The sequence below is a fragment of the Pipistrellus hanaki genome (assembly GCF_964339955.1).
Source record: "Pipistrellus hanaki genome assembly, chromosome: 2".
NCBI classification, from domain to species: domain Eukaryota; kingdom Metazoa; phylum Chordata; class Mammalia; order Chiroptera; family Vespertilionidae; genus Pipistrellus; species Pipistrellus hanaki.
Window position 1 is genome coordinate 123,108,524 of NC_140504.1, and position 72,089 is coordinate 123,180,612.

The 72,089-nt window shown below is 41.9% G+C and overlaps 1 protein-coding gene across 2 annotated transcripts; it reads left to right on the plus strand.

Annotated features, from left to right (window-relative positions):
- The first annotated feature begins 13,387 nt into the window (after positions 1-13,387).
- Positions 13,388-31,683, plus strand: CD83 (CD83 molecule). 2 transcript variants are annotated; one of them, XM_084875672.1, is made up of 5 exons: positions 13,388-13,595; positions 13,683-13,798; positions 24,429-24,633; positions 26,912-27,018; positions 28,322-31,683. In XM_084875672.1, the coding sequence occupies exons 1-5, from the start codon at positions 13,559-13,561 to the stop codon at positions 28,448-28,450; spliced, it is 594 nt and encodes a 197-aa protein (XP_084731798.1). In that variant the 5' UTR covers positions 13,388-13,558; the 3' UTR covers positions 28,451-31,683. The 2 variants fall into 2 exon arrangements, with proteins under 2 accessions (XP_084731798.1, XP_084731799.1); XM_084875673.1 differs by having other exon boundaries at positions 13,433-13,595; positions 28,325-31,683.
- Positions 31,684-72,089: the final 40,406 nt, after the last annotated feature.

The following is a 72,089-nucleotide window of genomic DNA, read 5'->3' on the forward strand; positions in this document are numbered from 1 at the left end:
GCAACCAAAGGACTTGTATGCATGCATATTAGCATAACCAATGGATACTGACACTGGGGTGGTGGGGGCTTGTCCTGGGGCATGAGAGTGGCTGGTGAGGCGTTGATGGAGGAAAAAGGAGACATATATAATACTTCAAAGAAAGAAAGAAAGAAACAAAAACAATAGCCGACACAGGAAAAGAAAGAAAGAAAGAAAGAAAAGAAAGTAAGAAAGAAAGTAAGAAAGAAAAGAAAGAAAAGAAAAGAAAGAAAAGAAAGAAAGAAAGAAAGAAAGAAAGAAAGAAAGAAAGAAAGAAAGAAAGAAAGAAAGAAAGAAAGAAAGAAAGACAAGAAAGAAAGAAAAGTATGTATTGGACTTGGGGCCCACTGACTCATACCTACATAGCCTGAAGAGTATAGGGAAGAAAACCTATCTCTATTCCATGTGAAGTCTGAGGATCCTGGTTGGCTGACCTCCTTTTACAGATATATGTTCTGGACTCCTATCTCCGCGCAAGCCTATCTTTGAAACAGTAGAAAGTTGACTACACCAGTGGTCGGCAAACTGCAGCTCGGGAGCCACATGTGGCTCGAGAGCCACGATTTGCCGCTCTGTTGACTAATGAGTTTGCCAACCACTGCCTTAGGGAAAAACACTTAAAAAACATTTTGATAATGTACTAATGTCTTTAACCTAAAGTCAAAACTTCTGGATAAGGGTAATACCTTACGCGCGGTCGGCAAGCTCATTAGTCAACAGAGTAGCAGTTTGCTGACCACTGGACTACACTATCATGTTTAGATCTTTAGGATAAGGTCTATTCTTTTTATTGTCCATGAGACATAATAAAGACAGCCTCTAATTTAGTGACATCACAGTATTTTACTCTAATGTAAGCTACTATGTATGTATTCTTGAGGAGCTCTCTTTAGCTTGTTTGCTTTTCTATTATGTAAGTGACAAAAGACACATTTAAATTCTCTCTTTTCTTTGAGCTTGATCCTCATGTGTGTTAGCTAAAGGGCACATGTGGAATACATTTTTAGAGGGGACTAAAGAAGAGTGGGCTATTGGGCTCCTGCCTGGTCAAGCAGCAGAGTGAGTGCAGATTCTGAAGTCCCAGCCAGGGAAGAAGCAGAACAATGTTAAAACTTTGGAATGCTCTATACATTGATTAACATATTTAACAGTGCTTTCTTGGGTCAGGCCATCAATTCTCTCAGTTATAAAAGTTGACATCATAAAATCACACACTGGAGTAATCATAAGGGTTAAACAGTATGATGTGTATACGTGGTGAGTACCCATCCTAGATGTTACTTTCTTTTTTCTTTCTGATCCTAATGGGATGTGCTTTGCATGGCACTGCTGATATCTATCCTGGAAAATAAAACCCTTAAGAAACCTTAGATGCTTTTGTGCATGAAGTACCCTCACTGCCATTACAATTAGAGATGAACATTCTGCTAGCTCGGCTCTTCCTCCAGCAGCTGCTCTGAGGTCTGTTGGGGTGGGGGAGACCTTTCCTGGCCTTCCTCAGAACCATCATTTGTGCAGCATCCCCAGGGCTAGGAACAGCAAGCAAATGAGGGAAAGCAAGCAACATCTGGTGTTAAACAAATACCATCATCTTACAAATGACTTGTCTCTGGTATAATGATACTTGCATATGTAGAGCAGAGGGAAGTCAACACCGAGACCCGATCCTAGAGAATAAAGACCTGAAAGGCAGTCATAAGGCTTACTGACAGTTCCACTGTGTCTACAGCTAAATTCCATTTTGGAGAAAAGAGCAGGTGCTGATGTTCATAGCTTTTAGTCACACCAGACAGAAAGCCCACCTCTTGTTCTCTATTTTACAGAGCAGAATTCTGTAGACAGAGAAGCACAACAGTGGGCCAGTGTCTGGTGGAGGGTGAGCCTGAGCAGGCCGGCTGTGTCTCCTACCTTGCTACCTTGATCCTGGCCTAGACTACCCCTGCTGTGCTGCTGCTGCTGGGGGACTTGGGAGTTCGTGAGATATTCTCAGGCATAATAGAGAGCTATGTATGTAACTGACTGACAGAAATGCTTTATGCCTTGTCTGATTATTATGGGTATTATACCCCTAAAGAAGAAAAATGTTAACGAATCATTCCATAATATTTCAGTGACTCCAACTAAGTTGTGATGGGAATGGATGTGGGCCAAATGGTGATGGAGAATTTGTCTTTGGAATCCACCCATCAGGTCCTCTCCTCAGCATGATTTTCCTCCCTCAACTGAAGTCAATCACCTAGCCCCATGAGAGGCAACAGGTCACCTCATGCTGACCAGGACACTGACGATCCTTCTTGTAAGGTCCCAGACAAGTCTGCTGCCACCAGATGTTGCATACCATGACATAAATGAGAGGTGGCACAGTGACAACCATAAATGTGTTTGGTTTGTCTTGCACAATGTTTTGGACAAAAAAAAAAAAATCAATCACTTTTAGCATTTAAGAGATTTTACATGAATATCTAAATTCTTAGATTCTCTAAAAAAAATAGTGAAAATTTTGGCAACACTGGGTTGGAACTCAGTAGGAGATTCCTCTTTCAGATAAGCTACTGCTGTTCAGTCTGCCATCATCCCCACCACTCCCTATTGATCTCTTCCTACAGAGTCATACTTACTGTCTGGTAATTGGCTCTTTTTATTCACTCACGTTACCTTCCTGGCCCTGTAGGAACCTGTATTTTCAGTCTCTGCTATAGACTTCCCAAGCTTCCTCCCTCCATATCTGCTGTTATTCAAACCTTGTCAACGTGTGTCTATCTCCATAAACTATCCTGTTTTAGTGACAATCAAAGGATTGGATCAGCAAACTCAAAAAAATTTTAGAGCATTAAAAAATTTATTTTTATTGATTTCAGGGAGAAAGGGAGAGGAAGAGAAAGATAGAAACATCAATGATGAGAGAGAATCACTGTTTGGCTGCTTCCTGTATGCCCCACACTGGGGATTGAATCTGCAACTTGAGCATATCCCTGATTGGGAACTGAACTGTGACCTCCTGGTTCGTAGGTCAATGCTCAGCCACTGAGCCATACTGGTCAGGTTAAAACTTTTTTTAAAATTTATTGATTTGAGAGAGAGAGAGAGGTGGGGGGAAGAGAGAGAGAGAGAGAGAGAGAGAGAGAGAGAGAGAGAGAGAGAGAGAGAGAGAGAGAAGGTGGGGGGAGAGAAATTGTTGTTCCACTTATTTATGCATTCATTGCTTTTTGTATGTGTCCTGATTGGGAATTGAACCCTCAACCTTGGTGTATTAGAAGGACACTTTAACTAACTGAGCTATCTAGCCAAGGCTAAATGATTTTAATAGCTTGGTATCTTTATCAGTTAATTGTGGCCATGATAATGAGGCTTAAAAGTTAGTCACAAAATTTTTCAGGCATACAAAAGCAAACATTTATTTAATTCATATAGCCTTCCCATTTGGTGAAGGTTAGATGTTCCAGGCTAGTCCGTGGAGGGGAAGCAGGAAATAGCTCTGCTGCACAGGTTTCTCATATTCTTCCTGGGAGAAGTGGGCTAGCCTGGATGTGTTCTTAGGATGGTGGCAGAGGTGTAAGAGAGTAGAATCGACACTTTTGGATTCTGCCTATTTCTAGTGGCCAACAAGTCACATGGCCAGGCCCAAGGTCAAGAGGGAGAGTACTATTACTGTCCACAGCTCAAGGGCAGGTCAAAGTTACAAGGCATGTGCACACTGAAGGGTTAACCTTACCCAAAGAGAAGGCTGGTCTTTCTGCTTGGCCATTGGGAGGGGATTTCTAAACTTCTGGAATGTCACGCCTGGTAGGAGTGTCTCTACTTGCCTGGGGGGTTGGTCACTGGACCGTCTAACAACATGATTTATGATAGAGGCTTTTGGTGGAGAGAGTGATATCAATTCTCCCTCAGAAGCGACTGAAGACCAGTGGTCAGCCATGTGAGTAGTATGTGATCAAGCCCTAAATGGATCTCTGAACACTGGGGCTTGAGTGAGTTTCTCTGGGTGGCAATACCCTGCGTGTTGTCACATAATATGGCCAAGAGGAGGTAGCATTGGTCCAGGATTCCACGGGGACAGGACATCTAGAGGCTCCCATTTGGACCCTTCCTGAACTCTGCCCTAGCTATTTTTAATCTGTTTCCTTTTCCTGTAATAAAGTGTAATCATGAGTATAACAGTTATCAGTGAGTTCTGTGAGTCCTTCTTATGAATTATCAGAATTGAGGGTGGTTTTGGGAACTCCCTTGGACTTGAATTTGTGTCAGAGGTGAGTGTAGCTGTCATATGTGGGTTGTTCCCTAACTTTGTATTTGGCCTAAATTCTCACAGATGGAAACTGGGAGGGATGAAAGTGGAAGCAAATAGTGCAGACTGCCAAAATAGCCCTCTCAAGTACATCTGTGTTCATTTATTCATCTATCCAGCAAACATTTACTGAGCACCTACCTTATGCCCAATGCTATTCTTGGACCCGAGATTAAAAGAAGCAAATAAGAAACAACCTTAAAATCTAGCGGAGGAAACAAAATAGAAAAACAAACAAACAAATATGTGAGATAGTGTCAGATTGTGAGACATACTGTGGAGAAAAATAAAGCAAGTCAAGTTGGTGGTAGAGGTTAGCTCTTTTATATGACAGACTCTTCTGGAAATTTGATGTTTGAACAGACTTGAATGAAATGAAGGCGAAAGAAACCTATAATTTAGCTTCTATAAGCAAGAGAAGGTTCTAGAGGGATGGATGAGCAAGACAGATAGGGGAGGAGCCAGTGAACAGGGCATTCTAGCATGATGTTAGTGAAACCCACGGGCTTCATCCCTGGAAGGCTTTCCACGTGTGTGTGTGTGTGTGTGGGGGGGGGGCATGGAACTGTGGCATGCCTGTGAGGGACATGCCTGTGAGGGATGCGCCTGTGAGGAACGCAGGTGAAGCTTCTCCAAAGTGCCTCAGGTGAAGTCTGAAGCCAAGTTCTCTGTGTTTTGTGATTGTGCAACTTGCTTAGGTTGTGTGGTTTCTTCTTTACAGTTAACATGGGAATAATTTCTCTGACTTTTTTCCTCCCTCACAGAGAATGATCTGTGCCTCTCATACTTCTAATTTCTAAAGTGGTGGAGGGAGGGGCAAAAAAGTACAGGACGATGAGTAAGTTCTATTTATTTTGTTCATTAAAGTGAACAAATGAGCACATCACTGGAAAGTACTGGGCAACTAAGAAATAGCCCAAAGGGAAACTCCTAATGGGGGAATTTTATTAAATAACATAATTTGCATATCTTTGTTCTGGGCTTCCCTCTGAGCCCATCTGTGGCTTTCAAGGCCCCTGGGCCTGTGGGCATTGATGCTGGGAGGCTGTGGTTGGTGGAGGGGGCGTGTGAAGATTCCCTGGGTTTGAGGGAAGGGCTGTGGGAATGGGAGCCCAGGCCATCTCATAACAGCTCACACAAAGGGCTGTTTGAGGGCTGAGAAGCAGAAGGTGCTTACCACAAAGCCTGACACTTGACAGGGCCCAACAATTGGTAGCTGCTGTGGCAGATTTGTAGTCAGGATGTTGTCAAGTGCAGTCTTTTCTCTTAAAAGTCTCCTCCAGAATGGAGGTCCAGAAGGCACCCTCTGGGCAAAGGGTGACCTCACCTTCCTCTTTTGTAGGACTTCCTCAACCCAAGCAGCAAGAAGCAGGGTAGAGAGGGGGATGGGTATACAAGGCAGTAACCAGGGGTCATGCCCCATATCAACCAGCAGCAGTCACTAGTGGAGTTATTTGCCTGTTTGTGACGTGCTCAGCATTTGACAGGTGTGTGTCAAATATGTATTCACTGCCCCCTCCTGCGGGACTTTTGCTTAAAAGACATGTCTTACTCTCAGTTCCTTTTTCTCCTTATCCAATCTCTGCCTTCCGTGAATGCTCTCCTCACTAACTCCTTTCCTCCTGGCTAAATTGCCCTCCACCCGTATATGCCACAGTCTCACCCCAGCCTCAGACCTTCAGGAGAGAAATCATGTAGAATTGAGAGACAAAGCAAGGTCCGCTTAGAGAAACACATAAACTTCTTGAGAACAATCTTGCTATGCAAACCTATCTGCTGCTTAGCGAACGTTTGCTAGTAAATTAAAACGTATTGGCTTCCATGCTCATCTTATACATGCCTCTGTCCCGAGAGGGTGGGTGGGGAGAATTAATATCATAGTTTTACTAGAAGAGCTTCCTCCTTCCCTGGCCTCCAAACTCTGACCACGTCCTCAAATGTCTGAGTTCCCAATGTTATGCCGTGCTCTGCTGGAAGCTCTCTGAGTAAAATAAATGACAGAGCCACACTCTGGTGTGAGTAATATAGTAAGAAGGGAGGGTTGGAGAGTCAGCAGAGGTGGTGATGGCATTGGCTGGCTTTGCTTTATGCCCAAGGTTAATGAATGCCTGCCAATGGCAGCGAGAACCATAACCATAGTGTTTTCTAGTGACTTAGGGGTTTCCTCTTTTTGAAGAAACAGCAGAAAGACATGAAGGGCACAGGTAGTTTCAGAAAGACAAGCAGCACTTTGTTGTGTTCATTGCTTCCTTTCCAGGAAAGGGAGACTGACCTAACTGTAAACACCTCTCACTTGTCAGGGAGACCCCAAGTTAGCACCTGGGCCTGTAGCTGTTCCACTTCAGATACATGCTGTGAAGTTTTGCTTTTAATTATAATTTGACCTGTCGTTATTTTAAGAATGTTTCATACAGAATGGCCTTCTCAGAAGCGTGTTCCTATGTCAGTAGGAAGGACCATATAAAAGATGAGGAAGAGTATGCTAAGCGTGAAAACACACTCAGCATGTGACTCACACTGAGATGACAAGGAAGCCTATTTTTTAAACAAAACAAAGCATCAAAAACCTTTCCTTAAAACTCCTAGTCACAGAGAGTCCTCTCAGGGATCTGATTAAATTTACATTACTAGAGTGGTCTAGTACACATCCTACCAAGAGATTAATACAAAATGCTGTCACGGAATGGTAAGACCTCTGGGCACCTTGTTGAATCAAACATAAAAACTCTCTGGGAAGCTAGGACCCCCCCCCCCCCCCCCCCCAGTATTCCCCTGTGTGAAGTCCCAAGTAAAGATTAACTCATAATAAAAATTTACAAGACACAGAAAACAACCCATAAAAAGCAAGAGTTAGCAAACAAAATAAAAGTAAATATTAAAACCCCAAGAACTTCAGATAATATAATTATCAGGTAGATTATAAGCACTTTTTAAAAAAATATGTATTTTTTTATTTTATTGATTTCAGAGAGGAAGGAAGAGGGAGAGAGAAATAGAAACATCAATAATGAAAGAGTATCGTTGATTGACTGCCTCTTGCATGGCCCCCACTGGGGATCAAACTTGCAACTCAGGCAAGTGCCCTTGACTGAAATCATACCCGTGATCCTTCACTCTGCAGGCTGATGCTCTATCCATTGAGCCAAACCAGCTAGGGCTAAAATGAACATTTTAGAAAAAATATTTCATTATTTATCTGTTTGTTTTTCAACATCTTTTTTTTTTTAAAATCCTCACCTGAGGGTATTTTTTTCCCCCCATTGATTTTTAGAGAGAGTAGAAGAGAGAGGGAAAGACAGAGAGAAACATCCATGTGAGAGAAACATTGATTGCTTGCCTCCTGCACTTACCCTGGAGCCTGCAACTGAGGTATGTGCCCTTGACCAGAATTGAACCCAGGACGTTTCAGTCTATAGGCTGATGCTCTATCCACTGAGCCAAACCCATTAGGGCTAAAATGAACAGTTTTTAAAGTTATAAAAGTCATAATAAAAGACATAATACAAGAATAAGATACTATCAAAAAAGACTGGACTGAGTTAAATGAGAAATCAAATAAAAGTACAGAAATTAATAAAAATTACAGTTGAAAGCTTAATGTGTTAAACTGAAAATTATATGTATCATTGAATAAATAACTAGTGGAAGAATATTCAGAGGCCTGCACAGAGAAAGGAAGAGAGACGACACGTGGAGGAGGGCTTACTGACATGGAGTGTGGGATGGGAAGGTCCAACACAGCTATCAGGTGTTTCAGAAGGAAACAATAGAGAAAAATGGAGGTCGAATGGTATAAATGGACTATTTCAAGGGAATAAATGAGAATTTTACAGAATTAAAAAAGAGATAAACCTTAGCAAGTCAGTAATATAAAATTCTCTACGAGATACACATAGTACAGCTTAAGCAACACCAAATAGAAAGGGAAGGTCCATAAAAGAACTGTTGCCTTTAAAGGAACGAGTATCAGATTGTCCAGACTTTGCCACGGCATTGATAGGAGCCAGAAGATAGTGGAATAATACATTCAAAGTCCTAAGAAAAAATAACCATAAACTTACATTATAACCAAACTGTCATTTAAGAATATGGGCAAAAAACAAAACAAAACAAAACAAAAAAACAAAACAAAAAACAAACGTTTTCAGACAAATGAAAATGAAAAGCATATACCACTTATAAATCTTTGTTGAAAGAATTCGTCAGGAATATGCTTTGGGAGAAATTGACCCTAAAAGGAAGCAGTGAGATGTATGATATTAGGTAGACTTGAACAAATATTTAATTTTGGGATGCATCCCAAAAATACATACATACACTTTGAATAATTATAAAGGCAATACTTATTAAAATGAATTTCATTTTCAAAATTGAGCTATCAGCTGTTAAAGTGTATATACCTTTTAGGGGGACATCCTGTATATAGAAAAACTAATTGGGGAGTAGAAAAACAAGGTGGAATGAAGGCACTGGTCACAGCAGTATGTAAGAAGGGCAGGAGATGAGCAGAGATCAGACAGGCATTTTGGGGAGAAAAATATTGGTTAACTTTAGACAATTAAATCAACTATGCTTACTAAAATTTTTGTAAAGGTAACAACTTAAGATAAAAAATTGTATGCATAATTTTCAAACCAGTAGAGAGAACACCACTGAGTATAAAAAATTTGGTCAATATTAACTAAATGCAAGAAAGGACAAAAAGAACCAGAAAAAAATCAGGTTAAGTATAAAGCAGGAAACAAGATGACCCAAAGAAATTCAAATATAGTAGGAATCAGAAAAAGGGTAAATTTAAGCTCTTAATTAGAAAGACACTGTCAGTTGTATTGGATTAGAAAAATCCAATTACAGCTTTAAAAAAGAGAGTTAGAATTTAAGGACAAAAGCAAAGTTGAATGTAAAAGTATAGAAAATATTAGCCTCAATAAAGAAAGAGGTGTGGTTATAATCAGAGTGGATAAGGTTGTCTTTGAAGAAAAAAAAAAGGGGGGGGTGGATATTAAGGGGAAAAAGGTCACTAAATAAAGACCAAATGTAACAATTCACTGGGATCATATACAACTTGAAGGCACCAAAAACATAGCATCAAGCTATATACCCTGTTTCCCTGAAAATAAGACAGTGTCTTATATTAACTTTTGCTCCCAAAGATGTGCTAGGTCTTATTTTTAGGGGATGTCTTATTTTTCCATGAAGAAGAATACGGTGCACATTTATTGTTAAATGAAAATAAAGGAAATTTATTACCTGTATACGGTACGGCAGTACAGTAGTTGTCAACACAAACCAGACAAACTGTGAATCCTACAGTATCAAGAATTTACTCATTTATTCAATGACAATCATGTCATCATCTTCTGGAACATCATCATAACAATCCAATTCCTGAATTTCCTGGTGAATTTCTTGTGACTCCATTTCTTTCAGAATCAGTGGACCAAATCTCTCATGTTTAGCTTGAGGGGGGTGCTTATTTTCTGGGGGATGCCTTATATTTCACTCAGAAGGAAACCTGTAAGTAGGTCTTATTTTCAGAGGATGTCTTATTTTCAGGGAAACACGGTAAGGCAAAAAGTTGATAATATTTCCAAGGTAAACAGGAAATTACATAGTCATAGGGGATTTTAACACATCTCAGTAATTGATAGTTTGAAATGACACAAATTTAGTTAAGCTATAGACCTGAATGGCACGCTGCACAAGCTTGATCAAAAAGACCCAGGTGAAGAATGCACATTCTTTCCAAGAACATGACACATTTACCAAAAGATCTCATATTAGGCCACAGAGCATTTCTTCAATAGCAATGAATTATACAGACCATATTTTTGAGAATAGTCAATTCCTAGACAACAGAAGCAATAATGAAAACCAAACCAAATATGTGGATTTTTACAGAAAAAACCCTCTAAATAATTTATGACTGTAAAAGTATTCTAATGGAAGGCCTAAGAATAAATTGTTAACATTAATAAGAAAGGTCAATGAGATTAGATTGCTGGCTATTCAAAAATAAATTTTTATTTTCCAGCAATGAGCAACTAGAAAAATATAGTTTGGAAAATATACAGTATATGTGAAAATAGCAATAAAAATATAAAGGTACTAGGAATAAATCTACCAAAATATGTAGAAAATGTTTATGTGTGAAATTTTAAAATTTTCTTGAAGGTCTAAGTAAATGGAAAGATACCCAATATTGATGTATTTGTGGAATCAATTGCCAAAATGTTAAATTTCTGCAATTTACACATTGAATGTGTACCTAGTAAAATTTAAATGAGAATTTTTGAGAAAAATGTATGAGGTTCAAATATATAGAAGGTAGAGAAAAGAACCAAGAATGCCAAGACAATTTTGATAAGGAAGATCAACCTATGAGGGCTCACTCACTCCCCCACTGATGCAAGACTAAACTATAGTTCAATTAAGTAATAATAAAGTGTGATATTAGCTCAGGGAGAGACAAAATAGAGTCTAGAGATAGGCCACATACATATGGAAATTTGTATATAGCAGAGATGCTATTTCAAGTCAATGGGGAAGTAAGAACTTTAAACAAACAGCATTGGAACAATTGGTTATCCATACATCAAACCATATTTAAATGGATTAGACTTAACATATGACAAAGCAGGACTTCAAAGTTTTGGATGGAAATAAAGCAGGATGTTTTCATGTTCTCAGGGTAAGAAAAGGTTTCTTAAATACAACACCAGAAGCACAAACTATAAATAAAAACGATCAATAAATTTGACTACATCATAATATTTTTAAAAAAAATCCCTTTGTACATTACAGATATCATAAACAAAGTGAAAAATACAAACCTTAGACGTGGAGAAGATATTTGCCATGCACACAATCAAGAGAGGATTTGGCCCAGAATTTATAAACAGCTCCAAAGGAAAAGGCCAAATGGTATGAATGGGCAATCCTCAAAAGGACACCAATGGTCTATAAACATGAGAAATAACATGTTCCTCTCTCCTGGAAGTCAACGTCATGTAAATTAAACAAAGAGGAACTGATATTTCCCACTCATCATATTGGGGAAAAAATCTGACGATGCCAAACCCTGCTGAGGGGAGCGTCAATAAACATGACTTTGGAGGACAGGATGGTAGTGGCTAATATGCACCTGGATTGCTGGGCCTGCAGAGTTTGAACACCCCCAGCTTCATACAACAAGGAAAAATCGGAAGAAAGAAAACTTAAATGCCCAGGCAAGGAACAGTTTTTTATTAAATATGCTAGAGGCCTGGTGGACTTGTGCATTGGTTGGGGGTGTGGCCTGTGGGGATTAGCCTGCTATGGGAGCGCCACTCATCCAGGTCAGCTGAGGGGTGGTGGACCTGCCCTCTGAGAGGCTGCTCCGGCTGTGGGAGTGCACTGACCACCAGGGGGCAGCTTTTGCATTGAGTATCTGAACCATGTGCATCATAGTGATTGGTTGACCGGTGGTTCTGGTCATTCCTGTCACTGGGATTTTATATATATATATAGATTGCATTCAGTTGCATTTGATTTTTTTTTATTTTCTATACTTATTTTTGTATGCCTAAAAATATTCTAATTTAAAACATTAGCCTTGCAAGGATTATGAAGAAAAGACTTAACACATAGCTGGTGTGACTGTCAATAAGTATAACTACTTTCAAGGGTAAGTTAAAACTTTAGAGTCTTGTCATTCTTTTTAACCACTTAGAATGGACAAAGGTGGACGTTTAGTAACAATTTGTGTTGGCAAGAATGCTAGGAAACACACTCTCATACACTGCAGGCGGGAATTATAGGGTGTCACAAAAAATGTATACACACACTTTGAATAATTATAAGCATTTGTTAAAATACACTTCATTTTCAAAATTGAGCTATCAGCAGTTAAAGTGTTTATACATTTTTGGGGGGACACTTTGTAGTTGGAGCACACCTCAGTGAAGGTAATTTTGGCAATTATTTAGCAAAACTGTGAAGTTCCTTTGAATTAGCATAATTTCCTCTAAGACTTAGGGGTGGGGAACTTCCAGCCCTGGCTCATGAAATTTTTTGGTCTGGCCCTGCCAAGGCATTAGGGGTGAGTTAATATCTGACCAAATATAGCAGGCTAATTTTTAAGTTGATAATTTTGTATGGCCCTCAAATGATGTTATAAGTATCCAAATGGCCCTTAGCAGACAGACAGTCCCCACCCCTGGTAGATACTGATTGAGAAAATAGCAACTATTACAGCCAAGGTTTATCTACACAAAAGTTCATGTTAGTAACTATAGCCTATAGCGTTGTCTGTAATGTTGATAAATAAAGAAGCAACGTAACACTATCTAGACTAGTAAACACTAGATTAATGTCTAACACTAATCAGTTCTAATCTATGTTACAACTGTAGGATGGAATATTATGGAGCCACCAAAATGATACTGCTGAAACTGTCTTGTGATGTAGAAACACTTGACAAATATTAAGCTAAAATCAAGTAAGATAGTAGTTAGAGTAGACCATTAAAAATACCTGTTTTTTATTCATTGAAGTAAAGATACCAAATGTTACCAATAGTTGCTTCTGGATAGATTATAGGTGATTTCGAACTTCGACTAGATTTTTTTTTTTTTTTTTTTTTTTTTTGTGGGGAGAGGTTTCCCCCAAAATATTATTTTAATAGAAGCCTCCCTTGATGAAACAATTTAAACAGGCTGAATGATACTGACTGATAACCCACACCAGAAGGCATGGCCAAGAACTAGTCTTGCTGCGTTCTTTGGGATATCTGAGTTTTTGAATCTCACAGAATGTGGGCTGAGGACCTGATTCACCAGCCAGGTCACCGCGTACAGGCTGGGCGCCTGTGGAGCTCTGGACCTCTCTAACTCCGGTTTCCCCTTCCTACAAAGAACATTCACAGCCTGGCCTGGCCCCGCTGCTGGCTTTGTGATGCGGCTCAGCGAACGGTGTCACGCGTGCCAGCGCGGGTTGCAAAGCCAAAGCCTGGGCTCTCCGCGGGCGGGATGGCTGTCACTGGGCCGGCAGCGGCGGCGGCGCGGGCTCGGGGGCGCGCGGGGGCGGGGACGCGCCGGCCGCAAGCGCCGGGGGCGGGCTTGGGGGCGCCCCGGTGGCCGCAGGGCGCGGGGAGGGCGCGCCTGCTGCTTCGCCCCCGCTGGGGATTCCCCTGGGCCGGCAGGCGCCGGGGGAAGTCCCAAAGCGCGGGTACAAGAGCGCGGCGCCAGCGCCACAGCCGGCATTCCCCCAGCCATGTCGCGCAGCTTCCAGCTCCTGCTCCTGAGCTGCGGTAGGGCCCAAGACCTGTCCCCGCTTGTTTTCGCACGACACCCCCTTTCCTCGCTTGCTCACGCTGCCATCTCTCTCCCTCTTGCAGCCTGCAGCCTGGCGCCAGCAGCACGGGAAGTGAAGGCGGCTTGTTCCGAAGATGTGGACCTGCCTTGCACCGCCCCCCGGGACCCACAGGTGCCCTACAGGGTCTCCTGGGCCAAGGTAAGCTCCGAGATGAGATGCCCGCAGGCTGGGTGTGGTGGGCTCAATTGGAGGCTGCAGAACCACCTCCCTGAGACTGGCGACCTTATGCGGGTGGGGATGGGGAGTCTCCTGCAGCTGAACTCCCACACTCCTCCCTGCCCTAGCCCCAACTCTGCGCGCACCCAGGTACTGGGCAGACTTAGATTTTGTTCCCTAAGACTTCAGTTCTTTCCTGCCCCCAAAGGTGGCCTGCGATGAGGGACCCACATTAGACGTCTAGGAGGGCAAAACTGTTGAGCCCCTTCGTGTTGATTTTGGAAGCCCGGGAGAAAGCAGCGAGGACCTATCTAGACATTGGGCAAGAGGATTTCTGATTTATGGTGTTTTGTGACTGTGATGCCCATCAGTTTGGATGTGGGAGGGGAGATGGGCGATTGGAAAGGAAGGACTGAGAGATGGACGTGACTTGGGTTTGTTTCATAGGTGGTTACCTGTCGGTCATCCCTTTCCTTGGCCTCCTCCCTTACTCTGGCTCCTCTGGCCGTCCTGAGTGGTCCAGCAAGCGGGGTGTCAGTGAGGGTGCATGAGCCGTGTCCACGCGTGTAAGAACAGGCGTCATTGCCTCTGCTGTGAGAGGGTTGAGTCGCGTTGAGGCTTTTTTTAGTTTCCTCTGACCTGGAACATTTTCACATTCAAAGGCCGCGGTTCAGGTGGCCTGGCAAAGCCAAGCTGCGTTGGCCGTCCCTCGTCCTTTGTTCGCCTTCTCTGGTCCTTTGCTTGCCTTCTCTGATGAGATTGCTGCCTCGAGGTTAAGCAGGATGAGTATGCCATTCCAGCCTTATTCTGCAGCGGTCACTCACTTGTCCTCTTACCTTTGAGCAAATCTCCATGCTTTGCCCCTTTCCATCCAAGCCGGGTTCTCTTCTGCCCAGCATAAAAGATGCTGTGAGAACCTGAACACACACATGGCCATTTAACAAGGCAGCAGAGTACAGTTAGAAAGTGTCCTGAGGCTAGCCAGGTAGGGATTTAGTTTTAAAGAAGGGGGAAACTGTGAAACCACTGTTCTTTCCAGAAAGTAATTTTAAAAAAAAGAAAACAATATTAATATTCCCAGGGGAATAATGAAAAAGTACTCCTGAAACAAGCAGATGAAATCTCAGGCTGTAAAGTTCAAACAGTTGTCAAGTTAAATCTTCTTGCACGAGGTCACCTGGAATGATATAGTAAACCATAGCAATTAACCTTTGGCTTCTTGGATGTCAGCTGATGATGTAACTGTATAATGTATGTGCTGTTTATTGAACATGACTTTTGCATGATTTACACCTCGGGTCTCTCAAAACTGTGATTAAAGAAAAAAAAAAAAAAAAGACAACAGGCTCTTGGCATTCTCTTTTTTTGTCTGTTGGCCCATGGAATACAGTCTTTGAAAATTCGTACCACACTTACTTATTTTTAAGAAAGTGAACTGTGCTTGAGTAGCGTGACAGGAGAGCCATGCTGTGCCAATGCACTAATCAAATATCTCAAAAATTATATACATTGTTCCTTCAAGAACTTTTTATCAGGTCCCAGCATATTCTGTAGATATTTGTTATTTTCCAGCTCAGTAATGATACTTTTGCATCAATTGTTCTTGTGCAAGAAAAATGGATAGCGTGTTCTGGAAATAAGGTGAAATACGGAAATACTTCATTTTACAGAGGATTAAGTGTCTTGTGAATCCCACCCCCTGCCAAAGTTTCTTATAAAACGTTTTAGTCAAGCAGCGAGGTAGCTATTAAGTGAGCAGTTTAAGTCTGGTGACTTTGGCCAGCCTGGCTCACATCACCTTCTCAGCATCACTGGTGTGGTTTGTAAAACCTCGTGCATAGTCGTGGTTGCCTGCTGGAGAAGTAAAGCAGAGAGTCCCTTCCAGGGCGGGTTTTCCCTGACTGCCAATCAAATCACATTCTTGCCTGCCTTCTGCATGTCACAATTACAGTTATTATGACTCACAATCCAAAATTCCATTTACAGAGCATCCTGCCACTGTCCACGTGGCACAGGTCACTTGTGATTAACAAAAAGACCTGTGCAAACCACGTGTTCCTTATCACCTGACTTTTATCAAAAGATTCAAAGCAGACGGTATCTAATAAGTAGTTGTAACATTAGGGCGAATGGGGATGGAACTGTGTCCATTTTATTCTCTTCATTAAGAAGACATAATGGGAGGGACCCAGAGGGGCTTAGTGTAGACATGCACAGGGAGGAATCAAAGGTGGAGCCAAGAGTAGGCGGAGACAGCCCAATGCTTGTTAACCCAACTTTACTTTCCTCCTCTCTGGAATCCAACAATGGCTTCTCTTCTCGTCCTTTCCTATATTGTATCTTTTAAGACAGAATGAGTGATTGAGAAGAAAAAGAAAAGTGAATCCAGTACATCCGTTAAATTTAGCTTTTAAAGTAGTGAATAGATTGTGGTTGTTTAGGGAGGTATTTTGAGAAATTTTGCAAATAGACTTTGTTCCAGCACTCTTCTTCCACAGGCTGTGGCCTTGAGTTGGAGTCTAGCATAAGAGGGCATAGCACAACCCAGGGTCTGCCAGGAATAAGATCACCCATTAAAGGGCCACATCTGTGCTTCAGACTGAGCACCATTGGTTTGCACTCTCTTTAATGAGGCTGAACTCGGTTTGGAGGGAGAGGATGATACTGGGTGGAGTGTCTGGGGATGGTTGATGTTTGCTACTACTACTAATGAATGACTATTAATCAAGAAGATGTAATACCAATCTTTATCATGCTAGGAGCCCTGACAACCTATGTTGATGCATAGCGAAAGAGGATATATAGTTTGTCTCTGGCTGACACTGTGGGGGTGAGGACAGATGCGTCACAAGACGAGCGTGTTTTTTAGATGATTTCCAAAGGAAGGGAGAAAGGGGAAGTAAGACTATGGTTTCAGAGAACAGACCAAGCTTGACATTTATTATATTTAGAAGAGTGCTAGCTGTAGGAGATCATGGGATATCCTGGAGACTAAGGGGTTTGTGGGAGAGCAGGCTAATGGCTTGAAGGAGGCTACTTCACCACTCAGTTATTTCTTGTTCTTCATTCATTATGAAGCCGTCTCCCATGTACATTGCTAGACTCCTATTCAGTGGAGTTGTCTTTTCTGTCTCTACCTTCTTATATGATAATGAGCTACACAGCAAGGGGGCACTAAGCAGAGCAGAGTGCCTTCAGAGGGGCTAGAGTTGATGAGTGGTCTGAGTAGATGTACTCTCTACAGCCACAGACCCTGAAGGGCCCATGAAGGAGCCAAAGCATGCCACTCATTGTACTTCCTTGATTTTAGAATGCCATCTGTTGTAAGACAGATTTAAGAACATGTTTTTAAGAGAAAGAGGAAATATTTGTATATTAAATATAGGAGCACTAAAACACTGAAAAGTGAAAACAATGTGTGTATTAGCATCATAGAAAAATAACACTGTCCCCATTGGTTGACCTGGTTGAATCATTTTTATGGTCTCCACTTTAGGTCAAACTATGAAAGACCTAACGTTGGTTTTCAAATGTCTGTCATATTTACACCTTCATTATTTGGTAAATATTTCTAAGTCCCAAATATGTGCCAAGACCTGGGTTTGGCATTGACCATCCCAAGATCAACACAGAAGTTTTGCCAGAGGACTGTGTATTTCTATTTTATGAAATATATTTTTATTAATTTTCAGAGAGGAAGGGAGAGGGAGAGATAGAAATACCAATGATGAGAAAGCATCATTGACCAGCTGACTGCTGCACGCCCCACACTGGGGATTGAGCCTGCAACCCCGGGCATGTACCCTGACTGGGAATCGAACTGTGACCTCCTGGTTCATAGGTCGATGCTCAACCACTGAGCCACACCAGCTGGGCAAGAGGACCATCTTGAGCACAGAAATGGACATAGGGCTCCACAAGCATTTGGGGGAAGCTATGGTAACTAGTGATTTAGTTATTACTAGTAACAAGTAACTAAAGCTGAGAGGTGATGTTAAGAAGTAAGCTGGAAACAGATTGTGAAGAACCTAAAATGCCAAACTATAAGGGTTTGAACTTTATCCTTTAGATAGCAGGGGTCCATTTAACGTTTTTAAGCAAAGAGGATGACATAATGAAAAATGTCATATTTCTCGTGGAGAAGGGCAGAATATGATTCATCCTGAAAGATGAATCTCAGAGTGAGGCTTTATTCTTTCATTACTGTGATACTTCCGTCAGGGTAACTCGGTAAGATTTGAACACATGCAGAGAATATTCCTTCCCTTTCCTCTTGGTCCCCAGTCCTGTCCATGTGGTTCTATGCAAGACTGGGCAAGGCAGACTGTGACTGCCTGAGACGGGGCAATAGAAGCCTCAGCCAGGCCAGAATACTGGATCACTGAGATTTTTGAACATTGACAAGACAGAGCAAAGTTGCTAAAATCTTTTAGTGTGGAAGAGGGTATAGAGGAAGAAGACAGCTGAGAGTTAAATAGGAAAAAACACACCAAACACTTGTTTTCCATGATGAAAAGGGGGAAGCTGAATCACATGAGGACTGGATTTTCTTAGTTCTGTACTTGGTTATGTCACTACACAAAGAAGAGGAAGTTAAAAGGTCTCCGTGACGAAAGGGAAGGTTTTATGAAGGGCAGGACTAAAAAGAGATTTGCTTACCTAAAAGAAAGTGCTCCTCCATCTAAAACTGTTTCCATGATCCCTTCCTGATTACTCCTGTGATGACCCCACATTTGCTACCCGCAGTCCTTAGCTCAGACCTGACTTAGGTTAAAGTACTTCCCTAAAATTTAAAAAATTTAGCGTTGTGAATATTTTAGAGACACTGTGAGTAGAACATTAATTTCCTCCTAAAGCAGAGATTGGGACTTTTAGGGAATGTTGCTAGAGAGGAGGCTGGAAGTATCAACTGAGAGGCTTGACGGAATGAAGAGGACGGTGAGGAAAGCTATCAGAGGTCATTTCTATTACCAATATTAGCAATTGTAAAGCACTTCATGTGTTTGCTGACTTGATTTTTAAAATAACCCCATGAGATATGAGGTAAGGTAATTCCAAATGAGGAAATAGCTCAGAGGTGAAGTGATTTGCCAAAGATGACCCAGCTAACTGATGGGGAAGCTGGGACTTGACTTCAGGCCTTTTGATTCCAAAGCCAGTGGCCTTGTAACACTCTCATTGTATCTAAAATTCACTCATTCATTCAGCAAATACTTTTTTGAATATTTCCCATGTTCAGGGACGTATTTAGAATGCTGAATGAAACATTGGCTTTGAAAAGAAAAGAGAGTAGTAACATTTTTAGGGCTTTCTGTATGACTGACACTATGCTATTTGTACACCTCCATCATCACAGGCATCTTTACACCAATGTTGTGAGATTTCATTACCACCTAACTCCCATCTCTGTGAGCAAAAGAAGCCTGAGAGCTGTCCAGGCAGTTGGCCTAGAGCAGGACTTGTGGTGGAGTTGGGGATTGGTTCCAGGCCCAAAGTCTGTGTTCTTCATTATGTTGCCTCTGCCATAGTCATAGTCTTGACCACCATAAATTAAACTCTGTCTGTTAGATCTACTAAATTTCAAAGTGGAAAATCATTTTTCCAATAAAACTACACTTAGAAAAAAGCGATGTTAATGTGCATACATTCTACCCTCATTATGATATCAACCTCCAAGCCAAACTATTTTGCACATTATAAAGAGCTGTTTTTATGATGAATGGTGATTATATTGGCACTTTGAGTCAGAAACCAAGGTACATGAATGTTAGTGCATGAGAAATGTGACTTTAAAAAAAGCTGTTCAGTGTGATCAGAATATATTAGATTAATTTAATACCATCTTTAAATAAAAAGTTATACTTTTAAATATGTTTAATCAAATTATTGAATCATATTTGCATATGTATTGCCCCTCAAAACTCTTTCTTGTAGTTTCCTATCACATTCTTTTTTTTTTTTTTTAAATATATTTTATTGAATTTTTACAGAGAGGAAGAGAGAGAGATAGAGACCCACACAAGTCGATGAGAGAGAAACATCAACCAGCTGCCTCTTGCACACCCCCTAATGGGGGTGTGCCCGCAACCAATGTACATGCCCTTGACTGGAATCGAACCTGGAACCTTTCAGTCCGCAGACCGACTCTCTACCACTGAGCCAAACCGGCTTCGGCTCCTATCACATTCTTAATGGATATCATGAATGATAAATTTGTATTTTATGTTTGTGTCAAAATTCTTTCTTTGTGATAAGAATAGAAGAGTAGCCCTCTTATATTCAAATATAGTAATCTAGGAGGTTAGTATATATTTGGCTAAAATGATGTAAACTTAAACACTTTAGTTTTTTACTAAAAATATTGGTTCATTTTCAGCCATATTCAACATTTATTTGATTTATTTTATTCTAGTTCAAAATTGCCCATCATTTCTAAAAGAACTTAATTCATATGCCCTTAAATTAGTACTTGTATTTGATTGATTTATTATTCAGAAAATTAAATAGGGTTGATTTAATTTAGGGCTCATGATTTTCTTAAGGTCAAATTGCAATTTTAGAGAAAGAATATGTTGTGTTAATAATTTAGTCAATTTGGAAGCCTTGAGACAAGTCAAAAGTCCATAGGCTTTCTGAAAGTGAGATCCTATATTTTGCCCTTTTCTAATTCAGTCAAAAAGGCCAGCATAAGAGTTAATGTAGGGAATGAAGATTTTAAAAATATAATTGTGATGAGTGTTTGGAGGAGTTAATTTGCCCAAATCATGTTGTGGTCTAGCGCACTACAATATCAGCATTGTACTAGAAAAGGGTGCATTAAATCATTCCTGTCAATTACGCTTGGCTGTGACTGCATCGGAGAGCTCCTTTTGTAATAAATTACTGTTTCCAATAATGTGCGTGCGGAGAGGCAGTGAAACACATTTAGATTTGGAATGTTTAAAGAGCTGTTCTTGAGCCAGCTCAAATGTTTATAAGAACTCATAAAACAAAGCAAAGTTGAGGATGGCCCCTTTGCTGTTACTCCATCCTCCTCCCACTGAAATTCTCCTCCGGTTCTTAAAACACCAATGCTGCCACCACAGTGAACTCTGCGGATCCTGCAGTGTGATAGCTGCTCGGGCACAGGGCTGCAGGCAATGATTTGAACTTTTACATCTGGAGTCACTTGGTACTGCTCGTGGGCACTCCCTCTTTCAGCATGCAGCATTAACATCAACACTACAACTGTGTTTGCGGCTGTAGACAAGGCCCAGGTTCCCCAGATGGAGTCACATGAGAAGGTGTTGACACAACACACGTCCAAACCTGTAGAGAATTTTTGAGTTTATTTGAGTCAAACTGACGACAGTTGCCGGGAAGCAAAATCTCACCAGATTGAGAACATGCTCCAGAGAAATGCAGTTTTGCAGCTTATTTTATATATTAGAATCAAAGGAGGACATGTAAGGGGAGTTACATGAAACCCACTGATAATTGATCACAGGGGTGGGAGAGAGCAAAGCATGGGAATCTCTGTGGCTGGCTTAAAAGGCAAAATGGAGAAACACATATTCCCTTTACATTGGTGGGTACCAGTTAGTAACTAACATTTACAGCACACAGAGATGATGTGTGAGGAACAAGGTAACAACGAGGGGTTTGTGGTCTCCTGCTCTGGTGGGAGGTTGTGCTCTGAGGGATCTGGAAAAGGAGATTAGTCTGACATTTTAAAGGTATGCTCGCTTAGATGCAAAAATGACAACACACAGGCTCAGGTAAGGTAACAGCTGGCCTTGGTCAAGGAAGCTACAAACCTAGGACATGACTACCTGTCATGACTTGCTCTTATGAATTTTTATGTTCATTCTCTGAGTTTGTGAGGCCCGCCGTGCAGGCCTCCCCTGAGCTTGTCAGGTTTGGTATGTGGCCCCTTTTTCATCCACAAAGGCATATCTTAAAATAACAAAAAGAAGGGGAATAGGCATTGTCTACACCCACAGCTTGATGCCAGAGGAGGGTTATGAAATATTTCCAGGCACATTGTATGAATGTACAGGTTTCTTTTTTGCTGGAGTGAGTTACCAGGCAAAGAGAGCTGTTTATTACTGAGGCAAGAGTTCTCAGGTGAAGCCAGTAGCATTCCTTGTTCTCTGGGTCTTTCAGGAAAACCTAGAAAGGGGCCATTGGAAGATGACCCCATGAGAGTTGAGATACTTTGCCGTGATCCATGGATGGCTGTGTGGCTCAGGACATCACAATTCTGCAGGTGGCTTTGGGGTTCTTTGTTCTGCATTTCCCTACTTCTCCTGTTTCTTCTTCTCACCCTGCCTTGGCTTTGCTATTGAAAATAACTAGAGCTGTGCTGGAGGTTTTTTCTCGAAGCCTATGAAAATCTGGCCATCAAGTAAATTACTTTTTGCTGTTGTTACTGGTGATGTTGAAAATGAATTCTCCTCTGAATATGGGCAGAAGGCCACTGCCAGCAGTTCTGATTAGCTGGGCATACTGTACTTGCCTGGGAGGCTCCCAGCAGCCAGCGTGACAGTGGGGTCCTATTTATGTAAATATGCACAATAGTTTATTTTTCATCTGCTCCAGGGGGGTGGAAGTTTTGATCTTGACTCTTAGCGCCTTTCTGAGCTGAGGGAGGGGGTCACTGGATAGGAGAGGAGGCTCCAGGAGAAAACCAGAGGCAGATCATCTCAAAATGATTGTTGCAGCCAGTGACTGTCTCTTCAGATGCAGAGATTTCTAACAAAACAGAGTTCCAGTGAAATCTATTAGAAAGTTGAACGCATTTGGAGGTTAAGTTTGAAAAGACATTACGGTGCAAATTGCAGAGACCTAGCTGACTTGATTAGTTCAAACTAACAATGGGGAGTCTCAGGACAGGTGGCCCCTGATGGGAAGAGGCACCTCTTCAGGCAGCGGGGGGACAGGTGCGAGCACATGATGAGGCCTTAGTGTGTGGTTTAATTAGACCTGGAAAGGGAAACATTGAGCTATGTTATATGTGTTTTAGAATCCTTAGACACCTTAGTTTTTTCTAAGGTTCCTTGGCTACACCTCCTTCACCCCCCCCCCCTCTTTATTTTTGAACACCTAAAGGCTCCAGTCTGTAGATCCTTGATTATTCAGGAAGGAAGGAACCTTTCAACACAAGAAGAACCGTCAAGAAATAGGATTTATATTCATAGACTCGGCCTGCGAAAAGCCATTAGTTTTAGCAGCCCCATGCTAGAGAGTGGAGCAGGGCTCTGTGCAGGAGCGATAAATCTGCCACCAGATGTCTCTGCAGCCCACTCCACAGGAATGCTAACTACACCCGAGGCTGTGGGAGCTGGAACCGAAGCTTTCTGGTGACTTTGTAGCGTGTTCCTACACTTAATAAATTAAGCAGGAACCAACCACTGAGGGTGTGTGTGTATTTTCTCTCTTAGGTGTCTTGGCGTCACTTGGTGTTCCCCTGATTCCTTGGTTGCATATTATCTGCACAATTCCCTTCTGAGAAGGAGGAGAGGAGTTGTAGGTGCCCCAGAATGAGGGATGAAACACTGGCAGGGGCGGGCAAAGACAGTGGCAGTGAAGCCTGCTAACGCTGTGTCTTATCCTGGGGTGGCTCTTTGGTGCTGTCACAGTGCTGGGGGCAGGTAAGGAATGCCAGTGAACCTAGGCTCCTGCTGGTCCCCAGCACTCAGCATAGGACTAGAGGCTGAGCACCGAATACAGTGATTAACCTCCCTGCTTGTTTAAGTCTGTTTTAGAAGCTTTGAAACATTTCATTGGAAGGTGGATGGACAAGTTAATTATATATTTGGGGAAAAGAGTGCTGATGGTGTGTGCAGCGTGTGCCAAATCTTTGAAGTAGGAGATGACAAAGAGGCCCCAGCATTAATCGTAAAGATAGTTCAGGGAAAGAAAACCCACCCGATTATTTTGGCTAAATTTGGCATCTATAGGCTGATCTGTCCTGGGTACAGTAATTTAAGCTGTAACTATCCTGTCACATGTGTGTTGATAATGACCAAATGATCTGACACAGAATCTCTGCATGCCACTACAGTCACCTGTCTTCCTACTTTAGTAGAGTAAGTGTGGTACCTGCTGTGATGTCTCGGATGACCACACAGATACACAGCCTTTGGAGAACAGCCATTGTCTGGCAATGGTCTTAACAGATTTAGGAACATTTCCAAATCGAAGGCTGGGATACAAAAATAAGAGTCAGTCAGTGGGTGAGTTGGTAGTTGAAGAACACAAGAGGACATTTAATATAGAACAGCCAGCAACAAAATTTGATTCAAAGTGATTTACCCATTTCATCAGATCATCATCGTCAACACATCATCAGCATCAATAGCAACACTCTCTCTTTCATGTAGGGTAGAGGGGGGATATGAAGGATCATAAATACAGTCCTGATCCAATTCCAAAACAAACAGAGCCCTAAAAAGTTGTCATTGATTCTTCCCCCTCCCCCCTCAAATGTCACACATCCACACAATAAATTGTTTTCAGACATATGTGGAGGAGGGGTTTTGTGAAAACCAGAGGCAGCACATTGGTGTGTAGGCTCAGTGCTTGATGATCTGTCAGTAGAGCATGATTCAATGATTCCTTTTTTAAACAGCTTACAGAGAGCGGTGAAGAGAGGATAGAAGTGCCCAACCATCACCAGATGGAGCAGGAGGGCCCTTACGAGGCCCCCAGTGAAGGGCTGTATTCCCTGAAGATCCGAAACACTACCAGCTACAGCTCGGGCACATACAGATGCACTCTGGAGGGGCCGGAAGGGCAGAGAAACCAAAGTGGCACGGTGACCTTGGAAGTGACAGGTGAGGTGACCTTGGAAGTGACAGGTGCTGCACTTGTTTTCTTCTTGAAAAATGCCTGTGCACTTTCTGTAGCTGTTAAAATTGACCCTCTCCATTGGAACCTAAGTCAGAAGCTTTGGAGCACATCTGTGGCTAAAAGCTAAATTCTCTTATAAGAATGCCATGACTTGTTCTTTTTTTTCTGTAAATAAGGACAAATCCACCCAGCCTGATGGGGGAGATGCCTCATGTAATTAATTTGATTGTCCTTTAGTCATATAAGAGACCTGTGGAGCAAATAGGAAATATCTAAGTCTGATTTTTGGAAGATGGAGAAATTGTATGTTCCCCCAACACCAGATAACTGTATAATATTCAGCTCATTTGGGGCCTTGGAACATTGTCGCTTCAAGTTCCTACCTTTTTAACATGAGAACAGCATTTCCCTCTCCCTTTACAGAGGTTAACCTTCCCAATATCTCAACTCAGGCCAAAGGAAAAGAGTAAGGCAAGGAAATCATGTTCCGGTGGCTGACACACATTTTTGCTCCATGAATCAAGTGTCAAGACAAGGATTGTCTCCTCCTTGGATTTGTTAAAATAGCTTCTTTATGTAGCTTAAAATATGCCTTGCATTGGACTTCTGCCCTATTCTTGTTAGTGGCTGGGGCTTGAAATGACAAACATGTTGTTGTCACATAATCCCTTATTTTTTTTAAATAATAGCTACCTTTTCCCATCCAGTATTTCAGAGGAATCTGACTCAAGGTAGTATTCTGATACTCCCAAGAGCACAATCAGTGTTTATTGGTCAGTGTTTGGATTTGGTTCACTGTTACACACACACACACACACACACACACACACACACACACACACACACACATCACAGCATAACCCTTGTCAGTCTCTAGCCCTTTACACTGCTTTGTCTGTATTTGTAGAATTTACGGCGCTGACATGTTCCACTCTCTGCTTTGGTCTCTGCTGACTCTGGAACAAGTAGGCACTCAATGAATATGATGATAGAAATGATAGAAATAAGAGAAACCTGGCAGGGAAGAGCAGAGATGAAGTGAAAGAAAAGCTGATTTTCTTTCCTTTCCTCTTCGAAGGCTGAAAATTGCCAGAAGTTACGTTGCTAGAGTCACTTAGATCTGATTCAGATATTAGCTATGGTGTTCCCTAGCATGTAATCTTGGACAAATCTCTGATTGATTCTAAGCCTCAGTTCTTTCATCTCTAAAATGGAATAATATTTTCTATGACCGGCTTGCTATGACGCTTAAATGAGATATTGCATTAAAATGCTAGCACAGTGCCTGTGGTAGACTGTGTGCCCATAAATGGTAGGAAGCATTAGGCCAGTGATTCTCAACCTTGAGTACAGGCTCCTGTGAGAATTCATCCCTAGAATATTACACTAACTTTTAAATCTAGTTTTAGGGGTTGGCAGTTTTCTTGAGGTTGTCCCTGGGTAGAACCCCCAATCATCTGCACTCCACCTGCTCCTTCCTAACTGAGCCTTCAGGGAGACTCAGTTAGCAACCTTGCTTCCCCAAGCAACACATAGGATGTCATGTCTGAGTGGGGAGAGGCTGTCTCCACCATATCCCCTCCTGGGCTGAATATCTCACTCGGCCTCTCAGAGGGTTGCAACCACAGCCTTTAACCCCCTCCCGCCCCTACCCAGGGAGCTGTTCTGTAGGCCACCCTTACCGCCAGTCTTGGTGGGGGAGCTTTAATAGTTTTACAAAAGTGTGTCTACTTATCCAGCAACAGCTGGGCAGCTCACTGCCTCATTTTGTAGTCCTGCAATCCTCCTGATGTCAGGACACCCAGCATTCTACACAAGACAATGTAGATAGATAGATCAACAACTGATATAATTGCAAATTAAAAGCCAGGAAACCCCAGACATTTGAAATGGAGACTGATGGGCAGCAGGGTAAGTCTGGACCTGACTCCTGACTCTGCTACTTGCCTTAGTCCCTCAGCCTCTCTGAACCTTGATTCCTTCATTTGTAAAATGGGATGCTCAGACGTGTCTCAGAAGATTCAGTGAGATGCTATGTATCAGTCCCATTGCACACAGCTGGACAGCTGGATAGAGTGAGTGAGCGCTGGCTGCCGCCATCAGCACCACTGCTGTCATTTCTGTTGTTCTTCCGAAGGCACAGATGTGAGGACAGTAATGGGAGACAGGGACTTAAAGAGCATGAACAAAGCACCTGAGCTTCTTATTATGATAGAAAAGCCCTGTTAAATGGCTTCATTTTTCACCTGTGTTTTTTTAAAGGATGCCATAAGGAGCGCCGAGAAGCAACCTTTAAGAAATACAGAGCTGAGATTGTACTGCTGTTGGCTTTGGTGGTTTTCTACTTAACACTCATCATTTTCACTTTTGTAAGTATGTTCTTAAGACATCTGTTATTACTAAAAGATCACCTGAGGCACCAATCCAAATATATTTTGTAGACACTGTGAGTCATTTAATAACAGAGAGCTCGTCTCTGTGCCCCAGACTTATTGAGCCCCCGGACTGTGAGAATCATTACAACAAGCGCCCAGCTTGTTCTTTGTCCTGTGGCTCTGCACAGAGCACTGGGACGAGACATGAAGTAAGATATGTGAAGGGAATCTGAGAAATGCCAAAGGATCCTACTAAAGTGCCTAAGGGCCTGGCCTCATGGTGACAGTGGTGAAAAGTGCAACACCTTCTGTCCCCCAGCCGGGATAGAGGCAGCCTTCTTGTAGGCAAGTGAGCAGCACAGCCACACAGGGAAAGATCAGTGTCCTTCACCTGCCTTTCAACTGTTTCCACCTAGGGCTTCTCTCCTTATATTTTGTTACTTTCACTCACTTCTTCAGAATTAACCCTTCAAAGCCAGAGCAGTGGGGAACACAGAGAGTGTCCTGTGGTAGAGGGTGGCTGGCCACTTCGTAGGCATCCCTGACATGATGTTGAGCTACTGGCAGCAGGCTCTCACATAGAGACTCGGAGCCGCTTCTGCATAGCTGCTCACCTAGGTTGTGGGGGAGCAGGGTCAGCTCTGGGCCTGACCCACAAGAAAATGATCTTTCCCATATGCCTCAATACCATCAGGAAGGGCTGGCTACTTAGGGACCTGGGCAGATCTCTCCCAGGAGCTATACCAGTAAAATTTTTTTAAAAAAATGCATTTTATTTTTTACAGAGAGAAAGTAAGAGGGATAAAGAGTTAGAAACATCAATGAGAGAGAAACATTGATCAGCTGCCTCCTGCATACCCCTTACTGGGGATATGCCCGCAACCAAGGTACATGCCTTTGACCGGAATCGAACCTGGGACCCTTCAGTCCGCAGGCCGATGCTCTATTCACTGAGCCAAACCAGTTTCGGCTGGGTAGTAAATTTTAAAAGTGAGTGACTTTAGTTTTTTGTTGCAAATGCCCGTTTCTGTGGGCACTGATTTTTCCCATACAAATAACTATCAGTAGGGGCCTGAAATGACCCCAGTCTGTAACTAGTGCATTTCCTGGTTAAAGTTTAGAAGTAGCAGTGAAGTAGACCAAGCTCAGAGTAGAATGAGTGAGTAGCCAGCATAATGAGGGCTTTCAAACCAAATGTGCAGCCAGCCCTTAGTGAATGGAGTTTAAACTGAGGTGACAACTGGTGCATGTCTCCAAATGCTCACTTCTCACTTATCTCTTTTAACTTATTTTTCAGAAGTTTGCACGACAACAGAGTATTTTCCCAGATTTTTCTAAACCTGTAATGGAACGAGCATTTCTCCCAGTCACCTCCCCAAACAAGCCTGTGGAGCTAGTGACTCTTCCCAAGACAGAAGTGGTATGAGCAACTTTCTGCAGGATGCTTCTCCTAAAGTCGAAGGCTCCATGATGTGCCTGTGTGTCACTGAGGACAAAGAAGAACGTGCCCCACACCGAAGGTGGCAGCCTTCCTGGGAATTCCTTCACGTGACCGAAACATCTGAAAGGGAATCCCACCACACTTGCTGTGAATAGAATTTTGAAAACCATCACATGACCACGTAGCATGGGCCACCTGCAGGGAGCTCTCTAGAGCTGCTTTTTCACGGCTCAGTGCTCTAGTCAGCTATCTGGTCAACCTCTTTGAACTTTTTTTTCAGTCACATAAAAGCTATGGTGAGGTGCAGTGGAAAAGGGTCTTGGGAAATGTGAATCTCCAGAGCTGGCCCTGGGACAGACTCTTGAGGACAGCTGCACATCTGGGAAACATCTCTTTGGATTTGCTATGTTTCTTATACTAGCCCAGATGTTTTATGTCTGGAAGAAACGGACAGGCTATGCTGTGAGACAGTGGGGAATATTTAGCAAATGGTTTCCTGGTGTGAAGGCCCTGCTATTACTAAGGGGTATTCTGTATACTTAGAGATATCAGGTGGATGAACTGTTCCCTCACTGGGCCTTTGCATCTGGGAAAGACACGTGAAAAGAAGCAATGAAAAAGAATTCCACCTTTATTTTTATAACTCTATAATGCTTGTCAAAGAAGGACTTGTATTTTTTTCTTCCTTTGAAATTTATATCTAAAGTTAGATATCGTTACTAACTGACAAGCAGCATGACTATAGAGAGTGAGAGGACATCAGCTGGGGTGACAGCAATGGGACAGAGACCTGTTTACTGGCTAGTGACGTTGTGGAAATGTCGGACCAATCATGCAATATGGGTTTAGCCCCAGTTGTCTCACTACCTGTATGATCTTGGGCAAGATCCTATAGTTTCTACTGTCTTGGTTATAAGCCAAAAGCTGTTGTATGAGTTGATTGAAATAATGTGTGTGAAAAATGCTCTAAAAAAGTATAAAGCACTGTACACATTTGAAGCTTCATTGCGTCATTATCCTTATTGTTGCAGTTGCAGTGGTGTTCTGGGCCGGGGAAAATGACTTCCACTTTTATGTTTTGAATCGTCCCAAACAAAACCCTACAAGAGAGGCTTTCCCATAGTCTTCTGTATAAGATGCATTTGGAGAGAGGGGAGTCAGTTCAGGCACCTGTTCCTGAAGCACCAGCCAGAAGTCCTCCATAAGCCGCTGGGACGAGGCCCTGGGACATGGGGAGAAGGGAATTTACAAATGTTATGTAGATGTTTGGGCAAGTGTTGTGTTTTTCTTATTAAATATGGCCCTTTTCCTACTTGTTTTCCAAGGAACAGGAGGCTTTACCCCTTTTGTAAAGAGTAAATTACCCACACTAATGTTAGAGAGTAAAAGGGTTGCCAAGTTGATTTTCGGTTTTGCCACTTTGTCACAGATTTCATTTTATTAAATGTATTCATGTGAATAGGGAATGCTTTTCCTTTTTTTTTTTTTTAAGATTTTAAAATTGATTTTTAGAGAGAGAGGAAGGGAAAAGAAGAAGAAACATCAATGAGAGAACATAACATTGATTGGCGGCCTCCTGCATGCCCCCTACTGGGGATCAAACCAGCAATCCAGGCTTATGTCCTGACCTGGAATCAAACAGGTGACCTTTTGGTGCTTGTGACAACACTCAACCAACTGAGCCACACTGACTAGGGTGGAGTTTTTTTGTTTTGTTTTTTAATTTTTTCTAAGACTTTGGAATGAGTTTTGGATGTCTGTAAATTAGTCTGAGAACCTGAATGGAAGGTGAAATTCTAGAAATGAAGGACTGGCGGGTTCTTCCTCTGAGAGGGAGGACATTTATGACAGGTAGACCTCTGTTAAATAGCACCTCCTGAGTCCCAAAGGTGCCCCTGAATCCATCCTAGCATTGTATTGCCATCAGGTAGTGCATGATCAGCTTGACCACATGCATGACCATAGGTAGGAGGGATGGAGGAGGAGGGTTTCTACTTCAGAAGGGTGTGTAAAGTCAAGAGCTCTGTATCTGGGATTCATGGGGCCTCACTCAAGATTCTCCAATAGTTCCATTACTCCCCAAATGGTAAGAACAACTAGTGCAAGTGGCTATAATAGTTATAAAAGCATCATAGGTGAATCCACTTTGGAAAATGGCTCTTTGTAAAGATGAATGCCCATAAAATGGCAGTAAAGGTTATAGATTCCTTTTCAGTGGAATCTATTTACCAAAAGTGCTGGGGATACTTGCTGAGTAAGTCATGTTGTCTTTGGAGGGTTAATCCACAATGAAACGAAATGCTTCACAGCCATTAGAATTACAGGACCTGGAAAACTAGGGAGGGGCAGCCCTTTATCATTCTGGACTGACTTACATTGAAAACTTGATGGAAATGTTGTAGACTCAACGTTTCATACTTAATATTTGGTAGAAAAAATGTGTGTGTGAGAGAGAGAGAGAGAGAGAGAGAGAGAGAGAGAGAGAGAGAGGGAGAGAGAGAGAAAGAGAGAGAGAAAGAGAGGAGGGGAGAGAGAGAGGGAGGGAGGGCAGAATTTATTAAGGAGGGTGAGTGTTTTCCACTGCCTCAATTAAGGCCTATCAAGGTAGTTCATAGGAAGGTAGAAAATCATGGATCATATTTTTTGTCTCCACTGCCAGGGAAATCTTTGTTCTTAAGGCTTCCTTTTGTCTATGGAATTAGAAATACAGTTATAATAATTTAACCCAGGGATGTTGCAAGACAAATACACGATTATCAACTTCACATTATTCCAAAAGAAGGCCTAAGGTTTTTGTTCTCATAATAATTCTTATTACCTGGTTCACCACAGAAAATACTGAGCTGCACTTGGGGAGCCCACAGAGCCCGGTTATTCGCTAGGCTGGCAGAGGAAAAGATAAGACCGTGGCCGGTGGGTGAGAAAGCACACGAGACTCATGTGTTTGACCCCATGGCACAGCCAGAGCTGGGAATCTCAGAATAATTCTGTGTGATTCCCCAGCTCTTTCCTCATTAGCAACTGTATTTGGCTGTATAATCTAGCTAACTGTTTAGTACTCCCTCTTTCCCATGTAAAAGTAGCCAAAGACCTAAGAATCTTAGATGGAACTGTTTGTTTAATTCAACAATTGTCCCTCATAATTTTGCAACTGTTTGTTTACAAAGCCAGGTTTTATTGAATTGGTCGGTAAGATGCAATAAATCAGTTCTTTGGTTATGGTCTATTATTGTTATTCATTGTCTCCTTGAGATTAGATATTCTCTAAATTTCATCTTTGAATTGCATAAGAAATTACAATTTGACTACCTGTCCTTTTGTAGTGTGTGTGTGTGTGTGTGTGTGTGTGTGTGTGTGTGTTGAGTGAGTGAAATTAAACATAAGCATATTTGCTGAGCGTACACCCTGGACAAAGAACTGTTGTAGTCACTTTATGTAGAACTCAGAAAACACAAGACAATCATCCCTTGCAAGGAGCTTACAATCTAGTGGAAGGACAAATGAGCTCAGAGTTTTATGTGCAACTACTTGTTTTACTTAAATTAGAGAAGTATACAAAGAATGGTACAGAAACATTCATGTAGGGGTCCATTGGAACTTGGACTTGAAAGATAAGCAGGATTTTGAATGGTAGTAATGGGAAAAGGTGGTGGTAATGGCAGGGGCACATTCTTTAAGGCAAAAAAGGTAGAGAACACACATGAATAGGAAATTATATGAGAGCTTGGTAAGCACAGGGAACCCACAGTCCAGGCCAAGTAGGGAGGAGGCAATGATGAAAGACAGACAAGTTATAGAGAATTTGCACAGTGAGGCAGTTTTGAAGGGGTCTGGTTTGGAAAACCATTTGTTGAATTGTTTAATTCAACCAATTAATTCACTTCTAGGACAATAACCAGAAAAAAGAAGTGAAAGATGACATAGAAGGGCTGTAGGAGATAGGAAGCAAGAAGACTATGCAGAAAGCAGATGGAAGCTTAAAGAAGCATAGCATCAGTGGAAGGGAAGAGGAGATGGAAGCATGCTGGCTCCTACAGGGTGATCTTTGCAATTCTTTGTGTTGGGTTTTCCTATGCTCTTAGCATAGGAAGTACATTTTTTTTTAATAAAGATAACAGAATGGAAAGAAAAACTATTTCTTCTATTTTGACCTCTGCATCACAGGCGGAATTTAATCATCTTAGACAAAAGTCCCCACGTGTTACGGCTGCTGTGATAACATACAGCTCTGGTGCTGCTGCAGTCACAGATATCACATGGTGAGAGTTGCTGCTTTTATCCTCTTTACTCTCACTCCTGCCTCAACTTTGCTATCCCAGCAGAATATTCCTGGTTTCCCCTATAATTTGATATTATATTTGGTCAGTGAGGTTGATTTGGGTAACATGGAGGGCATCACCCCAGCTGTTTGGGTTTGTTCTATGTCTACAGTCATGCAGCTTACATTTGCTTCTTTCTCTGGTTCTGTACCTTTTTATACTTTTGTTCAACTGATCACATGTAACATAATTGCTCCTTAGATATTTTTAAAAATAAAATCTTCCAGCAGCTGGCTGACTGGCAGAATAGCAAAAAGCATTAAGGTAAACCAAAAGACACTTTCAGGGAGCCTATCGGGTGGTGCGTGGTGTGAATACGTTTTAGGGAAGAGGAAAATGGTGGCATATAGCATTGCTTGTTGCCCCAGAGATTGAGAAATTATACACGAGCCCCATCCTCTCCTTCAGAGACAAGCCATTTCACTTGCAGATAGCTCTCTTTTCTTTCCCACTTCTGTATTTCGCTCTCCCCATGGGGTCCCAGGCAAGGGCACAGGGAGGTAACAAAGAGCTATCAGGAAAGCATCATCCAGGCGGGTGTTCCTATGGTTCCTGAGACATTAGGGTGGAGGAAGGTGGCAAAAGTTGAGCATGGAAAGCAAATCTCCTATTCTTTCCTCCTTTCAATGCATCACCACGTACGGCATCCCTCTGGGCAAGCGAGGCAGCTCTCGCTTAGTGGTTCATTCAGATTCTGCATGAGAAGGAGAGGTTGTTTTATTCTTCATTATAAGAGGGACCATTTCTTCAAATTGACCATTTCCTCCCCTCACTTTCTTCCAAAGTAGCCTGTTTACAATCTACTCTTGTAGATTACAGTACTGAGACAAGTGGAGAGAGATTCAGGCATTGAAAAGTTTCAAGAAATCCCACAGGGTTGGAACACTTTTTTTTTTTTTTTCAAAGGGAAGGAAATCTGCAAATGTGTATGTACTTGCCTTGGTCCAGAAAGAGCCAGCTGGACAGCCCGTAAGTGGCTCCCATTCAGGAACAACAAAAGCCATGTCAGAAGCCAGGGGACAGGAGGCTGGGAACTAATAATAATTTGGCACTTACACAGCAGTTTTCATCCGAGGACCACAGAGTGCTTTCTAAACATCAATTAAATTGCCCCACAGCTCTGTGAGACAGCTGTGTATCAGTATTTCCAGGTTGCAGGGGGTGGAAGGAAGAGAAATGTTACGATGCATGGCTGTGCACTCGGAAAGAGCAGAGGGACCTTCTTCCCTGCCATGCAAGGCTGTGACCACGTGTTATGGTGTCTGCTGGGCCAAGGAGGAGATGACTGGGTGACAGAGTTGTCCAGGACAACTCCCTGACAGGACCCTTTCATATGTGAAGTGAACAGAAGGCCCCCTGCACCGGGCCTGAAGGGTGCTGGCACCATCTTCCCCACAAGCTCATCACCACGTGCCAGAATGCCGTCAGTGCAGAATCGTTTCTGCAGTGGGGCCTGTGCTGGCAAATCTGTGTCAGCTGAGGTGCTGGTTCTGGAAGCATGGAAGTCCAGCCGGCACAGCTGCCTGGAGGAAGATTGTGATGTCTGGTCCGCATCATAGAAAACCCCAGGACCTATTATTGATGCCACCCTGCATGTGGGAAAAGGTAGCTTGGGTGGAACTGTGTCCTCCATAAAGACATGTTGAAGTTCTAATACCCAGTACTTGTGACCTTATTTGCAAATAGATTCTTTGTAGATGCAATCAAGTTAAGATGAGGCCATAGTGAAATAGAGTGGGCCTATATCCAATGGCTGGAGCCCTTAAAAGAAAAGAGACATTTGGACACAGACACAGAGAACAGAATGCCACATGAAGATGGAGGCAGAGATTGGGGTGAGGTGTCTCCAAGCCAAGGAATAGAGGAAGGGCAATAAAAAAATCTTTGGAGGGAGTGTGGCCCTGCTGACACCTCCATCCTACACAACTCTGTCTGCCATTAGACTGTGGTTTGAGGAGAAGCTGCTTCCTCCTCTGCTTTGCCTCAGGTCAGCCCTGTCCCAAGATTCTCCTCTCCTCCTTATCTAGGGCCCTGAGGGCTGCTGGGAGTGGTCCAACCAGCAGGGGACCTGCTGCTTCTCTCCCTGTGGGCTCTGACATGGGCACACATCTAGGGAACTGGAGAAGGGCAGCTACACAGGCAGCTCAGCTGTGAATGGAATCCTTTTCTGCAGCCTGGCGGCCATGCAGTGCAAAGAAAAGAGGTAGAAGTTGCTCCTACCTGACCAGGCCAATGAAGAATCAGCAACCTTACATTCTTTGAAAGTGATTTCTGATCTCAGTTAAATGGGAACTCTAATTTACCTAAACAGAAACAAAATTTGCCAAATGGCTCATCATCTTTTTATCCTATCTAATAAAGAGGGAATATGCTAATTGACCCTCACTCTGTCGCAAAGATGGCAGCACCCACAGCCAATAAGGAGGGAATATGCTAATTGATTGCCCTACCCTCAAAGATGGCAGTGCCCACAGACACAAGATGGCAGCACCCAGTCCCCTCAGCCCTGCTGGGGCACTTACCTCTGGAGTCCCCCAGTCCCTTCAGCCCCCCAGCTGCCCAGGGCTGGCATGAAGCTGAGGCAAGCCTTGGATGAAGCTCAGGCAAACCATAGCTGCCCAGCTGCCCAGGGCTGGCCTGAGGTGTAGGCAAGCCTCAGATGTCACCTACCCAAGGCTCAGGTAACCAGGGCAAGCTGGGGCTTGTGCTGCCAGCAGTGGCAGCAACAGAGGTTGATGGGGGCATCACCTTCCCCTGATTGCCGGGTTGCCTCCTGCTCCTGAGGGCTCCCAGACTATGAGAGAAGGCAGGCTGGGCTGAGGGATGCCCCCCTCCAGTGCATGAATTTTCATGCACCAGGTCTCTAGTTGTTTAAATAAATACAAACAAGTTTTTAGTATATCTTCTTATTTCCCCAGGCTCTACATAACCCAGGGCATATGGAAAGCCTTGATAAAAATAAAAGTATCTTTAATGTTGAGTTCCTCCACCAAATATGGCTGGTATTCTGAACACAGGCCCAATTCCTCGTGGGCCCCTAGTGACTCATCATTGTCCTTGGCCAGCCATCATGCTTTCCTTTGGGAGGGCCATACCGCAGTTACTCTGCCACCTGCTGGAATGATTTAGCAACTGCATCCTACATTCCCGTGGCTTAGGTCTCCTGAGTCTGACTTGTAATTTGTTGCTATTTCTGTAGCAGCTGCTGGGCCCTTAAAAGCTAGAAAGGCCGCTCTTACCAATAAAAGCTTCCTAAATAAAAAGGTAACTTCTTGAAATTTCTTTCAGTTCCTGGAACCAGGGCATTTCCCATCACCCCGGTGCCACATTCAGAAACATCTGTTCCTCTACAATCAGCCAAGACCCACAGTAGGGCCCAGGCACTGGACAAAGAATTCTTTGATGGTGCTTTAATTGGGCTCCTCAGAGCCCTCTGCCGACTATACCAACCATAGCTTCCTCTCTGTTCCTGTAGAATCCACTTGAGTGATTTCTTCTGAGTCAATTTAGGGAAAATTTCCCACCCTCAGTACCTGGCCACCCTTGCTACCTTATCCTGGTCTGCCTCAAGCAAAAATTCTGTTGAGACAGTCTAGCAAGAATCCTTCTTACTGTTCCTGTCTCTGTGGGTAATTTCCATCCACTGACCCTCATCTGCTCCTTCACTACAGTTGATCCTTTTTTGTTGTTAATCAACAAGGATATTTTGCCATTGCTTTTTAGAGAGAGGAGAAGGGAGGGGAAGAGATACATAGAGAAACATCAGTGTGAGATGTCTCTCTCACATCAATTGGTTGCATGTTCCTTTGACCAGCTGACGCTCTGTCCACTGAGCAAGCCAGCTAGGGCTATAGTTGACTCTTAAATAGCAGGGGTTTGAACTTCACAGATCCACTTATACTCACATTTTTTTCAATAAATTTTTTTTTCTTTCCTTATGATTAAACAGAGGCCCAGTGCATGAAATTTGTGCACTTAAGGGGGGTTCCTCAGACTTGTCTGCACCCTCTAGCAGTCTGGGAGCCATGGGAGGATATCCGAATGACGGTTTAGTGGGCCTATGCTGTCAGTCAAACATCCTTAGCATTGCCATGGAGACGGGATAGGCTCCCACTATTGCTCCTGAGCTTGCCAGCTGTGAGTCAGGCTTCTGGCTGAGCGGTGCTCCCCCTGTGGGAGCACACTGACCACCAGGGGGCAGCTCCTGAGTTGAGTGCCTGCCCCCTGGTGGTCATCAAGCATCATAGTGACTAGTCATTCCACCATTTGGTCATTTGCATATTAGCCTTTTATTATGTAGGATACACTGTAGATGAGGCCCCCTAGACCCATAACAAATGCAAAAAATTGACGGTTAACTCATTCTTGAATTGTCCCCACTTAAAATCAAATTGCTCCCCCTTTCCCCCTTCTGTGGGGCATGTGCTGCATCTTGGGAACTAGTGGGCTTGATACTTTCCCTCTCTGAGCTTCATTTCTGAATACATACGCATATACCATGGGAACTATAATCTCTTCTCTGCCTACCTCACTGGGTTGTTATGAGGAGGTTCTGAGTTAATAAATCTAGAAATGTTTCATTAAGTAAGTGATGTTTAAATGGGAAGGGTTGTTATTTATAAGTCCACAGATACCCTCACAGGTAGCAGGTGCTGATTAGGGGAGGAGGGCACTATTGTTTCCTGGGACTGTAGCTATGGAAGGAATTTAAACCTATAAACCTCAGATGGTCCAAAATCAGAGACCCAGGAAGGGAAGGGCATGAACAAAATGGCAACCCAGCCTGGAGGTTCCCCTGAGACAGTTGTGAGCCGTGTCTCTTGGTAAGGCCCATCTGTGCAGCAAGCCCTCAGGGAGCAGTGGCCCAGTCTGTCTAGTGACCTTGATTGAATTACAGTCATGTTTTCAGTTCGTTGAGCCAGTCTTGGCCAATTTCTCTAGAGCGTTAGGTGCAAACACAAGCCTGCGACTCCACATTGCACGAACACTTGTCTCTTCCCCTTCGCTATTTAAAGTACTTGTCCTGTGGCTTGTACAACCGACATCTTTCTTTCCCTGGTGTGAGGGAGAGTCTCCAGGCCTCCCTCCCCCTTCTGCTGAATGTGCAGCGAAGCAATGCGAACGAGGATCTTGTTCCAAGCCCACTGAACAGTGCTAGCATTTAGTGACCTTCTGCACCAGTAATTCCATCCTTTGGGGATTGAAATTGATTTTCCTCCTTTCTGTGTGTGAGCACAACCTGAGGGTACAGCTCTGTTAAAAACGCTGTTCTCAGGTGTGTACTTAAAGGTGAGCAGCAGCATTCTTGGGAAGATAAATGAGAAAAGTTGTTTTAAGAATGCCCTCTATAACCTCTACAAATGAACAGGATGTGTGCTTCCATTTCCAAAAAGTAGCTTTTCATTACTCCATGCTGGTGTGTGTGTGTGTGTGTGTGTGTGTGCATGGTGGGGTGAAGATGGGTGTGTCTGTGTATAGCTGTCCAAGTTCATGTCCAAATGGCCAAGCCAAGAGCAAAGCAAACAAAGCACTTACTTCTGATAGCAAGCTTTAAGGAGATTTCTGACAAGTCAGCACCTAAGATAAAATGTTGAATGTCATATGTTTAAAAAATCTAAAATAATGCAAAAAATCCACAATGAGAAAAATATCAAAATTTTGAGAAACCATTGACATTACTGCCTTTTTTTTTTTGCTTCAGAAACCAACATGACTTGATGTAACACTTCCTTATAAACTTTTTATATTTTGTTAAAGATAGATTTTTTGACATTTATTTTTAAAATATTGCATAAAATATTGTTTATTTTGATGCCTGAGTTTTCTGGTGTCCCTTTAAGTTTTGCACACCAGGTAAATGGGCACCTCCTGGCCTCAAACCCCTGTCTGCATGGCCAGAATCAGTGGCAAGGTTATTTGGAGAATGGTTTAAGTGTCTACCTGGCATTTCTTTTCAGCCTCCAAACAGAAAATGAGTTGTTGAATATTTCTTTAGATGACGACTATTTAAGCCAGAATGGCATTCAAATTTTATCATAGCTAATGTCTTCAGTACCAAGTAGACGTTAAGTGGAATTGGTTAGTGTCAATTCTGTCTGTTTATCTTATGGGTGGTGCAAATGGTTCATGGGAGGACACCATGAGGATCCTGGGAGATGCTCAAGTTGAATGTGGATGCCCAGTCCTTGCTGATGATGTCTGTAGAGCAGTCTCAGTCTCCTTGCCCAGGCTGCCTGGCTGATTGCACAGGCTCAGCTATGAGCCCAGCAGCACTTCTTGCTCACATGTCATTGTCATTGGTGTGCTCATAGCAGTGGGCAGTGGGTGTGGGTGTCATTTCAGTGGCTGCTCTTTAAGAATTTGGCCTGATGGCCTCTGCTGCTTCTGGAAGAGTGAACTATTTCACAAGTATAAAATTGACCTCTGCACACACTGGACTGTTTCCTGGCAAATCCATCGAACCTGAAATTAAACAACATTTCCTGGCGAAGGATGGGAAAGCGGTTGAAAATATCACAGCAACCACATTGCTCAACTCATAATAGTCCCTTATATCCAATATCCCAAGTCTTTCATGGGCCTATTAACCAGTAAGGTTAAAAGGGTGACAGGGTGAGCTTGGAGGCCAGCCATTTACAATAAGAGGTCAGCGAGAGGCTGCCTGGCTCTTTTTTTTTTTTTTTTTAATTGATTATGGTCTCACACAATTGTCCTTATTCCCCCATGCCCATCCCAAACCCCTCCCTAGTTATGCCCTCCCCCCAACCCTTGTTGTCCATGGCCACTGGCTAGGCCCATATGTATGCACACAAGTCCTTTGGTTGATCTCTTCCCCTTACCCCCATCCTCCCTTACTTTCCCTCTGAGGTTTGAGAGACAACACCTCAGCATACCAGCAGACAGTAGCTGGCTCTGGTTTTTAGTTTCAACTTTTGCAGTGTATTCTTTCTGACCTCAAACCTGCTCTTCCTCCTCCTGTATGCATTCTTTCAGGAGTTGACATTATCACCTATATCCAACTAAATCCTTCCGATTTTACCTTCTTAATGATTTGAACCCTCCCCCTGCTGCCAGAGTGATTTTGTTAGGATGTTGATGTGATCATGCCACTGTACCTTTCCGAATCCTCTGCAAGCCCTTCTAGTCTAGAAGCTGAGGGTTAAGATCCCTGGTTTTGTTCTTCCCATTTTGCTGTGCTCATGGCTCACTGTCCTCCCCACCTGACCACTTACAGAACCGACTCAACCCTTGGGCCTTTGCACACACCCTTCCCTCCGTCACACTCCAGGTTCATGTGTGAGGGTAACTGCCTGGCTGCCAGCCTTCTTAGAGCTGAGCAGCTGGTGAGGCCAGGTGGAAATGGGGTCTTAGGGTTTAGCATCTGAACTTGATTTATTGCCCTGATATCAGTGGCATGCCACTGCTCTGCCCTCCAACATACCTGGTGGTCTCACTCCCCAAATAAAACCCCTGCTTCTTGTGGTAGGTGGAGATGGAAACCAATTGCCAGGTTGGACAAGTCGATGAGCAGCATGGAAATCTTAATGGTTTCCAATCAATTCTCCTGTTCTTAGTTTCTTGCCTCTCTCTCATCTTCAGTGACACCAGGGCCTCTAATTCCTGAATCTTTCTAGGGTTCTAGAGAATAGAAAGTTATTTATCACTGATACCCCTCTTTTTAGAGGGGCCTAAGATATACCTTCCCCAGATTTGATAACATTGTTGGACTGACTTCATTGTACTTATCTGTAAAATGATAAAAACGCCACATCAATTTCAATTCCATTAAAGGAGTTGAATGAGCTAACTCATCAGGCGACTGCTATGCTAAGGCTATCTCATGATTAGTCAGGGAACATAGGTCTGGAGAAATGTGTATGATTTCCCTTTTTTTTTTTTTTCGTAGTTGACTGTGGTCAGAAGGCAAGCATGCATGCTGGCTCAAGGATAAACACACACATTGATATTTCTTTTTAGGTTAGAGTAAAAGGTTGATTAGTATGTATCTGTGGGTGTTTTTTAGAACTCCCTGCTTTAGTAGACTTTTTGATTAAATGACTGATAATGATAGCGTGGACCTTGTGTTGGATAAGAGGGTTTGTGAAGGGAAACAAATAGGGCTTGCTGCTGGGGAAGAGCTGAAGGACCTACTTAGAGGGGGGCCAGCTATGTCCCCCTCTGGCTGAAGAAGTAAGGGCATTACCTTTGTCCCCTCTGTGACTTGGTGGGTGATGGTGTTAGATTCAGGGACCGATGTTATTGGACCAATTAAATAGTTCAGAGCCCTTAAAAAAGACCAAGTTTTCATTATGCTTTCCAAGAGTGGGCCATAAGTTTTATTTAAGTACACTCAAGCCACAGGAATCTGAAGTGCGTTACAACTCAATGTATGTGACTGTTGTTTGGTGTACGGGCGAGCACCCTGAATTGCTGCTTGGGGAGCCATGTGCGGTCATGCTGGCAGCAGCCGGTCACCGGGCAGCCCTTTCCTGGCAAGGGCAGACAGGATCTCAGAGCTACGATTTTTAGGGGGAAGGGAATGAGTAGATGTGCTCAGAGTCTGACTCTGAGGTCTGCCTTGGGACCCATTTGCACATTCTATGAGGCTCTGATACCCTAAAGCATGTAGTTGCCTTTGGTTAATTGTTATTACCATGTGTAAGAACTCTGGGTGAAATTGCCAAGTCTTTCACGAGAGCCAAAAATGGAAAAAATCCTTCAAATACTAAATGAAGTTTAGTTTGGCATTCTAATAGGCCATTAGCCTGAAAATGTACACTTGGCCTTGCTGGTAGGTTTGATGAAAACAACTATGCAGAGTTTATATAGTCTGCCCAATGAGGCCAGCCTCCTGTCCCACAGGCCCTGGAGAGCTTGAGATTTGCCAGGATCTCTGCCGCAGACCAGGTGCTCCTGCCCTGTGTCCTTGCTGGCTGGTCCACCCAGAGTCTTACCTGGCATGAGCATTTGGTTCTATTACTGCTTCCCATAGCTGTGCCAGCTCCATTTTACTGCCCTCCACCCCCCACCCCCACACCCCATTTTGACTTGGCCTCACTTCTGCCTCCTACTTCACAGTCTACACAAGTCTGCATCTTGAGATAGTTAATCCTAGAAAAGAGGTGATAAATCTGGACGGTACTAAGACAATGAAGAGGATGTTCAGAGAGAAATAGGGGTGGAGAGAGACAGAGACCCTCGTTTCCTGTGGTATTTAGGTCTGGTTCCTGTTCACCCGACCTTTCTAATAAGCCCCACTTTTATTGGAAAATATAGAGTGAGTCTCTGTTCCTGCATCTAAAGGAGCCTGACTGAAATAGTCATCAGCTACCCAGTCATGGAGGCCATAAACCCTAGAGTTACATCTTTAGTTCCAGACATCCTTTTCTAAGGGCTTCATGCTTGACCCGTTGTCCTTACTTGTTGATATTCTAGAGCAGTAGTTCTCAACCTTTCTAATGCCAAGACCCTTTAATACAGTTCCTCATATTGTGGTGATCCTCAACCATAAAATTACTTCGTTGCTACTTCATAACTGTAATTTTGCTACTGTTAAGAATCATAATGTACATATCTGTGTTTTCCGATGGTCTTAGGCAACCCTGCTAGTGGTTCTAAACCTGTGGGTTGTGACCCACATGTTAAGAGCTGCTGCTGTAGAGCCTAAGACCATCAGAAAACACAGATATTTACATTACAATTCATAACAGTAGCAAAGTTACAATTATGAAGTAGCAACTAAGTAATTTTATGGTTGGGGTCACCACAATATGAGGAACTGTATTAGAAAGGTTGAGAACCATTGTTCTAGAGGCAAATACATCTCTTATCTTCCTTATTTGCTTATAACCTAGTGATTTCTATGCCTCTAACCAAGATTGTTTTCCACACTGTAGATCAGATTTCCAATCACCTGCTCAACATCTCTACCTGGTTGTCCTGTAAGTATTATAAATGCATGAATATTGCATCTTCAAACTGTATTCATAGTTTTCTTACCACACACACAAAAACCTCAGAAAATAAAAATAAAACAAAAATGCAAAATTGCTCTTTTCTAAATATTTTTATTTTTATTTTTTGTCAACAGTATCCATTCTAAGAAGCCTAGGAAGCATCTCAACACTCTTCTCTCACTTGACCTCATTGACGCAACCCCAGTCTTGCTGATCTTGTTCTCTGAAGAGTTTGCATACTTGTATGTTTCTTTTGCCTGACTGCCACAGTCCTTAACCTGCCATCCTCATCCGTGGCTTGTATGAGGTTTGTTGTAAAATAAAACTCGTCTGTCTCCCTGTCACTAGTCTTGACAGCTCCAATCTACCCTCTAGTTGCAGCCACATAATCAGCCTGAGATACAAATCTAAGACGTTCTCGGTTAAAACTCTTCGGTGGTTTCACATAGTGTACGGGATAAAGTCCACATGTTCTACAAGGCAGAGGGGCCTTCGTGATGTATCCCTTTTATTGCCTTCCAGCCCCACCTCCTGCCCCTCCCTGCCCATGCTCCAGCCAACTGACCATCTTGCACTTCTGGCCTGGACCCTCCTATTTCCTGCCCTGTCTTCTTTCGCTGGAGGGTTTTTACAGGTTCCTCCTCAGCTAAGTTCCCTTTGGGGGGGAGGTCTGAAAAATACTGTGCATATATACAAAATTACTGATGTTTTCATAAAGAAATTGAGACACACCATGTGTTCAAACATCATAGAATTCTGTTTAAAGATATCTAATGTATTGAATATATCTAATGTTACCACCCAAGGTCTTTATTGTTCCACTTTTGACAATCATGTCAAGGCTCCTTTCCGCCCCAGTGACATTTACCTCTCCAGCCATGCTTGCGTCAGCCATTGCCTCCTCTTGTAATTCTGCACATCCACTCTTGTTCTTGTTCTTTTTTTTTTTTTTTTTTTTTTTTTTTTAAATGGACATGACTATGGTTCTCATTTAGATTTTCCAACTAGTGCCTTCAAGTTAGCACTCTATCAGCAGGTGCAACAGTTTCCTAAGGCTTGGCCTTCATTAGAAGGCAGGGGAATTGGCAATATGTTAATTGTAACTAATATGTAAATTTTAAAGGACATATAAGTTTTTAAATAACACATTTTTCCCCCCTGGTTACAAAAGTAATCTCTGCTCATTGAGGAAATACTAAAAATTACAAAGAAATATAAATAGGGCCATAACAACACCACATTGCTGATTACCACCAATGCAACTTCTCTTTAGTCGCTCGCTCTTTGGTCTGGCTGGATCCCCACCAGAAACTAGAAAGAATCTTCCCTAGTACTTCTTGGAAGGCTAACATCAAGCCAAATTTGCAAAAAATTCTGGAGATAGTTGGATTTTTCTTTTCTGTTAATAAAAGCAAACTGCTGCAACCTGGAAACCCATAGATATTGTCTTTTAAAATGATTGATTTACTTAATATTTGAGTAAGGCATGCATTCATACGGTTCAGAATTCTAGGAAAATAAAAACAATGTGATTTTTAAAAAAGTAATGTGACATGTCTGCAAATGCCTTGCCATTCCTGCCATCAAAATATAGAGTCTAATTCTTCTCCCCTTGAATAAAAACTACTCTCAGTGAGCCAATATCTTGGGTATCCATCCAGAGATTTTTTTGAATTAAGAAATAAATGTATATATTTACCCTCCTTTTTGCACATTGTGTCAAACTTCTCTTTTTTACCTATCATTACATTTTGGAGATTGTTCATTCCTTTTTTACAGTTGAATGATATTGCCTTGTCTGGGTCCCTTTTTAATGGACATTTATGTAGTTTTCAATCTTTTGCTCTTACAATGCTGCAACAAATAATCTTGTACATATATCACTTTGCATATATGTGGGTATGATGTAGAATAAAGGCCTTGAAGTAGAATTGCTGGGTCGAAGGGCAGGTACATTTGTAATTGTGATAAATATTGCCATATTGACCTTCATAACCCTCAATTTATCCCCCTTCAAGTGATAAATGATAAATGTGTTTCCTTTACTTTAAGCCTCACCAACCCAATATATTATTCGACTTTTGGATCTTTGCCAATTGAGTGGTAAGAAAATAGTGTATCATTGAAGTTTTAATTTGTATTTTCTTATTGAGTGATGGTGAACACATTTCATACTTTAAGAGCCTTTTTCCTATTTACTTTTCTATGAACTGTTTATATTTTTTGTCCATTTTTAAATTGTTGATGATCTTTTAAAAATTTATTTGAATGTACATGTTAGGGAAGTTAAGCCTTTGTTTGTGATGGAATAAGTAAAATTTTTCCTGATTTGTTGTTTGTCTTTTGATGTTGATTATAATATTTCTTGTATCAAGAACTTTTATTTTAATTTCCCATGGTAGAATTTATTCAATCTTTTCTTTGATGGCTTCTGATTCATGTCAATTGGATAAGTCTTCCCCATTATAAAGTTACTAATTCCCTTATACTTCCTTTTCCTACTTTGTTGTTGTTTTTTAACATTTGAAATTTATCTAGGTATAAGGTTGGATCCAACTTTATTTTTAAAAGATGGCTTCTGTGTTGATCCAACATTACTGATCAAATAATCAACTTTCTCCTCACTCATTTAAGATGTTTATACCTATACATGTTTAAACAATATATTTCTAAGCTCTCTGTTTTGTTTCATTGGCAATTTAGAGGCAGTATCACACTTTTTAGTTTTAGGATATGTTTTGATATTTGGTATAAATATTTCCCATTCATTGCTCCTTTTACTCATAATTTTCCAGGTAAATATGTTTATTTGTCAATAAACTAACTGCATGGTTTATTTAAAATTTTGAATCACTGTGTTTGCATTTTTATAAGTGCATATCTGAAGAAAATATCTATAATATCTTTAAAACTTTGGTGATATACCATAGTCACTTTCTTTCCAGGCTCTAATCTTTTCCACTGTCATTTTAAATGATTCTCACATTTTGGTCAGAGGCAATTCTAAGGGACACAACTTCCACTACTTTCTGAAAATAAAATTATTAGCAAGGTAAATCAAAGGAAACATGCAGTTAGTGTACTCAGTCTTTAGCACATATTTGGAGAACTTTATCCATCATTAGTAGGGGGAAGATATTAGAAAAACATTGGTAATATCCTCTATCTGGCAAGACAGTCCGGAGCATATGCCCAGAGTTTCCACTCACACACTCCACTGATTTTTCCCCTTTCATATGCAAGGATTTCCATACTCATTTATTCATCAGCTATTTGGGGGGGAACTCATTATGTGCCATGGTAATGCAGTAGTGTACAAGACAGATTTTTAAAAATCTCTCCTTTGTGGATTGTGGAATGCTTTCTAGAAACACAATGAGCACACACACACACACACACACACACACACACACACTACATCTTCTCTTCTATTGCCACATGCAGTCAAGAGCTCCTGACCAATGTTGTGGACATCTGTGTTCTTGACTACTCACTTCCTGACTGCTTCTTCAAGAGCAGCTCTCTGGCTTTCCTTTGGGGGAACCATTCTCCCCACACCTGGCTCTCTAGGAGGTAACAGGAGCACTTCTAACACCTACCTTTTATAATTGGTTCAGGATATCTTATATAATAAAAGCCTAATATGCTAAGTGTCTGGTCATCCAGTTGGCTGTTCAACCAATCAAAGGGTAATCTACACTAATAAAAGAGAAAAATGCTAATTGACCATACCTTTGCTATGCCCACAGCCAATCAGAGCGAGTATGCAAATTAACCCAACAAAGATGGCAGTTAATTTGCATATGCTGAGGGAGGGAGGAGTGAAGACTGAAGACAGCATAGAAGGAAGAGGGAGGGAAAGCGGAAAGCAAGGTGGCTGCCAGAGGGAAAGCGAGGGCCGGGGATGGGAAGCAGCAGCAGCAGCAGCAGCAGCAGCAGCAGCAGAGGTGGGGGGGGGGGGCGGGGGGGGGTTGGGGGGAGGCAGGTGGCTGAAGCAGAGACTACTTGCAGGAATCTCCCTGTAATGGGCTCCTAGTATACTAATGATATGCTAAGGTTGCTCAATTGCTCACTATGACATGCACTGACCACCAGGGGGCAGACATTGCAACTTGTAGGTTAGCTTGCTACTGGGGTCTGGCAGATTGGGATTGAGCAAAACAGGCCAGACACACCCTGGAGCCCTCCCACAGTTCCTCTTCAGCTGGCCAACCTCGCACATCCCTCCCTCGCCCCAATCGTGTACCAGTGAAGTCCCTGAGCCTTGCCTGCACCTTCTCACAATCTGGGATCCCTCGGGGCATGTTAGAGAGCTGGTTTTAGCCCAATCCTGCAGGCCAGGCCAAGGGACCCTTCTAGCATAACATATTAAACCAAAATCATGAGAGCCTAGGACAGTTTCTGAACCAATTGGAGAATGGGAGTTCCTTAGGTTAGGTTTACTAGTAGAAAGTAAACTCCTTTCTATGGCTGTATCAATCATCCTTCAAATGTGAAACATTTTTAAACAATAAGATGATAGAAGAAAACAAGAGCAAAGCATTTTCTTTCTTTCTTTTTTTAAAATATATTTTATTGATTTTCCACAGAGAGGACAAGAGAGGGAGAGAGGGATAGAGAGTTAGAAACATCAATCAGCTGCCTCTTGCACACCCCCTACTGGAGATGTACCCGCAACCAAGGTACATGCCCTTGACAGGAATTGAACCTGGACAGGCTGATGCTATATCCACTGAGCCAAACCGGCTTCAGCTTATTTCTATTTTAATGATATTATTTGAGTTTTTTGATTCACCCACATTTAAAACTAGAACCACCCTTAAACTTTTTTACCCTCAAACTTTTTAGTACATTAGCCACCAATTCTCATCTGAGTCCATGAGATCACATTTATTTTCTATTCTTAGACTTCAACTTCATTACTTACACTCTGAGAACTTACATAAAAACTGTGTAGCTATAAACATTGTTTTAAAGCCTTTTCCCCATTGTTCTTTCTTGAGAGAGACTAGATAGCTACCTTACTTCTGCTGGCTTATTCTTTGTCATGTCTGTTTTTCTCCTGACACTGAAACTGAGCCAAGGTAGTGAAAAAACTGGAAGGACTCTGCCAGAGTGTGGGTGTTCCAGGGCTAAGTTGGGCAAAATGGTCATTACAAAATGACCTATCTCTGTAGCCATAATGAAAGAAGAGCACAAAATAGTAGCCAAGTAACCGAGCCATCTTGGAAGCTGGAAGTTAGCTGCTCACTGGGTGAAAGTAGAAGAGCCAGCCAGAGGTTGAACTGAAGGACACACATGGCGAAAACTAGTCATATCATTGTTACTTAATTTTTTTTTTAAAGCCCTCACTCTGCTGATGGCCCTGTCCTCTAGTATTCCCCTCAGTTCACTGAGCTTCTCTTATGAGGACTATGTCTGTCCAATCTCAAAGGCATGTGGTTTTAGGACTTCTAATTATTTTTTTCCAGAATTGCTTAAAAATCTTCTCATCAAAATAGTTTAACAATCATTGTTGGGAGAAACTTTATATATTTTTTAAATATATTTTATTGATTTCTTACAGAGAGGAGGAGAGAGGGATATAGAGCTAGAAACGTCGATGAGAGAGAAACATCGACCAGCTGTCTCTTGCACACCCCCTACCGGGAATGTACATGCCCTTGACCGGAATCAAATCTGGGACCTTTCAGTCCGCAGACCGACGCTCTACCACTGAGCCAAACCGGTTTCGGCTGTTGGGAGAAACTTTAATCTTTCCAGTTATCTAGCTCTACCCAAACCTGAGCCTTGTTGCCCATGTTCACATCTTATGTTCTGCACAATGGTTTGAGACTGAGTCAGGCTGTTGGCTTTTATGAATGGCAGAGTTAGTTTAACTCTCCAGTGGAACTCCAGCAATTCTGCCTCTGTGGACAGAAAGTGTTCTGGTCCCTGGGGGGCCACAGAGATCCAGGGCCAATAATAAGCAATCACACTGTTCAGAAACATGAAAGGGACAAATAAGGACCGTAGATTGCATCTTTGTTTATTTTTTTAAAAATCTGAATTTTTATCTTCTTTTTAATACAGCCCTTGTGAAGCAAGAGAGTTATTAAAGTTAGTGGTTGAGATATGACCTGGTTCAATCTAACCTTCAGTATGCTCATAAAACTGGGCAATGATCTGAGATGAAAGAATTTTGTTTTCTTCAAAGAGAATACCCAATGCTCCCGCTCCATGTTTAGGAGGAGCTTTCTGATCGAGACTCCCAGACTGAGGCTATGAACAGTGCTGTTAGTTCTCACCTGAAGTATCGACATGTGGAGAGAAGTGACTCCTTAAAGGAAGGTATAAAATATTGACCCAGCGTTTCTGGAAGGAGTCTGCTTCTCAAGGTGTCAGTTGGAAAAGGTGGAGACATGAAGGAGAAGAGGAAGGATTACATGCAGGGGAACAAGAACTAAAAACAAGGGCTGTTGGGTAAGAGACAAAAGGAAAGGGACATAGAGCTTGTAAAAAGAAAAGAGAAGAGGAGAGAAAACTGCTGAAAGTTGTGATACTTTAAGAAAATGGGGAGACAAAAACAAACAAACAAATCAAAACAAAAAAAACAAAGAAAAACCCATAGATACAAAAACTTATGTTTTTGTATCTATGCACTAACCAGTAAAAGGAGCAGAAACAAGAACCTTTTCTGGTGCCCCCTGAAGTGTGAATCTTTGCTGTACGTAATTATGTAGTTGGTAAGTACAAGCTGATTCTAAAGAATGCCAAGAATGCCACCATTTATTTATTTACTGTTTATTTATATTTTCTTAAACATCTGAATTTTCAAAATTGTCTTCTAGTGTGAGTGTGAGTGTCCTGAGATTCATAAAACAAAGCAGAGACATTGTGGTGGCTTTGAAAGTTTCTAACTTGAGACCTTGAAAATGCCAGGTATCTAGTCATCATCAATTGTGCTCTTGATAATTGAATTCGAACGTGAGGTCAATGTCACTTCCAGTGGGAATGAGAATACACCCTGCAATAATATAGCTGGTTTACAGTGTGTTGGTGGTGTTTCTCATAAATATTAATGGACTTGGACAGAATAGACCCACTGTATCTTAAAATAGTTTTCAAACTTTAAAACTGCCTTTGTGTCTATGCACAAGACCAGACATAATTTCAATGGTTGTTATTAAACCTGTGTTCCTGTTGAGCCCCTGAATGAACTGTGGACACTTTCTTCCTCTGGACAACTCAACAGGAGAGCTGAGCTCGAGTTGAGTGTCTGCTACTTGCAGGGGAAAGCATCTCCACTCATGCTATGGACTGAACTATGCCCCTCCCAAATTTATTTGTTGAAGCCCTAACCCCCAATGTAGCTATATTTGGTAATAGGATTAAGGTTAAATGAGGTCATAAGGATGGTTGCCTGATTCAATAGGATTGTTGTCCTAATAAGAAAATGAAAAGAACCTAGGGATAGGACATAGAGAGAAGGTGGCTGTCTGCAAGCCAAGGAGAGAGGCCTCAGGAAAAACCAATTCTGTCAGCAACTTAGTCTTTTGCTTCCAGCCTTCAGAACTGTGAGAAAACAAATTCCTGTTCTTTAAGACCCCAGTCAGGGGTTGTTTCATTAGAGCAGCCCTTGCTGACTAATATAACTGATAACCTCACGTTTTTGGTTTCTTGCCTTTGTTGTAGTCACGAGGGCTTTAGCTGCATCTTAGGCCATGATCTTAGAGCTTCAGAGCATTAATATGTTGAAAAACATGACACGGGAAAGAAATCAGAGCCTGATTCCTGGCTAAAGTCCTAAGACACAGTAAAGCTTAATAGAAGCTTGTGGATTGAATGGAGAAGAAGCCAGTTGGAGTGACATTTTGTAAAGGGTGACTCTGATGTGTCTGAAGAAGAAACAACATGCCCGGAACTAAAGGATAATGAATAGATTCATGGGGTCCATCTGGGAAAAGAAGCAGCAAGGACAAGAGCAGGGAGGCTTCAGCAAGGAAGCATCCGCATGAGAGAGAGTCTCCCTGAGGGAGGAGCAAAGGTGTCTGAGAAGTAATGATAAAAGTTAGAAAACTTCAGAGAGTTTTCCCATGAGTAGATGAGCTGGTTAGAGGCCAGAAAAAGAAGAGGACTTGAGGAAAGATAATTTAAGTATCTGGTTTATACAGACTCCAGAGTAAAAAAATCATTGTCATTGTGAAACTACAGACTTTCTGGGGGAATTGAGTGTGGCCCAGGAAAGCAAAGATTACACCCACCTTAGCCAACACAGAGCTTCAACTTGATCTATACAAGATTCTACTAAAAATTGCCATTCTTGCCTGGTCAGTGTGGCTTTATGTGTTTGAGTGTCGATCTATGAACCAAGATGTCACTGGTTTGATTCCCAGTCAAGGCACAGCCCCAGGTTGCAGGCTCAGTCCCCAGTAGGGGATGTACAACAGGCAGCTGATCAGTGATTCTGTCTCATCATTGATGTTTATATCTCTCTCCCCTTTTCCCTTCTTCTCTATGAAAAAAAAAAAAAAAGAGAAAAGCTATTCTCTGATCTTTCTTGTGGCCTCCTATTTTCCCAGGGTCCTCTTTGGTAGAGATACTGATAGACAGCCAGAGGGTCAGTCAAAGGCATCAAGTGAAATAGGGAGAGTGGACAGTCCAGAGTAGGTAAAACACTGATGCAAACACTGCATTCTGTGGCATCAGAGCTCTCTGCTCCTGGATCCCAGGAGTGGAGTGGGGGGAAGAGTGCATTCACATCTTAGATACATAGAGACTTTAGTCACCAGAACTGTTTTCCTTCCTCTTTCTTTCTCTGGCCCTCCCTATTGCATTTAATGTAAAATGCCAGCTTAGGAGTTCACATCCATTTAAAAAAAATATAAAATGTAACCTATCTTTATCCTCTGAAGAATTTTCCACAGTGCTTACCTACTCTTTCACCTTCTAGGCTTGCTCAATTCCCTATTTTTTCTTTTTCAGAATCCTTCCGATTGTCCCAGCCACATGCCTGACTGCTTTTGTGCCACTTGAGCCTTCAAGGACAGCCTGCGATGCTCAGCTGCTTGAAGAAGGTCCTGGGTGGAAGGCCACCCGGTTTCCTCCTCGGTGCCAGATGATATTCCAACTCTGGAGGCAGTTTCCTCCCACCACCGACTCTCTGGGCTGGCTTTGCAAACACTGACTGCTGCAGCCTAGAGATGCCACGTGCCTCATCTCATGCTCTTCAAGGTTGGCTTTCAATGCTCTGTATATTTGACCCATTATCTATAGAAACGTCCCATGCCCTTGGCATTGCCATTCCATGGCTGAAAGCCATGTCTTGGCATTCCAGAATATTTCATGACTCCTAGGACCCAACACATGTGAGAATGCCTAATTCCAGCATCACAAGGAAAGATAAAAGAGCATTATTTTCTAAAATATGGATTTGTAAGAAATAAAAGCCTGCGAATGCAAGAAGTATAATCTCAAAATGGAGAAAGAGAGCATGAGAAGGCTTTTTGGAACCACAGAACTTGCTGTAGATTTTAAGATCTGAGATAATGACCCTAAAGGAAAATAAAAATGACCACACGAGGGGGAAAACACTATGAACATAGCAGTTTTAAAATATGCATTTGTTCACACACACAAGCATGAAACCTCTTGGGTTTTTCCCCTTACAACTGCTTTCTATTTCACGCTAATGCAACAGCTGTACACGGCTTTGGTTAAATCACGCTAGTACATTTCCATTAGCATTAGCAAAATGTACGTCAACTGCACTGACAACTGTCAGCCTTGAAAGGCCCTAATCTTCTCTTGTACAGAGAACACACATCTGTGTCACACCTACAGTTTCCCATACATCTTGGTGCCATTTGTCTATCTCTTTTCCATTTTCTCCTCTGGACTCAGAAGGCTCCTGGCTCATCAATCAGCTTTAGTGTCAATGAGGTGTATTCTGACTCAGTACAGGCTCCACCTATTATTTCCTCCCCTGGCTCGGCTGCCTTTTTATGCGAGTAAATGAACTTTTCCTCACAGAGCAGCTACATTTGTGTGCTGCAAAGACAGAAACTAAATTGGTTTTGAAACTGCACCATACTGAATAACTTCTGGGTAATGTTCATTATTTCATAAATAGATTTTTTCCCCCATTGAAATATATACTAGGGCTTATGATTCCCATTCATTGGAAATCATTACCTCTGATTTACCATTTTTCTGAAAAGTCTTGTGATATGGCCTGTCCTCAAGCTCACTGTCTCTTCTGTAGGCACAATGAGCTACCTCTACATTGGATCCAGCTGAGAATTCAACTGGGGCTTCTTTCACTCTTTGTGGTGAAGAGCCAGAGCTTTTTATTTGCAGTATATCACAGACTGATGCTTTTATAAAACACAAAGTCAGTTCTCAAATGCTGTGGCGATGTCAAATTGCACATAAAAGTTTCTAAGTGCCTGTTCTCACTTTCTAGACTTGTTGCAGATGGGCAATACTTAGCTTATGGAGCATCCCAGATCTGTGGACGGCACTGTGGGAAGCATTCAGTCATGGCCTATTGGTCACATTATTCCAAGACTCATCCTGCAAAAAGCTACTTCATGGAGTACAAGAAGGAATCGTGGAAGACTCTTGGGGCCAAAATCTTACTGCTTTCTGCAAAGAGAAGATGTTGAGTATCCAATTGGTCTGAAAATGGCGAGCAGAGTATGGTAACCTCATTGAACAAGTGGACAAGGGAAATGCTAAAAAGCGCAAGTGTGGATCAGGTTGGCAACCATTATTTTCCAAGCTGGAAGACCTGATCTGTGAATGGGTTGTTGACAGGAGAGCAAAGGCTTTGGTTGTGAATAGGGCTCAGATTCAAGAATTTGCCCTTGCAATGGCACCACAGTTTGACATAGCCTCTGAACACTTCAGCATCACAACACTGGCTGGATAATTTCCTTCAGCAAAGTGAACTGTCTTTAAGAAGATCTACCGGTACAACATTGTTTAGGTTGGAAGATACTCAAGTTATTAAGCGAGCACTTGCATTCAAGTCCTTTATTGATGATGCTGACTTCTCTAAATACAATCTTTTCAACATGATTGCTATGGATGAAACTGCAGTGTTTATGGGCCAATCATCTCAAACAACAATTGAACAGCGGGTGCCTCCTTAGTGTACATTCCCTCCACTGCTTACAAAAGTGCACGTGTTTCCTGTATTTTGGCAATTCGTCTGGATGGCACTAAAAATCCCACCTTTAATCATTTCTAAGGGCAAGAAAGAAAAGATTGAACGTGTTTTGGGTGTTTTTATTCTTGAAACTGAAAAAGCCTGTGCCACACAAGCAGTTATAAGGAAGTGGGTCTATTTAATGCTGCCGCTTGTTATGCGAGGGAGCCAAAGAGGTCTGCTAGTCTGGGATGCAGCCAGCACTCACTGCGTTAAAGACATGAAGACATTTCTTCATGAAAGAAAAATAGATCAGATAATGATTCCCGCAGGAATGATGGCCTATCTCCAGACTCTTGATATTGCAATAAACAAGCCATTCAAAGACAATTTGCGCATGGAAATTAATGACTACATTGAAAATAGAATGGAGAGAAATCAGCGTGGAAACTTTTTGAAACCTAAACTGCAAGAAGTTGTGACTTGGGTGAAGAGAGAGAAGCTTGTCCAGGGGAGGCAGGTAGGGTAGGAAGTAGTAGGCAGGTGCATGGATGTGAGTTGGCAGGACTGAGTCTTGGAGGGGAAAGAGTAGGCAAGGATTTCAGCCTCTCACATTACAACACACATTTTTAGTCTCATATCATTGGATCATGTCTGTAGGGGTGAGCAAATTTGGGTTTGTAGTAATGAACCTCCTTTGAAAAGGTTGCATATCTGCCAGTGAGGTCTGCAGGAGGCAGGGCCAAAATGTTTGCCTTATACCCATGGAATTAATAATCTTTGAAGAGGCAGAGCTGAAATATAACATGAAAATAAAACACAAAAATATGACTACAAAACCAAACCAAGCCATAGTTGAAGCCAGTTTATTACCATAATGTATTGCTTAAGGAATGCTAGGGGTACCAGTTGTATCTCAGGGAAGGCCACAAGGTGACAACATAATCTTTTCTATTGAGCATCCCAATATGATACCCTAAGAGGAATATTACTGGTTTGGGTATTTCATTGAAATAGCCTAAATTATACACGAGTGGCGTTTCTAAATTGCAGCTGTAAGTAAACTCTTGTGGAGGAAAAAAAAATGGTACAGGATGAATAAAATGGTGGTAATGCCAACCAGTCAACAATGAAAGAGAAACCTACTCTAGGCTGCACCATGCCCTGGACCTATGTAATTGAACAATGTTTGTGCTTGTCTTCTATGCCTTATTTACATTGTTTCATTTTATTTTCACAATAATCCTAATAGTAGATTTTATTATATTCCTACCAAACATAAGAAAACCAACTAGAAAGTGACCCAACTGGGATTAAAACCCAGCCTTGTCTCCCACAAAAGCCACTACCTTTTCCACCTTCCACCCTGCTAAACCATCATCTCTAAGCACACAGATAAAAACCAAAACCAAAGAGTCTTGGAAACAACACAAGAGAAGCAACTAATCATGTATGAGGATCTTCACTAAGATTTTGTAAGACTTCTCATTAGAAAGCATGAAAGCCAGAAGGCAGTGGGGAGGCATATTCAGAGTGCTGAGGGAAAAGAATTGCCAATTTAGAAATCTATCTGGCAAAATTATTTTTAAATGATAAAACATTTAAGACATCCCCAAAGAAATAAGATGTGAGAGAGTCTGTTTCTACTAGATGTGCCCTACAATAAATGCTGGGAGAGATCTTCAGGATGAAATGAAAGGACACTAGATAGTTATTTAAACACACATGAATAAATAAGAACACCAGGAAAGATAACTACATAGGTAATTATAAAAGATAATATTAATCTAATTTTTTGCAACTTTTCTTTTTTTTTTTTTTTAAATCTGATTTAGATGACAACTACATAAAGCAATAAATAGAAGTTGATAAGGACACAATTTGTAAAAATGCAATGTGTTACCAAAATGATATAAAGTGGGGGTATAGAGTGGTATAGGAGCAAAGTTTTAGTATACTATTAAAATTAAGTTGGTATTAATCTGAACTGCATTGTTATAAATTAAGATGTTAATTGTATCTACCTTGCAACTACTATAAATACAGTTAGGCACCAACTAACAATGAGGATATGTTCAGAGAAATGCATCATCAGGTGATTTTGTGATTGTGAGAACATCATAGAGGATACATACACAAACCTAGATGCAGCCTACTACTGAAATCATATGTGCTATACTTTTTTAGGACTGGTAGTGCATGCAGTAGGTTTGTTTAAACCAGCATCACCACAAACACATGAATAATGAAAAATGCACTGTCCTATGATGTTACAATGGCTACACCACTGGAAGGAGACAGAAAAATTTCAGCTCCATTATAATTTTATAGGACAACTTTCATATATATGGAACACTATTGACTGAAACGTTATGTGGGATGCAAGCACATTTGAATATTTAGGTCCTCTGGCTGCTGGAGAATGAACTGCTAAGAGTAGTTATGCAGAGACCGGGTGACTGACAACCTGAGTAGCCCAGGTGAGGGTCAGGGCCATTAGCAGTTCCAACATAGCAAAGCGTAGTGCCCAGGGCCCACGGCACATTTTAGTGGCTGGCAAAAATGTTTAGTTCTAGTTTTTCTTAGAACCAGAATTTTAAAATAAATATAATAATGATGAACATATAAAAATGAATCAAGGATTACATTTGTCTTTATACCAACAAAGTCATAAATCATAATTTCAAATATTTTTTATGGCAGAAGTGGCCCATGAAGGCAAAAGTGCCTAAGGCCCACTGAAATCATATATGGCTCTGGCCATGAGAGCAGAGGTAGAGTGACCCAGATGAATTCAAGAGATATTGACAAGGTTGGTGCTTGGCTGTGGTGGTTGAATGGTGGTTTTGTGCTGAGATGGGAAATGGAGGAAAGGTTGAATTTGGGTGAATGATGTTGAGTTCAGGTTTTGTTTGAGGGCTCCATGGGACCTGAAAAGTACAAATGGACAGTTTGTCTGCTAAACCATGTTGTGCTCAGATTAATAGTTTTATTTCTTTGATCTCTGCAACTAGAACAAAAAATTATTTTATCTAATAGAAGCTTCTTTTCAAATGGCATTCATATGCTTAAATTTTACTTATCTTGTTTTTATTAAAGTAATCTGAGGTCTGGAAACTGTTTGGAGAGATTTGAAGAAGCAGCATTCTTTTGCTAAAATGCATCAATTCTATTGGCACTGATTACATTTTGCAAGGTGCATGAAACCTGTGCTGATTTAAAAATGGAAAACAAAAACCAGAAACAGTTATCCACCCAGCCCTTCTTTGCACATCAAGGCAATAATACCATGAATGCTGAAGCATAGCAATAAATTATATTAAACAAGCCATGCAATGTACACATTCATCGGAAACAGATTAGCAAATGAAACTCAACAGCTGCAAATGTTCTCAAAGATCAGGCTAGAAGGATGTAAATATCTTTTTGAAGCTCTCCAAAAGAATTTACAATTGAGGTGTAAAAAAAAATTAGGGAGATAATATGCTTTTGATAGTGACTTTAGAAACATCTTAAATATCTGTTGATATCTATAATTCAGGTTTCACAAAAACCTTTGTTTCTTCAATTACATCTGATAATATGAAGCATTTTGTACATTACAGAGACAAGGATGTCTTTTGCTCACATAAAGATGCTCATGTGTAAAGAAGATATGGCTTTCAACTTAGTCTTTTTGCAATAAAGTAAAACCTGACCCAACATATCGTAATAAAAGAGCAGTTGAGCCAGATCAGATGATCTACCTCTGAGAAACCCATTGTCATCATTTTAATAATTTCTTCTTCCCGAAACACCAGCAGAAGTGGGTCTTTTGGAAAATTAACTCTATGCTAAGAACCCTTTTTTCTTTAAACTCTTTCCTGAAAATTATTCATTTTCAGGATCAACCAGAGCCATAAAATGCATATACATTGTGATCTCACCATCTCTTTTCTTCTCTTTGACTCTGATGCCTGGGGTAATGGTCAGACCAAAAACAATTAAGGCGAATGTAGGTCAGTTCACTAGGTGATAAATTTACCCATTCCTTTGGGCCCTCACTCTGAAGTTTCTGAGGTTCACACCATGGCAGGTGCTATTTTAAGCAGACATAAAAGAAAAGCGTCTTCAAAGAATATGACTGCACAGTGCACAGTTTGTAGAGCACATGACAAAAAGGCCTGCAGGAAGGTACTCAGCTTCAAGAGAAGCCCGCTGTCCTGGAAGCAGCCGGACACTGAGAGGCTCTATCGGGCAGCGTGTTTCTTTCAAGAAGAGGGAGGAGCAAATGTGGGCTGGAAGGGTTCAACTGCTCTGTGGGGAGTTAAGGGCTGGATTCAAAGCCCTGGGAGAGCACTCAACAGCTCTGTGTATGTGACAAGTATTTCACTTCTCTGGGCCTCAGTTCCCTCTTCTTGAAATGAGAGTGATAGCTGATCATTTAAGTCCATTCATGGGCTTCTATATAAGCCTGAATGGCCTAAGAATCTGCTGTTAAGTAATCTATTAAGTGTTTACTTTTTCAGTTAGTTCATCTTGTCTTCTTCCCTAGTGTGGGAGGCAGAATAATGCCCCTCCCCCACAACATGTCCACACCCTCAGCCCTGGGACTTGTGAATACGTTTCCTTAGATGGTAAAATGTCTTTGCAGAGGTAATTAAGCTAAGGATCTTGACCTGGGAGACAGTCCTGGATTATCCTGGTGGGCCCCATGAAATCGCAGGGTCCTTATAAAAGGTCACGAATGTGAGGGCTTGAGAGAAAAACCTGAAGATGCCATCCTGCTGACTTTGAAGGTGGTGAAGGGGGTCCATGAGCCACGGAATGCAGGTGGCTTCTAAAAGAAGCTCTGCTGGCCCATTTTAGATTTCTGACTTACCGAACTATAAAATAACACATTTATGTGATTTCCAGCCACTGAGTTAATGGTTAATTTGTTATAGCAGCAGTAGGAAACTGATACACCTACACTGTAAGAACTTTGGTGCCTATATCTTCCCTCTGGTTGTGTGGTCAAGTAGCACTGCAGCAGCTCAGTCAGAGTCAATCCATCCCCAAGGAAAGATTTTCGTTTACAAGAGAAACAGAAACCACTGCAGAGGATGTGCACTGGGCAGTGGAGGAGAAGCAACCTTTCAGGCAGCACTCAGCCAGAGGAGAAATCCTTCTCTTTGCCTCCTAAAGCCATAGGAGTCTATACACAGAAGCGGTAGAGCTTCAGTGGAGGATTTGCATCTGGAGGCTGACCCAGGGGCGGCAGCGCCATCTTCAGGTGGAACCTTGCTTAGATTTGCACAGTGTCAGTTGGAACACAGAGAACAAGAGAGATGGAAACACCAACTCGGTGTACTGCAGCAGGAAATATGGACTTGAAGAGATGAATTTCAGAAACTGTAGACAGAGATTGATCTAGTCTGTCAAATGGACAAAGTCTCCAATAATTACCTGTTGATTGGTAATGCTCCTGGGAAACAGAAAGGAAGGTTGGGTGTGTGTATGTGTCCCTGAGCTGGTTTGAGCCACCCAAAGCAGAGGCCCAAGAAAAATGCTAGCCAAGGTGCTCTTCAGGCCTACATGACATAACGCATTAAATGATTCAACAGTATGCCCATGGGCTGTGGCTGCTGAAGGGGCATTTAATGGTGCCACACGGGAACTGCCAGTGCTGTGGCATTCACAGATCTCCCACGTAGAGGACGCTTGAGGTTCCAGCTCTCACAAGAAGGCCTGCATGCCCACCATGCTCTGCATTGCCACAATATCCCAGAGGACATACCCAGAGGTGAAGTTCAACCCAGAGAGCTCAGACTTCCCAGACGGGGGCTGCCAGAGGTTGAAGGTGGAACTTGGCAATGCTTACGGGAAGAAAGCAAAGATACCCAGAGAAATCAATTATTATTGAGTCAATGCTGGAAATGCTTAGTAAAATCCGTCGGCAAAGATTATACTTGTTAGGGTGAGACTTAAGGAGACATTGCAGAGCAGGCAATATTACATGAGGCGGGATTGTGTGTGACACTTTGGATTATTCACATCTCTAAGATGACCAGAGGAAGAATGTCAGACTCTATTCTAAATTGCTTAGATTCCATTGGATGTACACTGAGTGGCCAGATTATTATGATCTCTGAACGCATAATAATCTGGCCACTCAGTGTATATCCTATATAATAAAAGGCTAATATGAAAAGGCTAATATATCCTCTATAATTAAGGGCTAATATGAACTCGACCAGGAGGCAGGCCAGCCAACCACCCATGTCCCCTCCCCCTGGCCAGGTTGGATGGGCCCTACCCATGCGTGAATTTATGTACCAGGCCTCTCTCTCTCTCTCTTTCTCTCTCTCTCTCTCTCTCTCTCTCTCTCTCTCTCTCTCTATATATATATATATATATATATATATATATATAGACTAGTTGTGGAAACCCTGTATCCTATTGGGGAGTTTCTGGGAAAGCATTTCTAAGAGTACCTGATGCAACTGGCAGCACCGGTTTCTCATTCTTTTCTAAACCCAGCTGTGCTGCTTCGAGTATCAGCAGCCGTGTAGTGACAGTGAGGTTGTAAGCCAACATTCCAGAAATAGCAAAGAGGAAAGATAAAAAGAGCAGGGTTGATCTTCTACACCAGCTTTGACTGCCTGTCTTCAGACTTACTGCATGAGACAAACTCCCCTTTTCACTCTTTTTATCTTTTGAGCCACTATTTGTTGCAGTTTCTGTTACATTGTTAATGACAGGACTAAACACACAGAGTAGTTGTGGAAACCCTGTGTCCTTATGTGTGTCGGAATGGGCTTAGTTTCTCATCATTTCTTCTCTTCCCTCCCTGCCTCTCTCCTGCCCAACACAGCTTTACATTCAGATTAATTGACCTCTTCTTCATCCCTCAGGGTCTTCTGTTCAGTGTGGATACTTTGTCTCCTGCTAACAATATGGAGAGCATGCATGGAGGCAGCCTCAGCCTTACATTTTAATCTCTGATCACTAGAACTAAAAACACACAGAAAGACCATTTAAGTTGAAGATTTAAATGAGCATTCTGCTTTCATGTAGCAATGTCAAGACAGGCTAAATTCCTTATTGGAGTTGTGTAGATTGCCTGGAATTAGAAGCATTTTACCTAAACATGTTATACATTTGGCTATTAAATATATATCAAGCTGGCTAGGGAGATGGATGGTCTATGGTTCATTCCCCCCCAGCCAAAGATGGCCAAACCCACCTGGGAGCTCAATATGCAAATTTAAATAAAGTAGTGTAATACAAAGGATTCTCTCTCTCTCTCTCCCTCTCTCTCTCTCTCTCTCTCTCTCTCTCTCTCTCTCTCTCTCTCTCTCTCTCTCTCTCTCTCCCCCCGAGTAGTGATTGAACCTAATTTAAGTGTGCATGGGTTCATGAAACACATTCAGGTGATATTTGATGACAGGCTTTAGAGGAGGCTTTTCGGGGCAGCAGAGAGAGTGCTGGGGTCAGGCAGCCCAATTTTATTTCTGATTCTGCCACTACCCAGGTGGGTGGCTGTGGTTGGGTCCCTGAATCTTCTGGACCCCACCTTCCTTCCCTGAAGCACTGGGCACCGAACAGGATGTCTTTCTGGCCTCTATAGGTTTGACATTCTGTGACTCCAAGTGTCCTGCAACCATTACACCTTTCCATAATTTTTTTTTTTTTTCAGAGAGGAAGAGAGAGGGATAGAGAGTTAGAAACATCGATGAGAGAGACTCATCGATCAGCTGCCTCCTGCACACCCCCTCTGGGGATGTGCCTGCAACCAAGGTGCATGCCCTTGCTCGGAATCGAACCCAGGATCTTTCAGTCGGCAGGCCGATGCTCTATCCACTGAGCCAAACCGGTTTCGGCCCTTTCCATAAATTTTTAAAGAAATAGTAACAAAAACACTGGCTTTTCATGTAATAAAAATTAATCTCCTTAATTCATACCAGTTACAACGATATATTCAGAATGTACTATTGGGAAGAATTTAAAATATTATATGAAGAAATAGAAGAGACTTTGTTTATAACTTTGTGGGTAGGTGTAGCCTCCTGAAAGGGATACAGAAAACCAAACCATAAAGTCAACAGACACAAATTTAACAATATCAAAGTAAAAACTTCCACATTACAAGACATAGCCTGTAGACTGGAGGACTGTATTTGCATATGTGAAATAGACAACAGATTGGCAGCCAGAATATATGTGGGAGTTGATATCTACAAATCAATTTCTGTTACAGGGCTCACCACATTGATTTTTCTCTCAGGCATCACAATTTTTCACTTATTATTTCCAATGTCTGAAAGAGGTTGCAATGCTATCAATATTGGAAGTTGAAGTCTTCTCAAGTTAATGAAACTTTAGTTTCTCCAAGTGCAGAAAAGTGGGTCAAATATATGTCAATTCACAGAAGAGGAAATAAAAATAACCAATAAGCATATAAAAATAAGCTCCAATCATTCTTTTTAAAAATATATTTTTATTGATTTCAGAGAAGAAGAGAGAAGGAGTGAGAGATAGAAACATCAATGATGAGAGAGAATTATTGATTGGCTGCTTCCTGCACGCTCCACACTGGGGATCGAGCCTGCAACCCAGGCTTGTGCTCTTGACTGGAACCAAACTTGGGACCTTTCAGTCTGCAGGCCAATGCTCTACCACTGAGCCAAACCATCCAGAGGCCAATAATTCTTACTTGGGGACATTGAGATAAAAACTATAATAGAAGATCACACATTTCATACTGTGGTGACTTTAAAGGCAGATGGTGTACGAACACCATGCAAGGTTGTGTTATTACTGGTTCATTGGTACTACTGTTTTGGAGCATAATTTGTTAGTAACTACAAACTAAAATCTTGGCTGTGCATTTCTTTTTCTTCACTTTGCTTTCTTGTGGCCTCAAATGCACAGACCTGAATTAATCATAATCTTGTTTATGACACTTTCAATATTGGTTCCATGTATTCCTCATTCATCCAGAATCAAATCCAGGACCCTTCAATCCTCTGGCTGATGCTCAATCCATTGAGCCAAACCAGATAGGGCAAAATTTCAGTGATTTTAAAAACTAATAATAAAAGGTACAATGCTGTATAAAAAGAATGGTAAAAAAGAAAAAGAAAAGGCCTTTTCCACCTTTTCCAAGATGTATTAACTTATAACCACTACCAGGTTAAGCCCAGAGAGAATCCAGTTTCATGGCTATATATTTATAGAATTATTTTCATTTTAAAATTGTTTCCCAAATAGTTTAAGAAGCCACTGTGGGAGGCTTTTAAATTAGTGAAAAGAAAAGAACTCACGCCCCAGTGAAATTTTTATTAATCAGGAGTTACTGTTGAGAATTTGTAAGAGCTTATATGAGATTTATAATGGAAGTAAATTTTGAAATATTCACGTGAGGGCTCCATTAGAACATTTGAAAAGGCTTGAAAAGACAGGTTAAAAATAATTCCAAAAGAAGAAGAAAAGAAAGAGAGAGAAAGAGAGAAAGTAATTACCAGATAGAGAGACTTTTTATATGGTGGGGGATAGAACAGGCAGGCATTAACCTGGCAGGTGAGAAACCCCATTGATGGTAATTGGGGAAATGAGGGCTCAGGATGGTAATTATTCCGCTCTTCCATTCTTCTATGGAAATAAATGCTTTATTGAACTGGTTCCATGAGAATCTGTAAAATTTCTTGGAAGAGTTGATGATTCAAGAGGGTTTTGTGACTACAAAACAATTATAAACAATTTCCTGAGGAAAGAGGTTTGGAAGACAAACAAGTGTGGAAAGTGATCAGGACTTGAATGGGTGTTACCAGTGGCATTGTGCTTCCTGTGGCTTCTAACGTCACATCTTGGCAGGCTTGAGATCTGAGTTCCACTATGGGAAACTAGAAACCACCCCCCTCCCTAAAAGGTTGAATACCAAAATATAATTCTAAGAATGTTGCAAACAATATAATATTGTGTCAGGGTTTACAGAAGGAAATACACACACACACACACACACACACACACACACACAAGGAAAATCAAGCTAAGTGACCTACATTTCCTTTCCTAATGGATATTCATTTGAAGAAAGACAAGCTTATTTTATTACTGCAAGTTTAACAACTTTGTGCTTTGGAGACCAACATCAGAAGACAGTGAGAACTCATGTGATGGTGAGGAACATAAAGTCCTTTTAGTACAGAGCTTAGTACAGTGAATACAGTCAGCCTTCTACTTCCGCAGGTTCCACATCTACAGACTCACCTAACCTCGAATAGAAAATATTTGGGGGGGGAAGTTACATTTTTGCTGATGTGCACTACGTAATTAGGCCTATGATGGTTGCATTTGTGCTAAACTTATACACACTTTTTTCTCTTAATCTTGTTCCCTAAACAATACAGTATAACAACTATTTATATATAATTTATATGTATTAGGTCTTTTAAGTTATCTAGAGATGACTAAAAGTACTGTGTATGGGAAGATGCAAATATTACACCATCCTATATAATAAATGCCCAGCGACTGAAACAGCAGAATGACCAGAGACCAGAATAGCTATGGTCTCTTGTCCGGGCTATCCCCGTCCCCCCAGCAGGAACTCTTACACCAATCAGGGGCATGGCTGGCCTGCAAACTGCCCATGGTGCCTCATCTCAGCCAGCCTCAGCCCCTGGGGAGACCCCCACCCTGATATGGGGCCCCCATCAGGGCAGGCCGGCTAGCCCCCACCCATGCACCAGGCCTCTCTCCTATTTAATAAAAGGGTAATGTGAAAATTGACCCTAATGGCAGCACAACCAGAACAACTGCTTGACCAGTCACTATGAGGCACACTGACCACCTTTTGGTCCCTTTTCCTGATGGCAAGCAGGGAACTGGGGTGGGTGGTGGTGGGGGCATGGAGCCAGCTGTGGGCAGCTGGGGAAATGGTCCTGATTGCAAGCCAGGCTTAGGGACTGTACCTGCACACAAATTTTATGTGGCGGGCCTCTAGTTTTATATAAGGGACTTGAGCATCTTTGAATTTTGGTATGGGAAGGAGTGTCCCTGGAACTAATCTCTCATGAATATTGGGGGATGACTGTACACAGCCTGTAGAGAATGGACCAAACAGTTTTGGAAAAGAGTAACATTGCTGGATTAGATTTGTCTAATTTTTTTTTTAATTTTTAATATACTTTTATTGCTTTCAGAGAGGAAGGGAGAGGGAGAGAGAGATAGAAACATCAATGATGAGAGAGAATCATTGATCAGCTGCCTCCTACATGCCCCACACTGGGGATTGAGCCTACTGATTTCTAAATATTTTAAATAAATAATTGTGATTCCACAAGATCTTTGGGCTAGGTCATGCTATTTTCATCCTAGAGGTAGAACATGGATTATCATCAATTTTTTACAATGCTGCCTGAATTATGAGCATCTGTAATTTGGCTTATGTTTTTAAAAGTCTATTCCTAATTTCCTTTTATCAAGAAAACAGCTATATGCACATTTGTATTTATATCAGCCTTTTCTTGCCTAGTTCTTTCAGTGGTATGATATTATTGTCTGCGTGTGTGTGTGTGTGTGTGTGTGTGTGTGTGTGTATGACATCATGCCCAGTTGGAGAGTGATGAATTGGGTGTCACTTTGAAGCAGTCACAGTGTATCATGTTCATAGTTTGCATTAAGTGGCCAGTTAATTAAATAACCTCTGTCTTTTACTGCAAAAAATCTTGAGCTTTATTAAGTTAGAAAATTTACAACCAATAGCATAATCAATAAAGCATTAACAAACATGTCACCCCCGACAAACCTTTCGTATTGATTTTCACATTCTTACAAAGCCTGCCTGTAGCCTGAAATAAAAACACCACCACTGCTACTGATGTGACCACATTAGCCAATTAGACCATTGCACAGGACAGTTGTGAGCTTTTGCAGTTACTGCTGGCTCTGATTATTTGGAAGTGCCTACTTATAGATGCTTTTGAAATGGTTTCAATGTCCACAGAAAAAGACAGATGTAATAGCCAGTGTGTCATTTGAAACTTCATTCAGAGGTAACTAAGATTGAAGAAAGAATTGGAGCTTTTTTTTCTTGCTCATCCAAATAACAGCTTTGATTTCAGCCTTAGTTGTCTGAATTTTTCAGGAGGCTATCATTATTTCAGCCTGAAATAAACAAATGACAGCTTTATGTCTCTATATATGCAGAGATGACCATTTTGTGGATTAAGTATTAGGGAGTTGGTTTAAGAGACACTGAAAATGGGTGGTCCCTATGCCAGCCAGTGAGAGCCACCCATGCATTCCTGAAGATGCATCAGGAAAAGTCTACAGTGTTCTATGAAATGAAAATTTGTAGCTTGGGCTTACCATTCTGAGGTTGGAAGTTGCCTGGGAAGATTTAGGAAAGCATTTTGTCTGTGACTCTCCTACAACCTTATTCAAAGATATGGGGTGCCCTGTGGAGGTTATGCTGACCTCCCTGGAAGGAGGGGGACCCACAGGAGGAGAGGCAGCTGGGATTTGGGCCCCTCACATGTACACTCAAGGGTCCTCTCCTTTGTCCTGATTCTGCAAATGCATCTCGGGCAGATAGAGGAAAGGCTGCCTCGTCCCCACAGTTCAGTTTCCCATTTAGGGAAACCCTTACTGGTGGATCATTTACTTGAAGAATGTACATAACTTGTCTCATGAAACTTACTCCTTGAATTCCAAAGTTGAAGCCTTCCAAAGTCACAAATAGATTCATTCATTCACTCCTTCCTTCCTTTATTCATTCAACAAAACATGCTATGTACCTACCACAGGTCTAGATGCTTACATCTTTATGAACAACCTTACAAAATGTTTTAGCCCATTTGAAAACTAAAACAGTTAGAAGGAACTTCTGTTATTTCAGCTTTTTGAAGTCAAGGTTGGGTGTCTGGTGGAGATAACAGCAATCTGCTTGGGCGAGTCTGGAGAACTGCTGCTAGAAGGTCGTCAGCAGGCCCAGAGGGCCACTCCGGGAAATGTGGCCTCTTTCTTCCCAAAGCTCTCTCCCTGAGCCTTTGGAGGCCCTGTCTCAAAGGCTTCCCTATACGACAAATGTCCGATGCCTGAGGTCCAGTCTCTCCTGTGCCCTTTTGAGAATAGTTATTTGTTTGAAGAATGTAAGTTCACTGCTGGGGGGAAGGAACAATAAATTTTGTAGATTAAAATGACTCTGTGGGATCCCTTCACTTAATCTTTAATCCTGGTAGGACTTAATGCTATTTTCCTCAACTCTCCCCTTTTCAATGGTAATCACGGTCAACAGAAATGTAGGGCCCTTTAATAACAATGGTTATTGAGAGGGAGATACTTCATAATATTAAAAATTACTTAGGTTGGAAATTGGAAAGCAAGGGGCTTCTCCCAAGCAAGTCTTTATAGAGAAAATTCTGGAACAGAAGCTTCCCAGAGAACTGAAATGAGACAAAAACTATATTTGTTATGTGTCACATGTTGTTTTAAGTTGATTCTATAGGCTGTAATGGGCTGAATGGTGGCCCAAGATATCTCCATGTCCTAAAACTAAATGTGACCTCGTTCAGAAAGTCTGTCTTTGCAGATGTACTTCAGTTAAAGACCTCAAGATGGGATCCTCCTGGATTACCCAGGGATACCTAAATCCAATTACAAGTGTATTTGTAAGAGACAGAAGACACAGGGAGAGAAGACAAGGCCACACGAAGACAGAGGCAGAGATTGAAGTGATGCAGCCACTAGCCAAGGAACGCCTGCAGCCACAAGAAGCTGAAGAAGTGAGGATGAATTCTCCTCTGGACACTTCAGAGGGAGCAGGACATTCTGACACCTTGATTTTGGATTTGTGGCATCTAGAAGTATGAAAGAATCAGTTTTTATTGCTTTAAATCACAGTTTGGGGTAATTTGTTTCAGCAGCCCTAGTAAAATAATACATGTATTAAATTCACTCCTCAGAACCATCCTAGAATTAGGTTCTATAATTATAAAAATCCACCTTATAGATGAGAAACACGAGACACAAGGACAATAAGTGACCTGGGCAAGGTTTCTCTGCTCATAAATGGTGGCGCTGGGATTAGAACCTGGGTCTACAGTCTATGTGCAGTATCACTGCATCAGGCTTCCTCGGCTACCCAGACAGAACTTCTGCCTTCCGTGGGCTCTTCCAGCTTCCACGTAGATCTATATTTTTAATGCTAAATTCAGAGGACATAGACATCGAAGAAAAGAAGAAAAGAGTATGCTGAAAGTGTCCATTGTCCCACCTCCCATGGGAACTATTGTTTATGTGTAATTTTCATTCCCCCAAACATCTTTTCATCCATGGGTTGCAAGCCCCTAGACTGTGGTATATCTTTCTACAGCCTGACTTTTTTTTTTTTTTTCTGGAACCTATTGCAAGCATTTTCAAATATCAAAAACCAGTTCTAAAAAGTGACTTTTAATGGCTGCATTTATACCTTGTCATCTGAATGAGCCTTGATTTGGCTGCCCATTCTCTTATTGTTGATGATCTATGTTGTTTTTTCTTTCTTCTCTCTCCTTCTCCCACTCTCTCCTATTATTGATGCTGAACATTCTTGTACCTACATATCTGTGCAGTTGTCTGATTAATTCTTTATGGAATATTCTAGAAATGGAAATGTTGGTTCAAAGTAGAAGCACATTTGAAAACATTTTTAGGGCATTTAGCATAGTTTCCTTTTATCCTAAGCGAGCCCTGAAGTCAGGAATTGTTCTTCAAGCATGAACGTCAATATTGTATCTTCTAAGAAGCCTTTCTTTTCTTAAAAATATATTTGTATTGGTTTCAGAGTGGAAGGGAGAGGGGGAGAGAGAGATAGAAACATCAATGATGAGAGAGAATCATTGATTGGCTGCCTCCTGCACTTGGGGACGGAGCCTGCAACCCATGCATGTGCCCTTGACTGGAATGAAACCAGGACCCTTCAGTCCATAGGCCGATGCTCTATCTAAGGAGCCAAAACAGCCAGGGCATCTAAGAAGCCTTTCTTGACACTCCGTCTTGCCTGCCCAGCACCCTGGCTTCTCTTTCTCAGCAGTTAACACATATTCTTGTGATTACCTTGAACTAGTAGAGAGCATCAAGCTTCCTGAGCATGCATCTGAGTCTGTCTGTCCATGGTTCTCAAAAACGTATGTTAAATGAATGAATAAAAAAGAGTCCTAACAGCCTTTCTACCTCATTGTTTGTTGAATGACTAAGAAGCATCAATTAAATAACTCAGTCATGTAAACAAAAAAGAGGGAGAGAATTTCTAATAACGTTTTAGGCCTCTTCATATGTACAGTTTTTAAGTAGGCCTAGGAATAAACAGGAAATTATAGTATCTGTGGCAATTAATGCACTCAAGTTATGAGCCCTGTTATCAAGTTTAGCTCATGCATTCTCTTCCTTAAAGCAAGTGGTGGCCTGCTTTACTTTTTAATGAACCTCTAGAATGTTTGGGAGAAGGATGTAATATTTTAACATGCATGGTCTTCACTCTCAGAGCCCAGCGGCCACCTCTGAAGGCTCTTCTCTCAATAATGCAGAGAGAGGCCTGAGCCTGCAAGCTGGTTGTGGGCTCTGAACTTGGAAATCCGTTTGGGTAAAACAGACCCTGTGCTCTCTGGGATGTGCCTCTGCCAAAGGCAGCAAAACGACCCACAGAGAGCACTGAGGCCCCTTCCTCTCTGGTGTTCAAAGGGTGTCAGTGAATACTCTGCAAGAATAGCTAAAAGAAATGCCAGAGAATAGGGACTTGGGAGTAGAAGGAAAAAACTGAATTTCAAAATACAAGGAATTTCATATGTCCTGGTGTTTGTTGAAAATGATGGCAAAACCTCAGGAGCACCAAGATGGCCCTTTTCTATGCCACTGTATTAAAGAGGGAAGTTCTTTTATTTGATTTGATTACTACCTTTTGCATTGCTCTGTCTCAACTGTGAACATTATGCTGTTCAGATGCACAAAGCATGTTAGCTGGTAATGTGGAAAGGTGGGTATATATATACCAGTAATCTTGTGCACAAATCCATGTGCCAGTAGCTCTCTGTGGGGCCTGGCTGCTCTGTGCCCACTGCCCAGAGGCTCTCTGTGGCCCAGAAGCCCATTCGTGGCCAGGTGCGATGGGGTGATGACATACGTGTTTTGTGCCTTGGCTTGGCCAGAGGCCCATCTTGCTGTGGCGATGAAGCAAGAATTCTACCAGGCTGCTCAAGCTGCCTGTTCTTAGCGGCACACCCCACCCCCCTGGGACAGAGGGACTCTGGCTGGGCTGAGAGGACTGGGCACCGCCATCTTGTGGCTATGGGTGCCGCCATCTTTGTGACAAAGTGATGGTTAATTTGCATATAATTCTTTTATTAGATAGGATATATAATCTTCATCTGCGAATATTTTTCCCATTGATTTTTAGAGAGAGTGGAAAGGAGCAAGAAAGAGACATTGAACTGAGAGAGAAACATTGATTGATTGCCTTCCAAATGAGCCCCAACCTTGAGGCTGGAGATTGAACCTACAACTGAGGTACATATCTTTGACCAAGAATCAAACCCTCGACACTTGGGTCAGAGGGCTGATGCTCTAACCACTAAGAAAAACCAGCTAGGGCAGGTGAGTATTCTTTTTTTTTTTTTTTTTTTTTTTTTTTTTTTTTTTTTTTTTTTATGGCTCTTCACCAGGGATGACAAATATATGACACAAACATTGCAACTGCCCATGCTGTGTCACTATACTTTTTGTCACTATTCTCTCTCTAAATCTGCCCCAGCTTCCAGGGCCTCACACCAGGGCTATTGGGATGTACCACTCCAGGAGGCACAGGTTGTGCTGGATCTAGGGAAATGTGTTTCCCATCCTGGGAATAATAGAATGTAACAGCCTGCATTGTGCATGGGACATAGTAGGCACAAAATAAACACTGTTGGATGAACCCAGACATGACCTGTGAATCCTTCTCAACATACCACTTCAAATAGCCACTGCATAGAGATTGGTTTGGAATGCAAGGCAAACCTATTTGCTATTCCCACTTTAAGGAAGCAGAGTAAGAGACTGCCAGTACGGAACATATTTAATCATCTTTGCACAAGTGTGTGTTGGGTACATGCATAATGTGTATGCAAATACAGTTTGCTTAGAACATGCAATTCTTGTTTTTCCTTCCCAACCACTCCCTCCCTAAATATACAACTTCATGAAAACTGCACCTGCGACTGCTTATTGGAATGGGAAGGAGTCCAACGTATGTTCTCAAATTTATAACATTTGCCTGTGAATTTTTAAATCGCAGTTCCTGTCATAAACTATGGTGCCTGGCAGAAAGGAACAAAATATTTATATCTGGGCCTAACAACGTTTTCATTGGCTCCCACAACTTGCGTTTGGTTACATCCACATTTGTGGACATTGCCCTGTTCTCTCTCCCTTCCAGGTTCGCTTCCTTCCTGTTCCTTTCCACTGCCCCAGCTCATCAGACTGAGAGAACGAGGAGACATGATCCATATGAAAGCAGAACTTGACAAAATTCATTATTTGTTAACATTCCCATGAAAATCAACTGCGAAAGTAGCCCCAGAAAGGAAGACAGAATTTGCACATTTTATTTTTGTCTTCTGGGTCCGTCAATGTTGCTCAGTTTCCTGACAGGAGAGGACATGCACAGATTTACTTGCTATGAAACATTTGGAAAACAATTTCACAATAGATATCTTTTCAATTCCATTTCGCATTTCCCTTTTCTGAAAAACAGCACTCATTTAGAGATGTGCCATTCCTAGTCAATCATATAAAACATTGATGTAAAACATTGTCTTTCCTTCTCAGGAATTCTTCCCTTTACACACCTCATCACCCAGGGGCTTAGTTGAAAAGCTCCTAAACTGACTGGGTTCCATCATTTCCAGAAGCTCATATTGAGTTTACAGGTTTGATAGCACGATTGTCTATCCCCGAGTCTGTGGCCTCTTTTGCTAAAGAGCAGGAGTTAAATTCTTAACTTTGCCTGAAAGAAAACAGTACAGGCAATAGAAGGGAAGAAAACTATTTGGCATAGATTGACTGTGATTTGGTTTAGTTAGGACCATGGTACTGGGTTATTAAGAGAGCCTCAAGTAGATAAAATTTGGCCCTAAATTTTGTTGTGATGTTAAGAGTACCATATGGGAAATGCAAAACACCCTTCATTTATTACAGTTTTGGAACATTTTAAAACAAATTCATAGTCTTTAAACACT

Bases quoted from the DNA above. Each gene is read 5' to 3' on its own strand.
- CD83 (XM_084875672.1), top strand. From the start codon at position 13,559: ATGTCGCGCAGCTTCCAGCTCCTGCTCCTGAGCTGCG. The intron at 13,596-13,682 runs GTAGGGCCCAAG...TCCCTCTTGCAG, and splicing joins GCTCCTGCTCCTGAGCTGCG to CCTGCAGCCTGGCGCCAGCA. The intron at 27,019-28,321 runs GTAAGTATGTTC...CTTATTTTTCAG, and splicing joins CACTCATCATTTTCACTTTT to AAGTTTGCACGACAACAGAG.